The 70,088-nt window shown below is 35.8% G+C and overlaps 7 protein-coding genes across 9 annotated transcripts in view; 4 read left to right on the top strand and 3 right to left on the bottom strand.

Moving 5' to 3' along the window:
* Window positions 1-3,757: 3,757 nt before the first annotated feature.
* Window positions 3,758-5,239, bottom strand: LOC127171545 (GTPase IMAP family member 7). The gene is made up of 2 exons (XM_051120266.1): window positions 5,034-5,239; window positions 3,758-4,917 (listed from the first exon to the last, which is right to left on the bottom strand). The coding sequence occupies exons 1-2, from the start codon at window positions 5,053-5,055 to the stop codon at window positions 4,202-4,204; spliced, it is 738 nt and encodes a 245-aa protein (XP_050976223.1). The 5' UTR covers window positions 5,056-5,239; the 3' UTR covers window positions 3,758-4,201.
* Window positions 5,240-9,574: 4,335 nt separating this feature from the next.
* On the bottom strand, window positions 9,575-11,434 carry LOC127169506 (GTPase IMAP family member 7). The gene is made up of 2 exons (XM_051116941.1): window positions 11,373-11,434; window positions 9,575-11,266 (listed from the first exon to the last, which is right to left on the bottom strand). The coding sequence occupies exons 1-2, from the start codon at window positions 11,374-11,376 to the stop codon at window positions 10,524-10,526; spliced, it is 747 nt and encodes a 248-aa protein (XP_050972898.1). The 5' UTR covers window positions 11,377-11,434; the 3' UTR covers window positions 9,575-10,523.
* A 135-nt stretch (window positions 11,435-11,569) lies between these two features.
* LOC127182175 (GTPase IMAP family member 8) lies at window positions 11,570-17,307 on the top strand. The gene is made up of 3 exons (XM_051137355.1): window positions 11,570-11,591; window positions 13,900-15,189; window positions 16,861-17,307. The coding sequence occupies exons 2-3, from the start codon at window positions 13,944-13,946 to the stop codon at window positions 16,911-16,913; spliced, it is 1,299 nt and encodes a 432-aa protein (XP_050993312.1). The 5' UTR covers window positions 11,570-11,591; window positions 13,900-13,943; the 3' UTR covers window positions 16,914-17,307.
* Window positions 17,308-21,982: 4,675 nt separating this feature from the next.
* Window positions 21,983-23,179, bottom strand: LOC127170340 (GTPase IMAP family member 4-like). The gene is given in 3 exon segments (XM_051118221.1): window positions 21,983-22,474; window positions 22,477-22,971; window positions 23,099-23,179. Coding segments are annotated over 3 exon segments (654 nt in total). The 5' UTR covers window positions 23,103-23,179; the 3' UTR covers window positions 21,983-22,319.
* Window positions 23,180-29,173: 5,994 nt separating this feature from the next.
* Window positions 29,174-40,474, top strand: htra3a (HtrA serine peptidase 3a). Of its 2 annotated transcripts, XM_051121844.1 has the most exons (10): window positions 29,174-29,832; window positions 31,537-31,636; window positions 32,287-32,509; window positions 34,469-34,663; window positions 36,349-36,381; window positions 36,463-36,577; window positions 36,857-36,916; window positions 39,049-39,106; window positions 39,299-39,394; window positions 39,539-40,474. In XM_051121844.1, exons 1-10 carry the CDS (start codon window positions 29,415-29,417, stop codon window positions 39,705-39,707), a joined length of 1,467 nt encoding a protein of 488 aa, XP_050977801.1. In that variant the 5' UTR covers window positions 29,174-29,414; the 3' UTR covers window positions 39,708-40,474. The 2 variants fall into 2 exon arrangements, with proteins under 2 accessions (XP_050977801.1, XP_050977878.1); XM_051121921.1 differs by lacking the exon at window positions 36,857-36,916.
* A 21,025-nt stretch (window positions 40,475-61,499) lies between these two features.
* On the top strand, window positions 61,500-64,443 carry gpr78a (G protein-coupled receptor 78a). Its single transcript, XM_051115719.1, has 3 exons — window positions 61,500-62,509; window positions 62,603-62,716; window positions 63,358-64,443. The coding sequence occupies exons 1-3, from the start codon at window positions 61,839-61,841 to the stop codon at window positions 63,617-63,619; spliced, it is 1,047 nt and encodes a 348-aa protein (XP_050971676.1). The 5' UTR covers window positions 61,500-61,838; the 3' UTR covers window positions 63,620-64,443.
* An 860-nt stretch (window positions 64,444-65,303) lies between these two features.
* The window catches only part of cpz (carboxypeptidase Z), a 9,359-nt gene continuing 4,574 nt past the window's right edge, over window positions 65,304-70,088 (top strand). The window contains exons 1-5 of one of the 2 annotated variants that reach the window (XM_051115709.1): window positions 65,304-65,626; window positions 66,404-66,433; window positions 68,097-68,471; window positions 68,630-68,845; window positions 68,973-69,169. In XM_051115709.1, coding sequence (XP_050971666.1) covers window positions 65,485-65,626; window positions 66,404-66,433; window positions 68,097-68,471; window positions 68,630-68,845; window positions 68,973-69,169 — 960 coding nt within the window. In that variant the 5' untranslated portion in view covers window positions 65,304-65,484. Of the gene's footprint in view, window positions 65,627-66,403; window positions 66,434-68,096; window positions 68,472-68,629; window positions 68,846-68,972; window positions 69,209-70,088 lie in introns of both variants that reach the window. The other variant, XM_051115701.1, reaches the window with a different exon arrangement.

Raw genomic sequence — 70,088 nt, 5'->3', positions numbered from 1 at the left:
TCTCAAGCCAGTTCAAGTCACTGCTGATCTTCACGAGCCAGGTCAAGTCACTACTGATCTTCACGAATCAAGTCAGGTCACGGCAAATCCTCACGAACCAAGTCACATCCTGCCCGATGGCTCAGTGCCCCATCACGCCTCGTCTGACCGCCCAGAGTCAAGTCACGCCTCGTCTGACCCTCCAGAGCCCCGTCACATCTCGTCTATCTGTCTAGAGCCTCACCATGTCTTGTCTGACCGTCCAGAGTCAAGCCATGTCCCGCCTGACGGCCCAGAGCCTCTCCATGTTTCATCAGACCTCCCAGTGCCTCGTCATGTCTCGTCTGACCTTCCAGAGCCGTGCCATGCCTCGTCTGATATCCCACGATCAGGGCTTATCATGATAGCCAGTGTACTGGACCCACCACAACCTCCCGCTGCTGCTCTTCCTTTAATGGCGGTTGCCAACTGGTGTGTGTGGGCTGCACACTGTGCCCCTGAGGTCACGTCTGTTCACAAGTCAGCTTCTGAGGTCACGTCTGCTCACAAGTCAGCTCCTGAGGTCACGTCTGTTCACAAGTCAGCTCCTGAGTTCAAGTCTGTTCACAAATCAACCCCTGAGGCCACGTCTGTTCACCAGTCTGCTCCAGAGCTCCCGTCTGATCTCAAGCCTGCTGCAGAGCTCTCGTCTGGTCTCCAGCCTGCTCCAGAGCTCCCCTCTGATCACAAGCCTGCTTCAGAGGTCCCGTCTGGTCTCAAGTCTGCTCCAGAGGCCTTCCCCATCGTAGAAGTTGCGCCATTGCCTCCAGAGGTGTCGGCGCCTGCCATGGAACCTCTTATGGAGGGGGCGTTAACCGCCAAACTCTCTGCTTCTCCCTTTTTTCTGTCTGCATCCTCTGTCACTGTTCTCCCCAGGTCCCAGTCTATGACGCAGCCTCCTGTTCCGCCCCGGAGGGCTGCTGCGCCTCCTGTTCCGCCCCGGAGGGCTGCTCCGCCTCCTGTTCCACCCCGGATGGCTGCTCCGCCTTCTCCCCCTATTCTGTCTACCTCCTCTGTCCCTGCTTTCCCCAGGTCCCAGACCGAGACGCGGATTCCTCTTCCGCCCCGGAGGGCTGCTGCGCCTCCTGCTCCGCCTCCTGTTCCGCCCTGGAGGGCTGTTCCAACTCTTGCTCCGCCCCGGAGGGCTCCTGTGCCTTCTGCTCCGCCCTGGAGGGCTCCTGCACCTTCTGCTCTGCCTCCGCCTCTGGTCATTGTCCTGCTGTCCGCTCACCACCAGATGTCGCTCTCACCCCTTCATCACACTCTGACTGTTGTACCACACCCCGGACTACATCTCCCGTCATGTATCACGCTGATTGCGTCAGCTCATGTGACCAATCAGCAGCACCATAAAAGCCCCGGTCTTTCCCCATGCAAATCACGGATTGTTGATAGTGTTTCTCCCTTTGTTTAGCGTTCTCTGGTTTCTTGTCCCTTGTATTTTTTTGATTCCCTCGCCTGTCTCCCCGTTTTCGACTGTTCGCCGCCTGCCTTCGGATTATCGCTCGTTTAAGGACTATTCTCTCTCGTCTCGCCTCTGACACTCCCGTTTACTTTGACCCTGTAAGATGATGTGCACTCTGTTTGGACCTTTTATGCTAACTCAGCACAAAGTGCTGATGGACAGACACAGATTGTGTTGGCACTGGGATATCTTAAGCCTTTGAGATGAAAGACATTAGAAATTGTACCAAAATGGAAATTAAGGTTTGGGAACTCAACTAAATAAATAAATAAATAAATACAATAAAATAAAACTTTATCTGTTAAATAAAGGTATTACTAGAAAATGTCCACTCATTATGGGTGGTGTGAAGTGTCATACTAGTAATGTTTAGAGCATAACTTTTGCAATATCTGTTATAAAATGTAAATGATTTCCAGTAAGTTCTGATACGTTTGCTATAGTGTCTTGATAACACAGATGTTTATTGGTTAATGGTTTCATTCGTTTTTACTGGATGATGTATTTGATATCTATATCATGCTTCATACGTTATTTGACCTCTCACATTTAGTGCAGTCACGTAGGTAAGGGTTAATCAGTTACAGGTGAATGCCAATAAAATATGTACACTTTCAGGGCAAATAAAGTGCAAAGGTGTACCTTTTGAAAAGGTCCCATCCCAGTGACAGTTTTTTTGCACTGAAAGTGCACATATAAAGTTGATACCCAGATCTTAGCTGTATTGCCATGCAGTGTTGGGCAGTAAAAAGTTACCAGTACTTTCCCAGGTAACTAGTAGTGTAACTAATTACTAAAAATGTTTAAGTAATTATATTACAGTTAAATGGTTAAAAAAAAGGCTAGTTACTAGTTACTTTTTTGCAACAATAATGATTTGAAATTCAAAAATTTAGTCAATCCTATTAATGTACGTGACATCACCAATGCAGCAAGCTAGCTTTGTCGAAGATGGAGAAGCCTACATCATATTTTGCAGGGAGAAAGGATGACAAAAACATGTCACATATAAATCTTTAAGTGGTAGTAAGACGTTGTCTACTACAAATCCCAACATGTTTGGTTTGTTCTACTTGTCAAAAATTATTTAAAATATTGTGGCTTGTCATGAGTTTGAGACAGTTGTACTGTTCATTTGTAACTTTGTAAAAAATTATGCAATTACCAAGTTTTTGGGGTATAATGGAAATGTAACTAGTAGTGTAAGTACTGTTGGTTGGGAGTAAGTGATGTAATAATATTGCTTTTGAAAGTAATGAGTAATACATTTTTGAGTAACTAACCCAGCACTGTTGTCAAGTGACTACCAGACTTTCTACTGGATGTCTGTCTGTACAATTTAATGCTGCAATCTCACACCTTTTGGACAATGCTGATTCAGATTTACCAGCCATGCAGATTTTTTTTTTTTTTTGTCTTTCAGTTCCTGGAACACATTGTAATCAGTTGTTCCAAGCACAAATGTAAATGACTTCCAATCAGCATTTTTGTTATCGTGTTTTATGTATCCATACATGATACCAAACATGCTGACTTATTGGTTGTTGATGTTTAGTATTCAATCCACATTATATTTTTGTATTCACGTTGTTTTATATACAGATTGTATACTATATGTCTGTTTGTGTTGGGGAAGTACATACACACATACATACATATAAGTCAACACACACATACAAGTCAACTTTATTTTTAATAACTGTATTTTTACAATACAGATTGATTCGCATCAAGCTCTAACATGTCAATAGTGTCATTATACAGCTCTAGCCAGTTCAGTATTGATTCAGTTCAGTTGCATAACTGTAAAAAATCCATCAGTTGTACATACATACATGCATACATACTGTTTAGATAGCGTATATGTACATAATGTGCATGCATGTGTTTTGCATGTGTGTGTGTGTGCTTTGTGGCGCCATAATTTCAAAACGTGTAATTTTTTTCAGTTTGACGTTTTTTAAATGTTGTTGGGGTAGTGGCAAAACAAACTTACATAAAAGGTCAGTGGTTAAAGAGTTTAAAACTAACAATACAGCAATAATACAGAGTCTGTATTATTGCTGTATTACTTCTAACCCCAATCAAATTCCTAGTAAATTAAGCAGATTATCTGTACATTTTTAATCAGGTAATTAAAAGAATAAATAAAATGCATATATATGTTTTAAAAAAAAAGTTTCACTCATAATTATCGCAGGCATAAAACAAAAGAATATCATCAGCAAAAAAATTGAATTGGTTTGAATGGTTTTATTGTATGCAATAAAATATAACTGTCACTGTTATTTGATGGTGGATGTGATGAATAAGCTGGCAGCGATCAACTGTTGACTCAGTAAAAAACAATTTTGAGAATATGGTTGAGATCGCAAATATGAGCCAGATGCTAAATGCACTGTGGAAGTGCGCTCTGATGATGACGGCGATGGTACAATCATCTGCTCAAATTGAACCCTTGTTCAAAAGGTAGCGAAATAGGCTTTATTTTATTCTTCTGTAATTGTTCTTAAAATATTATAGTTTTTTTGCTATTGCAGAAGTTAGAAAGCCATATGGCTGGATATACAGGTCCGGGTCGCTAAAGACCCAAATATGTAATAATGACTGTCGAAACCATCATGCATTTAAGGGTTAATGTTGATCTTCTTACTTGTGCATTTTGTAGTGCCCTATTTATACATTTTATGAGATGCTGACATCGTATACTCAAGCATACTATAGTATGCTGCAAGATGACTTGTCTGCTTGTTTTTGTAATGCTGTTACTTCCTTTCTTAGGTCAGCAATAATTTTATCCTTTTCCTTCATGTTTCTCCTAGCACTGTTGAGTTCATAAGCCATTGTAAACATGTGGTGGCTGTAGTAGCTGTTATCATTCTGCCTTATTATGACTTTAATCTTCCTCATGAACTCATCAACTTGTGCATGGCTTGACTTCTCTCTATTGTTGAATATATGGTAATTCCCTTCGCATGCATTTATCACTTGTTTTAGTTCTGGTGCCTCCTTAATGTAATCGTCAAATGTCCTTTCTTCAAGATCATCTGCTCTGGTGAACAAGACCATCATGTGTTTGAGCACTGGTTGGCCAAAGACTGTGTGAATCAGATTAACGGTGTTTCTTTCTTCTGCAGTGAAGCGCCCAATGGCCATTACAAGAAGAAAGACATGAGGACCTGGAGCTGCAAGTCTGATGCAATTCACAACCTCATTTATGACTTCTTCATTGGACAGTTGTGTGTCATATAGACCAGGAGTGTCCACAATACAAATTTTTCTTCTGTCTATCATCCGTGATGCACTTGCACACTGTTTAGTGATTGATGAAGCTCTTGCTTCTGACAGAAATATCTTTTCACCAAGAATGGTATTTCCTGTAGCACTCTTGCCAACTCCTGTTTTACCAACCAAAACTATGCGTATCTCCTCATCTGTTGACATTTTAAGAAGTATTCATTAACAAACATTTGCTAATTTGAATTAATATTAACTAGAATTAAATACAGTTGTTAGTAGTCATAAGATGGTAGATTAACAAAGAACTTACTCATTGTAGTACTTTTTTTCATTCTCTGCTAGTTGAGTTGTTCCTTCAAGGATTTCAGAAGATCAGATAGCAGTGGGTTTGTTGAAGTCATTAATACAGAGCTCTGTTTTATTGCCTACCGTTTTAAATAATTACCTACGCCCAACCTCTTTTGCAAACAAGCAATGATTGGATAGACTATTGAAACAGACTATTGAAAATGTTTATGGTACTCACATACAACTTAGCTAGTTGACTAATATGGACTTTAATAGTTATCACAATGCATGTAATACAGTTTTTCTTAATCGGTAAGTGTTTATCAGGCTTAAAATAATTAACAACAGTAAGTTGAACACTTAATAACTGGGCTTTAATAGTTATCACAATGTTTTTCTTAATCAATTTGACACATTTCTCTAAACTCAGGTCATTTCTTTAAAAAAAATAACACAGTAAGGTGAACACTTTGTAAATGTCCTAAATAGATTAAGTTTTCATTATATTTTCAGTTGGCCTCAAACTAATAACTACAGGTTTTTTTTGTTTGTTTGTTTGTTTGTTTTTTTGTTTTTGTTTTTGTTTTTTTTTTTTTGTTTTTTTTTAACATATTGTTACAGTTTTTCCTCAGTTGATAACACACAATTCATTAAACAATTCACCATTTTTTCACAACTATAAACACTGTCTCAAAACTATACACCAATTTTCAGGTCAAAACCAAATATTCTAGTCAAAAACAAACTTTGGCCTCAGATGATGCACAAACCTAACAAATACACAGACTACTCCACTATCTAGAAAACACCATTGAGATCAATTCAAAACAATGTTACTAAAACCTTAATGTTACTTTTTATTGCAGGCTATAATATCATATACACAAAAAACAAACAAAAAAAAAAAAAACACTAAACAGTTACTAATCAGCATCCTCGGCACCCTCAGCATCATGTCTCTGGGCAGAATCAGGCCACATACCTTCATCTACATCATAGTAAATGTTTTCTCTTGCAAAACAGTGGGGAAAATATGCTCTGTGGTGCCTTATACAGCCTTGGATCGACTCTGCTCTATAGCAATGTCACCACAGGTCCATTGCTTGCAAAAGGTTTTCCCATTCGTAAAGGTTTAAATCCAAAACTTTCCACCACAATGCAGAAAAAAAAAAATCTCCTCTATAGGATTTAAGAATGGGGAGTATGCTGGCAGAAACATGTCAGGGACCATCTGGGATGGTCATTGAACCAATGGACCAGAGCAGCACTTGCATTGGAAACTTGCATTATCCCAAATTAGAAACTTGCATTATCCCAAATTACAACATACTGAGGCTGCTTAGCTCATCCTGGCTCTCTTGCTTTGTGTTGGATAATGGAACCATAGAGATGGTAGAGGAAATCCAGGAGATACTGTGTATTGTAAGGGCCCAAGGTAGCATGATGATGGTCATGATCAATGCCTCAAGATGCCTCTGTCTGGAGATGATGAGCAGGCTGTGTTGCTTCCCTTGGGAATAGTAACACTGTCTGAATCAGACCTCCACCGTGTCCCAAACCCTTGAGCTTGAATGACTGGTTTCTCGGGTCAGCCCGCACTGGTTCTCAGCATCCTGCCCAGTCCCATCCTTCCTAGAGGTGCATTAGGAGATTACTAGGTTATGGACGGCACTTTTTATTGCCAGAAACAGACATAGTATCTCCTTCTCCCTCACTACCCTTGATGGTGGGGCAGCCAAAGGGTAAACAGAGCGGTCGGTTGCAATGCAATTGTGTCCAAGCACCGCTGCCATCTGGCAGGGTAATCCATGTCTTCTCTCACGGGCCTGTAGCTACTCATCTAGTTTAACTGGCAGTGCTTATGAAGACTGCGGGAAGGCTGCCTCCACCGTGCTTGCTATGGCATTGCTTAAGGTCCATCAGGCCAAAGCTCTCAAGGACATGCACAAGGGTGGTCATGAACCAGCAGTTCTACAAGAACTGCATAAGGCAACTAACTTCACACATGAGTGACGAAGGTCTTCGGGACAACCAGTGTACACAGTGGTGGTCCAGGAATGCCATCTCTGGCTGTCTCTGGCAGAAATGAGGAATTAAATGTTCCCATGTCCCAGACAGGCCTTTTTGGCTACACAATCAAGAACTTTGCCCAGCAGTTCATCCAAGCAGCGTCTTGGAGCCGGTCGCAGGCAAGGTACCCAATTCATCAAGGCCCCCTCCAAATCTGGCCACAAGCAGAAAGGTAAGTGCCCTGAGACGGGCAGCCTAGAGATGGAGGGGACAGCTATTTAGGAGATGGTGACCGCACCACTCCCTCCCCCAGAATCTTTTGTATTAATTTTGTTCTGCTACTGGCCCTACAGCCAGTGGTACCCACATTTTCAAAGAAAGAGCAGTTTCCTCTATCTCTGTGTCCCAAGAGAGCACAGATATGCGGTGTAGAACCATACCACTTTCATCCTCTTCTATTGCCAGCAGGCAGCAGAGGGCGGTTCGAGAGTGCAAACAAGGCATTCTTACGCAAGGCAGGTCCAACCGTGGAAACAAGTAAGTGTTGCACCAGACACACAGGCTTTGCTTCGTCTCCGAGATTGGTTTACAGTGATTGACTTTCATGTCTGCATTCTCCCTCGGCACAGGCCATTCCTGTCTTGTCCCTGTCTCCCCCGTGTGTTCACGAATGTCGTGAACCCTCAGCCAGTTGATGTTGCACAGTCACCTCAGCCAGTTGGGTCTTCGGGATCAACTGGGAAAAGAGCAACCTCCCCCCCGTGCAGAGGATCTCTTTTCTCAGGATGGAGATAGATTCGGTTAGATAGCTCACCTCAAGGGGAATTTGCTCACTCAGTGTTGAGCTGCTTGAATTCATTCAAAGGCAGGACAGTGGTCCCACTAAAATGTTTTTAGAGGCTCCTGGGGCATATGGCAGCTGCAGTGGCAGTAACTCTGCTTGTTTTGCTTTATATGAGGTCACTTCAGCACTTAAATCAGTTACTGTGCACCCCTTTTAAAACTTGCTGAATGTGATCGTTTTCTAAAGTGAAAGTGAAACCAAAAAACTGCTCGCATAAGAAAGCGATTAACTATCCATTATGACATGCTATATTTATCACATTTTTATATTTATGTACACAATAATAATCTTTTACATTGTAATCCGTGCATTTTTGATATTTGGCATGTTTGTGTGATGTTGCGTGTCTCTGTGTGTGTAATAGAGTGAATATGTGCATTGTGCAACCTCCCTATAGGTGCATATTACTAACGTGCTCTTTAAATAACAAGAAAAATATTGGGCCATTGACTTTAGACCAGGTTTTAGTTGGTCAATCGTGCAGTCTATTTCAGGTACCTATAAAATAGCAACGCGTCAACTGTGCCTGAACACACCTCTTTTTCAGACCAGCACACCCACGGGTGCACAAATGAATGCAAATGCATTTGCTATTTAAACCACATGGCACAGGACGTGAAAAAACTGCCTCGGGCTGAAACTAGCAAAAATCACTTGTGTCAGCAAATCATTATATATAACAAGGTTGCAATGTAATTTGTCTGAGTGAGCCACAAATTCACAAATCTGACAAATGAATTGTTTTAGTTTTTTTTTTTAAGTCAGCCTTTGTTTTTTGGTCCCAGTTCTCCTGATTAAATATATACTATCCCTATAATATGCTTTTTTTTTCTTTAACTGTAACAAATAATTATGTAAATGTAAATAATTTCCAGTAAGTTCTGATACATTTGGTATCACATCTCTTGATAACACAGATGTTTATTACTGGATGATGTATTTTATATCTATATCACGCTCCATACCTTATATTACCCCGCACATTTAGTGCAGACACGTAGGAAAGTGTTTATTAGATTACAGCTAAACACCAATAAAATATGCACTTTTTCAGGGTAAATAAGGTACAAAGGTGTACCTTCTGAAAAGGTGCCATCTTAGTGACAGCTTTTCGCACCAAAAGCGCACATACAAAGATGATACCCAGATCTTAGCTGTATTAACGCTAAGTGACTACCAAGTGACTTTCTATGTCTGTGTCTGTACAATATAATGCTGCAACCTTACGCCTTTTGAACAGTGCTGATCCAGTTTCACCAGCCATGCAGAAAATATATCCTTTTTTCTGTTTTATTTTCTGGAACACTTTCTAATCAGTTGTCCCAAACACAACTGTAAATGGCTTCCAGTCAGATGTTTTATTATCAGTAATAATGATAACAAACATGCTGACTATATTTATTGGGTGCTAATGTTTAGTTTTCAATGCGTGCATATCATATCAAGATCAATATATTACATATCCCTTTAAATGTATTACAATCACGCAAATTGAACAAAAGGTTTATTCTGCTTCAGTCTGTAAAATCTTTCCTATTTAAGGCTTTCATGATTCACTAAAATATGGCAGATAAATTCTGTAGCAGTTCTGAATTACTTAATGTTCCTAAATGAGATTATCAATCAATCAATAAACAAACAAACAAACTGTAGTTATTTACACAACATTAGTGTATTTTATTATGTTTTATTATATTGCAGTTGATTCACAAAAGCATTAAGCCTCTCAAGACTGTGTATTATATTCAAAAAAATCATTGGCTATGACTTCATACCTGGCTATGACAATACTAATACAGTTTTTAAAATGACTTAAACACTCAAAGTGGTACTTGAGGCCCATTAAATGAAACCATTTATATATTTTATCTTTACACCAAGCCTTCAAAACTACAAGCACATCCAGCTACATCCAGTCATGTATGAAAACACTTAGACATAATTTGTTCATTTACTAATCAAACCAAACTAATCAAATGTTTTGAGAAAGAAATTATTTTTAACCCTTGCATTTCTATCTACAGTTTACAGTGAAACTGTATACAGTATATAAACACACACACACACACATACAACTATACTGTTAACTTTATTTTTAATGTGCTTTATACAATATAGATAGCTTCACAGCAGCAGTATCAAGCTCTAACAAGTCAGTGGTGTCATTATACAGCCCTAGTCAGTTCAGTAGTGATTCAGTTTAGTTGCATATATGAGCATGTACGTGTTTTACATGTTGTGTGTGTGTTTTGTGGATTTATGTGAAACGTTTTGAGATATGGAGCTATAGTAAGCTAGTAATAATAATAATAATAATAATAATAATAATCTAAAATATAATTGGAGATAACAGAATTAAAAATGGCAAAACAAACTTACATAAAAAGGTCAGTGGTTAATGTGTTATAAACTAACAATACAGCAATAATACAGAGTCTGTCTCTAACCCCAGTCAAATTCTCAGTAACTTAAGCAGATTATCTGTACATTTTCAATCAGGCAGTTAAAAGAATAAATAAAGTGTACATATATGTTTAAAAAATGGATACATGAAATGTTAAAATATAACATTGATTTAATATTTATCTTCTTACTTGTGGATTTGTAATGCTTTTTTGGAAAATTGTATAAAATGCTGACATCACATGCTTAAGTATGCTATAGTATGCTGCAAGATGACTTATTGGTGTCTGATGGCTGTTTTAAGATTTCTGTTTCACTTTGTAATGCAGTTAGTTCCCTTTTTAGTTTAGCAATAAGTTTTTCCTTTTTCATCATGTTTGTCTTAGCACTGTTAAGTTCATTTGCCAGTGTAAACATGTGGTGGCTGTAGAAGCTGCTATGATTCTGTTTTATCATGACTACAATCTTCCTCATGAACTCATCAACTTGTGTACGGTTTGACATATCTCTATTGTTGAATAAATGGTAATTCCCTCCGCATTGCTTTATGACATGTTGTAGCTCTGGTGCATCCTTAACGTAATCTTCAAATGTCCTCTCTTCAAGATCATCTGCCCTGGTGAACAAGACCATCATGTATCTGAGCACTTCTCTGCCAAAGACTGTGTAAATCAAGTCAACAGTGTTTCTCTCTTCTTCAGTGAAGCGCCCAATGGCCATTACAAGAAGAAAGACATGAGGACCTGGAGCTACAAGTTTAAAGCAATTCACAATCTCATTCAAGATTTCTTCATTGGACAGTTTTGTGTCATATAGACCAGGAGTGTCCACAACACAAACCTGCCTTCGGTTTATCATCCGGGACCCATATTCACACTGTTTAGTGATTGATGTAGCTCTTGACTCTGACACAAATATCTTCTCACCAAGAATGTTATTTCCTGTAGCACTCTTGCCAACACCAGTTTTACCAACCAAAACTATGCGTATCTCCTGACCTGTTGACATTTTAAGAAGTATTGGTAAACTAATATTTGAGAAGTTTACCTAGAATTAAATACTGTTGCTAGTAAAGATAAGATGGTGGATTGATAAAGAACTTACTCATTGTAGTGCTGTTAATGATTTTTTGCTGGTTGCGTTGCTCCTTCGAGGATTTCAGAAAATCAGATAGCAGTGGTTTTGTTGAAGCAATAAATATGACAGCTTTAATAGCTACCTAAGCCCAACCTCTTTTGCACACGAGTTTTATAATTATATAAGCTTTTATTTTAACTAGGGAGATGAGAGGAAGTGATTCAAAAGGAGATCTAATTTCTGAAGGTAAGTGTTTATGGCACTCACTTACAATAAAAAATCAGCTAATATGGATTTTAGTAGTTATTGCAATGCATGTAATAAATGTAATAAATAAGAGTTTAGAGTTTATTTCATATTATAGTATCTTAAATACCCTGGCTGTCATTTAACATAAAATATCCAACTAAGGCACCTGTTTTTGTTTTTGGGAATCAGAGGTCTAAGGGGATTATTGTAGTTAGATTATGCATTAATTAAAGAAAATGTACATAAAGTAAATCACAGTGTACATTTACAGTCAAATTACAACCTCATGAGCAAATCACACATTTATCGATTGACTGACTGACTGATTGATTGATTGATTGATTAAAATATAAATCCCAAGTATTTCATTGTAGATTACAGTACATGCTTTACTAGTGAATACGTTTTTGGGAGCACTTAAAGTGTTAAAGGGATAGTTCACTTAAAAATTAAAATACTATGGATGTCCATGGGGACCATTAACAGTTTGGTTAACCACATTCTGCAAAATATCTAAACTCATACAGGTTTGGAACAACTAGTGGGGATATAAATGTATATATATCCAAATATTCACCATTGACTGATGTAGGAGCTCAACATGCACTACTAGGACAGTCGCTGGTGAATGCTTGGAACAACTCGCATATTCTTAATCTGCAGATCCAAAGGTTCAGAATCCAACAAGTGTTCAGAATATTGATAAGACATATACATGTTCAGTGAGTGAATTTTAACAGTTTTGGCTTTTTGCCAAACATTTATCAGCTTCACTGATAGCACAGTAAACTGTGACATGCACACACTAGTGTTATTTTGTTCTTAACCCTCACTAATTGGTTGGATAGATGATTAAAAATAATAATACAAATGTACTTCACCAGACTTCCTGTATTCTGTCGCTTCAATGTCATTCAAGTCAATTTAAAGTACTTCAGTAGTTGATTTCTGAGGCTATGCAGCTGAAAAGTGATTTTTGCTGTAATTGATGGGTATCTGTCTTCCCCCAACTGCATTTGATCCATTTTTAAAGAACTACAAAACTGTGGCATGGGGTTGGAAAGTTTGTCAAAGTCTCTCTCACACCTTTTTATGATTGCCACAGTGAAGGACAAAGTGTGCCTCAACCTCACCAGTGTCACAGTGGCATTTCTTTGGCATGCATGTTTGTCTGCCTTTTCCTACTGCCAGACTATAATCACTAGGCTGTTTGAAGGATCTGCTTTTTTTGCTGTTTGAAGGATCTCTGACAGGGTAGAGACATTCTGCCAGATAACACTCCAGTTTACTTAAATTTCCAATGTTTCCACCACTGAATAAAGTGTAAAAAAAGGTAATTGCTGCCTTTTTTAATCCTGCAATTCCAACTTTATTTCTCAGAATTGTGACTTTATTTCTCGGTATTTCAAGTTTATATCTCGCAATTCTGACTTTATAATTTTTCAGAATTGCATGTTTATATCTCGCAATTCTTACTTCTTTTGTCAAACTCGCAATTCTGACTTTATTTCTCTGCGCCTTTGTGCTATAAATGGTTTCAACGGCAACAACATAAACAAGCATTACTGCGCAGGCGCACTTTTGTGCCCCAAACTTAACTAGAATCAATAACAACAGAGTTCCTCTAGAGTAGATTATTTCTGATAACAAGCAAAATATATAACAAGTAACAGTTAAGTTACATTAGTGAGCAATTTAAACTGATGTCTTTAAGATGGGCTGACTAAAAATGAAAATTTATTTTCTGCCTGCAGGAGGTGCTTTTGGAGCAGCTTCCCAGCAACTAGCCAAACAAATAAACAAACACAGACCAATGTTGACTTCGGACCAGGCGTATACGTTTACGTTTATAGAAAATGAAAGGATAGTGTCCATTGGATTCGCAATTCAAAATTTAACCGAAAGTACGGTCATTCAGGTAGCCTACCTTTGGCCTACTTTTTATAGATACTGTTAAATATATATATACATATATATATATATATATATATATATATATATATATACGTTGTGTGAACAGAACAGCACTAGACAGGTAGTGTTCCATCACGTCATACAGTACGAGAGAGGCACTGTGTGTTGTATGTTTTCATGTGTGATTCCAGTAATTTACAGTGACTGCCCCACTACTAATTCACAGACTGACAGTGTGACTAGAACATATAAATAAAGACAAGCAGAGTGACAGTCTACAATCACTGGAACAAATGATTACAGTTTCTAACTGCAATTAAACATATTGTTGCAAATACTTTTTTATTCCACATAATTAATAGAGCACTAATCCGTATTTTTCTTTCTATAGGACATTTATTTGCTTTTTGGACAGTGTAACAGACTACCTTGATAATGGAAGCCCAAGATAAACTGCAGGTTGTCCTGCTTGGTACAACAGGGTCTGGTAAAAGTGCTGCAGGAAACACCATTCTTGGTAAAAAGGTTTTTAAATCCTATGCATCCACTCAATCAGTCACAGTATCAAACCAGACTGAGGCAGCAACAATTAATGGAATGGAAGTCACAGTTGTGGACACTCCTGGATGGCACTGTACTAAAATCTCTGAGGATGAGGTCGCATCACAGATAAAGGCAGCCACTGCGTCACTTAATGGGCATTATTCTTTTCTCATGGTCATCCCCATCGGTTCCTATACAGCAAAAGAGATGCATATGATTTCACAATTATGTAAAGTCCTAGGGGAAGAATTTTTTAATCATACTACACTTTTGTTCTCATTCCATGATAACCTTGAGTCAAAATCCTTCGGACAGTTTATTGAAGAAGAAGAGGGAGCATTGAGGAGCATTATTAACCGCTGTGGAAATCGAGTGCACACCTGGAACAACAGAGATAGTTCATCTGTGAACAAACTGAAGTTGTTTGAGGATCTAAAAAAAACACAGAGAATGAATGAAAATTCTGTGGAGAGCTCCCAGAGTGAAAAGCAAGATGAAAAAATGATTGGAAAACCAGAACAAGATCAAATCACATCTGATGAAACAATAAGACATGCAAGTGCACATAAAGACACTACAGAAACACTGGACAAGCCAAATGAAGTCAGAGTTCTTGTCCTGGGAATGGCTGGAGTAGGAAAGACCTCAACCATTAAGACACTTTTAGGAAATGATAATGAAACTGAAAGCAGAAAAGTTTATACAACCAAAAAGTCTGGATTTAATTTAAAGTTGATTGATTCTCCTGGCATTAAGAAAGATACACAAGTGAATGATATCGTCTCTCAGTTTCTGTCATGTGCCACTCTAAGGCCACATGTAATTATGATTGTACTCAGAGTGGAAAAAGATACCAAGGAAACCTTCGAAATTGTAGATCACATACTCGCATGTCTTGACACATTAAGAAAACACACAATGATCATTTTCTCTGGAAAGGACAATCTAGAAAACAATGGTATTGAAGAATACATTAAGAAAAGTCCAGAAATTGAATGTCTTGTAAACAAGTGTGGAAAAAGATTTCATGCACTGAATAACAAGGACGCCTGTGATCAGACTCAAGTAAACCAACTGGTGGACAAGATTGCTGAAATATACTGTGAAAATGAAAAGAGGAAATGTCCAGATCACATAGGTAAAAAACAGGTGTAGCCTACTTTATAGGGGTGTGACGACGAGATCTCATTCCATGATCTCATAATATTAAAATGTGATGAGATGTCTCATTTAGGTAAAAAGCCGTCCCGGGATATCGCTAAATCGAGGGTGAAATTAGCATAGACTGTGTGGCACATTATCTTTACAACCCCACATACAAATGTTGGCTGGGATGCTATATTTCAGTTCTGTTACTTTTATATGAAAATAAATGTGATGAACAAGACACTCAAAGTACTTGCTATTTAATTCCATTCGAAAGACATATTTATCATCCATTTTTAACTTTAAATAGAACATCTTTTAGATTTTTTTTTTAAAAACGGTCTATAAGAGAGCACGCAAGTACTGTAGGCGCTATTGAGCTCTGTGTCACTCTTTTTGCACTTGAATTGCTTAAAGTCGCTTAAATGTTTAAATAGTGGAGACACTAGGCTCACTTGAGATGAGCAAAATTTGCATAGAACCAATCAACGGTGATCACCATAAGATGATGCATTCTGGTTAGAAATGTGTCCGAGAGCGGTCTGCCTTGCTGTGATGTCACTCTGACATATGCCAAAAATCTCTTGACAGTCGACAGTGCAGTCGAGCGCAGTTGCTCTGTCCAGCACAGCTGCACTGACCAAAAGCACGATGGGAAACTACTTAGTGATGACATAGCTTATTGCTCATTGGTTTAAACAACTGTGATGCTGCATTCTCTTTTAAAATGTTTCCTTTGTATATGTGACATTGTGTGAATATCAGTGACTTTTCTGATTAGCGATTGGCTCTTTTATTCAGTAGGCGGGGTTTCCTTTGATAGAGCAGCCATTTTGAACATTGGTATTGAGCGTCTTTTTTGTTCTTATCGTGTAGAATGAGTGCTCAGCAACGCCGCTCCCAATACATCGAGTACGTGCAACCGTGAATTTGAAAATGAATGAACGCGAGTGCAAATTCAAAAGTGATTTCAGTACCCTGCATTTTGAGAGCAGCTCCCTGATGTGCTCAAATTAGGCTACATAGCATTTCTGACAATATCAAACCTATCTTAGGCTAGGCTTTGAAATTGTATCCATCTCTTGGCATAGTATCATGCTTGAAGAAAAATGTGGTCTCTTTTCATCATTTCTACTGTTTATTTCTGTGTTCAGTTTGTAGAAAGGAGTTCAGTTAGTTCAGGTAGTTAGAAGTTCTAGAAGCTTATAATTCATGTACAGTTCTAAGGTCTGAAGAGACTTATAGAAATACAGAAGAGAAGCCAGTCAGTTGAGCTTTTGGCAAAACCTTTACAGTGCTCAGATATTGTTGTTTTTTTTACTACATATGATAATTCATATTCACTGAAATGACATTCTGAAAAGACACTGATTACAAAATGATTAGTTAAAACATTTCAATGCACTTGCAAACTAATTTTCTAGTCATGTATTTGATCATTGAGGATTGCTTAAAAATACTGTGTAAAAATCTCATCTCATCTCTTTTTGTGCAACCAATTTCATGTCCATCTCGTTAGCCAAGTATCTCATCACACCCCTTGTACTTATGTTAAAAAACAACAACAACAACAATAAAAAGCCTAAACGAAGCATTAATAATTACATATTAAATCAAAATTGGATGAGGTTGTGACTGTGTTTGTTTCTTTTAATTTTTACAGAAAAGCTACAAAAACTGAGCGATGAAGAGTCTTCTGAGAGTACATATTTTTAAAAGAGGTATTATGTATTTATATATTCATGCACAGACATAATTCTGATTATTTTATTATTTTATTTAGTCAAAAATGACATTTTTGTCATTGTTTATTTACCCTCACCTTGCCCCAAACCTGTATAAATTAACATTTCTGTTGAACACAAAAGAAAATATTTTGAATATTTTTTCCCCATGCTGTAGACGACAATGGCAACCACAAACGGTTTGGTTATGAACATTCTTAAAAATATCTTCTTTTATGTTCAGCAAAGGAACAAAACTCATCTCATACAGGTTATAACAACCTGGGAGTAAGTAAATGATGACAGAATTTAAATTTTTGGGCTGAACTATTCCTTTAGTAACATTTTCTGATTAGCTGTCACTGACTGTCTGCTTGATTGTGACCTCTCTCTTCTTTTTAAGGCCTCAAGAAATGTTGAAAGAGATGTGCTGGAGATTTTTCATTTCATTTCATTTTAGCATCTTTCCACTCATTCTTTTTTATCTGTAGATATCAGAGTCACACCAATTTATGTATAAAAACATCTTATTTATGTGTGTAATATTCTCTTCAGTTATGAGTTATTATTATGTTAACTTTACAGGTCACACAACCAACTCAAGACTAGTCAGTGAAAAAAGGTGTGAGGATAATAAACAACAAAATAAATGTTTCTGTGTCAGTGAGTTGGATATTCAGGATTAGGTTGGAAATGATCAAATATACTCATAAATACGCTATTTGTTTTGCACATTGTGCAACAACTTTCTGACCAGAATCACAGTGCCACTGAGCACCTAATGATTTAAAATGTTGAGATAAAACTTTTATACTTATCTATAAAGTGTTATTAGTACAATAAATTTTACTACACAGGGTATAAATGTAAGGTGTGATTATCTATTAATTACACACAAGACCATTTTTTTGTCCTATGAAATAGCATTTCCTCCAAGGATTCTATCTTGATTTTGTACTTAATGCAGTTTCTGTTTTATCATGTGAACTTGTGAGATGAATGCTTATCCATCTTTTCAATGTATTTCTTTGTTCAATATTTGATCTAATCACTACTTTTTGACTATTTAACTTAGTGTGTGTGTGAAATTCAATAAACATGAGATTTGAATTTCATTGTTTATCTTTCTACTTTTCTTTTAGTAAACATTTTACGCAGCTTCACATAAGTCTTACTGAAGCTTTAATTGTCATGATATTTTATACCCCTAACCATAACAGAAAACCTTATTTTTTAAATTTGTGAAGTCATTATGAAAAATGCACCCTACACAGACAGCTTTGAAAGATTTTTTTTCTTAATTATGACCTTTTAAAGAGGTGTCAAACCAGCACCATACATTCTTATATAAATACAGTGAAAATCCTTATGTATTACACACACACACAAAAGTTGATTATGTTGCATTTTTCATCTTCATACAAATGAATATACACTTTATTTACCACCATGTAGGTTATTATTTAAAATTCAAGTGTGTCTTGGTTGATTCAATAGATCAGTAACAATATACAACATACACGCTACAATACTAGCCTATAATATATAGCCTGTAACAGTGTGTTGTTATTATTACATATGGGGGAAACAAAAATAACATCCAAAACATTTCATATACAGGGGTTGGGCAAAATAATATGAAAACCAAGGAAATATTTTTCTTTATTAAGGTGTATTACCACCATTCCCCTTTAAAACATCTTCTAACCTTAGAATATATTCATACAACTAGCTTCCTGTTGAAGAAAGGAATCTGCTTCTAATTCTTCTCTCCAAAACTGACCACAGTGGTTTGAAAATATTTATGTCAGGTGATTTGTCTGACCAGAGGAGATGTTAAAGTTAAAGTTTATCTTGGTGCTCCAACTGTCCAGGTTTTATAACACCAAAACACCATCTTTGCTGCATTTTGAAACTGGTGTCTTTGGTTAAATATTAAAGCAGTTTTTGCTGCAGTAATTCTGTTTTTCTAACATTTGTTTTTGTCCACTGTTCTCCTTTCACTGATGAAGACTTTGTCTACAGCTCTAAAAGGGGTCATCGGATGCAAAGTTCAGTTTTACATACTGTTTGAACATTAATGTGTGTTGTGTATGTACACATCTGCCCTATAATGATAAAAATCCATGCATTTTTAATTGATCTGTAAAAATAATTTCCCCTTTTCCAAATCGAGCCATTCTCAGATGCCTGTCAGTGTGGCGTCACACAGACAGAGGCCGCTCCCACAATAGTTGATTGATATGAGCGTCTTACCTCAGACCCTGCCTACATCAGCTGTAATATTCGACCTCCATTGTTTAGATGCCGGAGCAGGGATGTAAATTAGACAAGAATATCTCAGATTGAGCGATTGAGGTGTTGTGCTTCTGGACGTAATAATGAACATAGTGGTCGTCATTTACTCCCGACATCTGAGCTGCTGAAGATGCAGTGGGTTACGCTTGTTTGTGAAGGGAATGCACCTCTCAATCTACATATATCCGTCTATGTTCGCGCAAATCATTCATGATCCAGCTTCACTTACAGCACAAGTGAGTATAAGGGTTTTTTATGAATCTCTGCGATCGCCGTTTTGCAGCTCAACACACTAAATGCGGCTAAAGTAAACAGGCTCGTCACTCCATGGTAAGAAGAGAGGGGCGGGGAGAGCAGAGCTCATTTGCATTTAAAGAAACAATCCATCAGAATGGGTTGATTTTTGCTCATTTTGACAAGGTAAAAAGGGTGTTGTTTTAGACTACCACTGAGATTTTTTAACCAAAGTATGTTATAGATTTTTTCATTAAGACCCTAAAGAATCATATCAGCTTGGAAAATGGGCATCCAATGACCTCTTTAATAAAGCTGCTCTAATAGAGGGGTATAGCGCAACCTGATAGGCTCAATACAGTGTATATATTTGTGTTATTTGTCAATGTATTTAAATACATATAAATACATTGTAGGCTGTTTTTAATTAAAATTACCTTTTTGACACAATAAAACCATGTGAATAAACAGATCATTGACTGATTTGTTAATTTAATTATTGTTATTGCTGCTATTGATTCACGATTTAAGAACTGATTAAATATTTTTACAAGAAAAAAGGAAAAAGCTATATTTAATATGATACATTAAATGGCACATGAGCTCTTTAGTACGTGATTAATTCTAGCCAGTGTTAATCAGATTACAGGTGAACACTGATAAAACAGGTCACAAAGGGACGCAAGAGATGTAACTGGTTACAAAAATATTTAAAGAGTTTCAAAAGCTTTCACTGAGAACTAATACACCTTCGGCACTCATATGTATGCACCCTCTCAGGGTAGATAAGGTACAAAGTTGTACTTTTTGAAAAGGTACCATCCCAGTGTCAGCTTTTGCATTTTTTTTTTTTTTTTTTTGAGAGTGAATATATGAAGATGATCAGCTGTATTGCCAAGACTACATAGATTTTCTATGTCTGTGTCTTTTGGATGCTGCTGATTCATATTCACCAGCCATGCAGACAAAATATCCTTTTTTGTCTTTCACTTACTGGTAAAATTTATAATCAGTAGTTCCAAGCACAAATGTAAACGATTTCCAGTCAGCTAGTATCATGCATTGATAATATATATTTTTATTGGTTGTTAATGTTTAATTTAGTTTTACTGTATGCATTTCATATCATAGTCCATATATTTTACAGCTCATTACATTTAGTACAGCCACGTAAACTGAATAAAAAGGTCACAGAGGTTGTACCAATAAAGACAAGAAACAAACTGGTAGTTAAAAAATAGAATTTCCTAAATGTCCCAAGTGAGATTTTCAGTTATTATGTAACATTATTGTATTGTATCGTGATTTATTACACTGCAGTAGATTCATAAAAGCACAAAGCCACTCAAGATTATGCATTATATTCTAATAATTTTGCTATATTCTACAGTACTTGGCTATGCCAGTACTACTACGATTATGTTAAGCTTTAGTACATTTAACTGTATTTATTTATTTATTTATTCACTTAATTTGGTTTACACTCAGGAAATGTTTGACAATTAATGTGGTGTTGTTTCACATATTTTTGTTTGACAAAGCACTTTTTCCCTGCTTACAGTAAACTGTTGATTTGAGCAGTATTTAGTTCCACTGTTCAAGGTTCAAACCGCAGCGAGAGTTCATGATTTTATTGTATCAGTACATTTCAATAAATCAATAATTCTCTCAGACTAATTACTTGGGTGGTAGTTTTTCAGAATTAGAATGGTTTTCTCTTTGGATTTATGTATATGCTTTATTTATTTATTTATTTTTACTGTGTTTTTTCTAAGACATTGTTAGATGTATTTCCTGTTATAGCTATGTAAAAACTTGATATCTGTATCATAGCTATTAAACTATATCTTTAAATAATTTTATTTAAAAATTCCAAGGACTAAGTTAAGGAGACTGCTGTTTGCAGCAGTAGCGCCTTTGGAATAGCCTACCTTTTCATGTCAGGAATTTTGATTCTGTCTATGTTTTTAAAGCACAGCTAAATACATATTTGTTCGCCATGGTGTATTCTTTTTGTTGATAATTGTTATTATTGTTGTTGTTTTAGGTGATGTTTTATTTGTTTTTTTTTTTTTTGTTGTTTTGTTTTATCTTTATATTGTGATGATATAAAGCACTTTGGTCAATATGTGTTGTTTTAATAGTGCTATATAAATAAAATTTATATTACATTACATTTTAAATCAGTATTTAACCTCAGGATGAGATCAGAGTAAAAAGAGGTTCTAAAGTCTGATTTTGGGCTGGCTATGCTTTAAAATTGAAGTTTTAAATGTTTCAAAATGATTAACAGTTGAAAACATAAGTTAGAAATGTAGAACCAATGTAATCAGTTACATTAATTAAGTGACTGAAATAGTTACATTACTTACCTTTTAATAAGGTAACTTGTAATCTGTAACCTATTACATTAACAAAGTAACCTTCCCAACGCTGGTAATAGGTAGAGTGTAATAAAAAGCTGCAAAAAGAGTCACAAAAGAGTCAACTATAAAACAAGATTTTATTTATTATTATTTTTAACAGACTTAAAAATGGCAAAACAAGCATATTTAAAAGATCAGTGGTTAAAATGCTAAAAAATAATAATACAGCAGCAGTAAGAGTCAGTAAACTTCTAACTCCAATCAAATTCCTATAAATTAAGCAGATTATCGGTACATTTTCAACAGGGTAAATAAAACAATTAATAAAGTGTACATGTATGTTTAAAAAACAATCATAACAGAAAGATTAATATAATCATTAGTTGTTAGAATATGACATTTATTGTATATCTTCTGCCACATTTATATTGTATGAAATACTACATTATGCTGCAACTTTTATTTGTTTCTTTTTGTAATGCTTTTATTTCCTTTTAAGGTCAGCAATAATCTTGTCCTTTTCCCTCATGGTTTCTTTGAGCATTGTTGAGTTCATTTGCCATTGTAAACAAGTTGTGGCTGTAGAAGCTGTTATCATTCTGTTTTATCATGGCTTCAATCTTCCTCATGAACTCATCAACTTGTGTGCGATTTGTCTTTTCTTGTTGTTGAATAAATGGTAATTCTCACCGCATGTATTTATCACTTGTTGTAGCTCTGGTGCCTCCTTAATGTAATCCTCAAATCTCACATCATCAAGATCATCTGCTCTGGTGAACAAGACCATCATGTGGCTGAGCACTGCTTGGCCAAAGACTGAGTGAATCATTTCAACAGTGTTTCTCTCTTCCTCAGTGAAGCGCCCAATGGCCATTACAAGAAGAAAGACATGAGGACCTGGAGCAGCATATCTCAGGCATTTCACAATCTCATTTAAGACTTCTTCATTGGGCAGTTTTGTGTCATATAGACCTGGAGTGTCCACAACACAAATCTGCCTTCTGTTTACCATCTGTGATGCATATGCACACTGTTTAGTGATTGATGTAGCTCTTGACTCTGACACAAATATCTTTTCACCAAGAATGGTATTTCCTGTAGCACTCTTGCCAACACCTGTTTTACCAACCAAAACTATGCGTATCTCCCTACCTGATGACAAATACAAATACAAAAGTATTTGTTAACAAACATTTAATAAGTTGAACTAATATTAACTAGAATTAAATACTGTTGTTAGTAGACATAAGATGGTGGATTGATAGAGATGTGAACTTACTCATTGTAGTGCTGTTAATGATTCCCTGCTGGTTATTTTGCTCCTTCAAGGATTTCAGAAGATCAACTGGCAGTGGGTTTATTGAAGCTGTCACTACAGAGTTCTGTTTATTGCCTTCAGTTTTAAATAATTATCTAAGCCCGACCTCTTTTGCATGTGAGTTTTATGATTGGAGCTTTTACTTGAACTATTTAGTAAAGGAGATGAGAGGAAGTGATTCAAAGGGAGATCTGCTCTCTGAAGGTAAGCGTTTATGGCACTTACTTACAAAAAGAAATCAGTTAGTTGACAAATATGGATTTTAATAGTTATCGTAATGCATGTAATAAATCTAAGGTTTTTGACATTAAAAGAATATTTCATATACCATTAGACACAATTATAGTATTTTGAATACCATTACATATAACATATAATTGAAGCACCTGTTTGTTTGTTTGTTTTTGTTTTTATTAATTTTGTTTTTTTATTTTATATATATATATATATATATATATATATATATATATATCAGTGTTGGCTGCAGCGTTAAACAAGTGTCCAGAATATTGATAAGACAAATACATGTTAAATGAGTGAACTTTAACTGTTTTGGCTTTTTGCCAGACATTTATCAGGTGTACTGATAGGGTGGTAAACTGTCACATGCACGCACTAGTGGAATAAAGTCCTTATTCCTCATTAATTAGCTGGATTTATAATTAAAAAATAATAATCCACATGTACTGCACTAGACATACTGTCATTTGCATTGCTTTAATGCCATTGACTTTAATTTTGACATTTATTTATTGCCATTTTGTGTTAGCATACAATATTGTAAAATCATTAAACACAAAACAAGTAATGACAAGAAAAATAAATATGCATATTAAAAGATACCCCAATCATTCAAATATAATTTTTTGCTTAATTTCATGATTTTGTTCATTCTAATTTGGTTTTGTTCAGCAGTGCTGGTCTGAAACTTTTTTTCTTTTTTATTAGGTGGTAATTATACTATGGAAATAAATTTCCACCACTGAATAAAAAAAGTAAAAGAAGTTCATTGTGACTCATTTTTATTCCATGGTTATGTTTTTTTTTTTTTTTTGTTTTTTCTCACAATAGCAAGTTTTCTATCAGATATACACTCACAATTCTGACTTTATTTCTTAGAACTGAGCCTACAGTAAAATATAAGTCCATTATGAAGCATTTTATATGGATGTGTTTTATGACAATCTTTTTTATTTTTATTATTTTTTTTTTTTTTTCACCTGTTATTGAGTAGGAAATATAAGTATGAAGCATTTATGGATGTGATCAATCATATGTTTAGTTTCTGAATGAATGCAGCATTTATGGTAGAATTCTTACAGCAACTTTATGTAGTTTTGAATATTTTTGAGACTTTAGTCCCCTACAGTTAAGAAAATAGGCTTTCGTACATGCTCACCAAAGGTACATAGACCTACTCCCACAACCGATGACAGAAGCCTTCTGAAAAGTCATTGGTACTGAAAGTTATATTTTAAACATAAACTTATTTTAAATAAATGACTCATAAAATCACCTCCTACTGTCCCTCTTAGTGGCGTAATGATGTAATGCCCATTTCTAATGCACAGACTGAAAGCCTGACTGGAACATGTAAATAAAGACAAGCGGAGTGACAGTCTACAACCACATTCCCTGGAACAAACTATTACGTAGTTTCTAATTGAAATTAAATATATTGTTGCAAATACTAATTATTCCACATAATTAATAAAGACACTATTACTCTTTCGTTCTATAGGACGGGCTATTTGCTTTCTGTACAGTGTGGCAGACTACCTTGATAATGGAAGCCCAAGATAAACTGCAGGTTGTCCTGCTTGGTACGACAGGGTCTGGTAAAAGTGCTGCAGGAAACAAAATACTTGGTAAAAAGGTTTTTAAATCCCATGCATCCACTCAATCAGTCACAGTATCAAACCAGACTGAAACAGCGACAATCAATGGAATGGAAGTCACAGTTGTGGACACTCCTGGATGGCACTGTACTAAAATCTCTGAGGATGAGGTCACATCACAAATAAAGGCAGCCACTGCGTCACTTAATGGGCATTATGCTTTTCTCATGGTCATCCCCATCGGCTCCTATACAGCAAAAGAGATGCATATGACTTTACAATTACGTAAAGTCCTAGGAGAAGATTTTTTTAAACATACCACACTTCTGTTCTCATTCCATGATAACCTTGAGTCAAAATCCTTTGATCAGTTTATTGCCGAAGAAGAGGGAGCATTGAGGAGCGTTATTCACCGCTGTGGAAATCGAATGCACACCTGGAACAACAAAGATAGGTTATCTGGTAAGAAACTAAACAAGTTGTTAGAGGATCTAAAAAAAACACAGAGAATAAAAGAAAATTCTGTGGAGAGCTCCCAGAGTGAAAAGCAAGATAAAAAAACGACTGGAAAACCAGAACAAGATCAAATCACACCTGATGAAATGATGGGAGATTCAAGTGAACATAATAAAAGTCACAAGAAAGACACTGTAGAACCAATGGACAAGTCAAATAAAGAAGTCAGAGTTCTTGTCCTGGGAGAGGCTGGAGTAGGAAAGACCTCAACCATCAAGACACTTTTAGGAAAAGATAACGAATTTGAAAGCAGCAAATCACTGATTTATACAATCAAAAGGCCTGGGATTAATTTTAAATTGATTGATTCTCCTAGCATTAAGGAAGAAACAGAAGTGAATGATTTAATCTCTGAGTCTTTGTCACATGCTACTCCAGGGCCACATGTCATTATGATTGTAATCGGAGTGGAACAAGTCACCAAGGAAACCTTCAAAATGATAGATCACATATGCATGCATTTTGACAAAACACACACAATGATCCTTTTCACTGGAAAGCATAAACTAGAAAACAAGGATATTGAAGAATTAATTAAGAAGAATCCAGAGCTTGAACGTTGTGTTCAATTGTACAGTTGTACAACTCATGCACTAAATAACAAGGACGTCAGTGATCAGACTCAAGTAAACCAACTGCTTGATAAGATTTCTGCAGTGTATCATGGGAATCATTGTCAATACTTAAAAGAAAAGAAGAAACATCCAGAGCAAATAAAACAAAAAAGTATGTACCTAATAATGCAAACAAAGAGCATATTAAGTAAAGTATTAAAAATTGTAATGTATTAAATCTAAAACTGGATGTGGTTAAGGTTATGACCATGTGTGTGTGTTTCTTTTCATTTTAATAGAGAAACCAGAAGATGATTTAAAGGAAGGCTTATTGATTTAAAGGAGGTATTATGTATTTTCACACAATTACTTGTTAGCTAATTTTTAAAGGAATAATTCACCAAAAATTTAAATTACTCATCTTTGTGTAAATTATTATTATTATTATTCTGATCAACACAAAAGAAAATATTTTGAAGATTTTTTTTTTTTTTTTTTTCATACAATATCATACAATGGATGTCAAAGGCTGCCAACAATTGTTAGGTTATCAACAGTCTTCAAAAATATTATTTTTTTATATATTCAACAGAAGTAAATGATGACAGAATTTTTCATTTTTGGGTAAACTATCCATTTAATTGCATTTTCTGATTGGTTGTCATTGACTGTCTGCCTGATTGTGACCAAAAAAAAAAAAAAAAAAAAACTTTTTCTCTCTCTCTTCTTTTTAAGGCCTCAAGAAATGCAGTACAACATCAGAAAAGAGATGTGCTGGAAAATGTTTCACTTTATCATATTCTTTTTTTTATCTGTATGTCACTCCAATATTTCTATAAAAACATGTTTGCAAAGAGGTAAAATTCTCTTCAAATATCAGGATTATGTTAACTTGACGGGTAACATAACCAACTCAAGATTAAGCAGTGAAAAAGGAGTGAGGATAGTAAACAACTAAATAAAAATGTTTATTTGTCAGAGAGTTGGATGTACCAAATTTGGAGTATTAGGTTAGAAATGAACAAATGTACCCACAAATAATCTACATGTTATGCACATTGTGTAACAACTTTCTGACCAGAATCAGACTGCCATTCTGAACATCCTATGATTTCAAACTAAATTTGAGATTAAACTTTCATTCGCTTATATGTCAAATGTAATCATTATACAATCATATGTGCTACACAGGGTATGATTATCTATTAGTTAAATACAATACCTTTTTTTTTGTCCTATAAAATAACATTCCTCTTGCCAACTGGATTCTGTCTTCTTTTTATATTTGGCATTCTTAGTGCAGTTTCTGTTTTATCATGTGGTTTTATGTATGCTTATCCAGCCTGTCAGTATTTTTTCTTTGTTCAATATTTGATCTAATCACTAGATTTTTGTTGCTGTTGTTGGTGTTGTTTTTGTTGTTTCACTAATTATGTATTATGTATTAATAATTGTGAAATTCAATAAACATGAGATTTGAACTGATTCATTGTTCATTTTTCTACTTTTCTTTCAGTCCACATCTTACTGCAGCTTTAACTGTCATGATATTTTCTACCTCCATCTATAAAACAGAAAACTACTGCATATAGGGTATGGGCCTACACAGAAACACTAAGCTGAACATTAACTAGTTATATTGGTTATATGAAACAAAAAATATCCTTGTGTGCGGTGCAAGAATTATCTTGTTTATTATGTTGTGTTTTGTGTAGGGTTGTTTCATCTCCGTACACATGAATATACGCATTTGTCTTTTATTTACTACTAAATTTATTTATTTGAAATTTAAGCGTTGTCAATACTGTGTCATTTGCAATACTAATGCTCGCCTCTGGATGGGGTATTGTCTCCATTTTTTGTGTCCCTTTGTAGGCTGTTGCCTTTGATTTGTGCTGTTTTGTTTGATATTATAAATAGTTGATATATTTATACAACATCTGAATCCAGTTTAATGTCATCTGTCGAAACAAAAGCCATTTGATTCATGTTGAAGAAACAAAACTGCTTCTCACACCTCTCTCTAAAACTGCCCACAGTGGTTTGAAACTATTTATGTCAGGTGATTTGTCTGGCCAGAGGAGATGTTGAAGTTCATCTTGGTGCTTCAACTGTATAGGTTTTATAACCAGAACACAATGTTTGCTGCACTTTGGCACTGGTGTCAGTGATTAAATATCAAAGCAGTTGCAGCTCTTTTATGGGTTTGTGAGGCTCAGAGGTTGGATTTTGTGGAAACAGAATCTTGAAGGTGAATATTGAGGTTTGCCATCACTTTTGCTGCGTTATATCTATATTGTTTGGACACAATCCTTATAGTGTTTAAGGATCCCTGTCATCCACTTTTTTTTTTCTTTTTGTCCACTGTTCATTGATGTAGGCAATGCTTTTTCTACATTCATAAAGATATTGCTCTTAAAATTAAAATTAATAAAAACAACAAAAAAAAAAACAGTCATTAATTACTCACACTCTTGTCGTTCCAACCCCGTAAGACCTTTGATTATCTTCAGAACACAAATTAAGATCATTTTGATGAAATCCGAGATCCGAGAATCCTTATTGACCCTCCACAGACAACAAGCAACCACGTTTAAGGCCCAGAAAGGTAGTAAGAATATTGTTAAAATAGTACTGTTGCGTGACATCAGTGGTTCAAGTTCAACCTTAATTTTACGAAGCTATGACACGAAGAAAAGAAACAGTTCAATTAAGTCATTTGCTTTTTTTTGTTGTTGTTTGTTTGTTTTGTTGTTGTTGTTTGTTTTTTTTTTTTTTTTTTTTTTTCTTTGTGCACAAAAAGTATTCTTGTCACTTTACAATCAGGCCAAAATAAAACTATTTACCTATAGTATTTTCCGTAAGAAGACAAAAAAAAAAAAAATGATGCAGAGTTAACAAAAATGTACAATAGTAGGCTATATTCTAAGTATCTTGTATTGTGCAGGACAACCCAATTAGCATCGTCATATAGGATTGGGGAGTTACATCCACTTCATAAAAGATCTCCGTATAATGTTTTAATCTGATGTGCCTGATCTGAACTGGATATTTGAGTAATGACTCTCTCATACCTTCCACTGTGTGAGTATATTTAGCCTTCAAAAGCAGTGGGTGGTGGGAGTAAGTGCGTGTATAAGTACGAGAAATCAGTAAGATTTATCCAGCACCGTGTTTTAAAATAGCATTGCATAGAGAGCACAAAGAAGAGCTTCCGAGACCCAGGAATTTTTATATCAAACGCATGCACGTCATTAGCCTACATCAGCGTGTGATGCTCTCTGGACAAATCTCACAGAGAATTAAAGTCGTAGCTCATTGAACAAACTAGACACCTGAACTGTATTTCTCTACTCGGAAACCGACGGAATGCAAGTAATTCTGGTCGCAGCAACAGTGCTCTTTGCGCACGACGTCGCCGTGGCCGAGCCGAAGACGAAATGTCCATCCAAGTGTGATGTGAGTAAATGTCCGAGCCCGAGCTGCCCGAGCGGGTATGTGCCCGACCACTGCAACTGCTGTCTTGTGTGCAGCCTGGGCGAGGGCGCACCGTGCGGTCGGAAGGATGATGCTCCGTGTGGCGACGGGCTTGAATGTAAATTTCCAGCCGGTAAGCGACTTTCCAAAGGTGTTTGCCAATGTAAGACAACTCACAGAGTGTGTGGCAGCGACGGAAAGACCTACGGGAATGTGTGCAAGATGAGGGCAGCCGCGCGTAAAGCGCAACAGCGAGGGCTCCCCGTAATAACCCAAACGCACAAGGGTCCATGTACATCACCAAGCTCAGGTCAGTCACTGATCACTTCAACTACTTATTTTATCTATGTGTAATATATTTTAGACGTGAAAATCATGTGCATGTATATCCATGCTCAACCCTGTCAATACTATAAGTAAATATAAAATATTGACATGTATTTAAAATATTTATTATAAAAAAACATGTTGTTGACACATATGGCTGCTAATACCATATTAAAATCATCATGTATCTTGTATGTATGTGAAAAATTTATATAATCTTATAGATATATAAGATGCTGTTTATTATAAATCCTTATAGGTACTATCAGAGCTGGTACTGCACAGTGAATCTGGAATAGTAGCCAATCCAAATAAAGCATAAAGTCACAAATACTCTTCAGTCAGTCAGCGGTAGGACAGTTGTTATATCTCCATTACACTGTAAAAAATAAAAAACACAATTTGTTGAGTCAACTTAAAATAATTTGTTACCCTGTTGCCTTAAAATTTTAAGTTCAGCCAACTAAAATAAATTTAGTCAACTTGAAATGTTAAGTTGGACTAAGTAACAACTTAGATATTTTATGTTTGCTAAACTTAGCAGATGGGTAAGTAACCCAGCTGGCTTAAAATTTTAAGTTGATTCAACTCAAATATCTAAGTTGTCACTTAGTATAATTTAATATTTCAAGTTGAATAAACTTTTTTGAGTTGACTGAACTTCCTGTGTGATGTCAGATTTTGTCTGATTGAGACTTCTTGGAATTTCACACGGTTTCAAAGGGTGTTTTTGCAGTGATGCCATAGAAGAACCATTTTTTTTTTGTTTCCCCAAAGAACCTTTCAGTGAACAGTTCTTAAAATAACCATTTTGAAGAACATTTAAAAAATCTAAAAACCCTTTTTCGACTAAAGAACCTTTTCTGCTTTTGAAAGGTTCAACGGATCTTCAAGCTTCTTCATTAAACTATCACTGCCAAAAAAGAACTTTTATTTTTAAGAGCGTATCATTCTATATTTAATTTTCTATACATAAATAGCTTTTTTTCAGCAGGAGACAGTTAGTTAAACCCTAAATAAAGTGCTAAGATTTGCATACGAGGCAGAAACATCAGTGTGACTTTGGATGTTTAGTGAGATGTAGACTCTTTGTTCCTCTTACTATTCCGGTGCCAACTTCAGTTTTACTCAGAGTCAGAGAACATAAACACCATCTTAACGCAGCTTTCAGCCCTTTTGTACTAAAGATTTGGAAAAGAGGAAACAACCTAGGCAGAATACCATCTGCATCTGGCCCACAGAATGTGAGGGAAGTAATAAATGTGACACACCTAGTCACAAATGAGCAGAGATCCAAATTATTACAATGGATTTCTTTCTTCTTCTTTTTTTTTTTTTTTTTAATATGCTCAATGGGAGCATCACTAGCACATGAACCTAATAGAACGTTTAGTTCTGAGCAGTATTGTGGAGATACTCACTAAATTTTGGCACAGAAGAATAATAATATGTTTGAATAGCAGATCAGTAAGTTGGCTTTCAAGCCAACTTAACTGTTAAAAAATCAAACTCTGAATTATTATTTAAGACCACATTTATTTGACCAAACATATTACCGTATTAGAATGATTTCTGAACGATAATGTGATGCTGATGACTGGAGTAATGTCAATCACATCCCAGTAGTCTTCATACTTGGCATATCACGTACTATCATTGACATGAATGGTTCTTCCTGCAAGTATAGGTCCTGCACACCTGAACAGTCCAAGATACAAGTTTAACTTCATTGCTGATGTGGTGGAGAAGATTGCCCCTGCTGTGGTACATGTCGAGCTCTTTCTCAAGTAAATACCATTCTGCTCTCATGATGTTGATTTGGTAATGGTAACTGTTTTTATCGCTGAAAATATTTGCTATTTTTGCACCTCATTGAAGACTGGAGGCAAGGTGTGTTTATATAATCTGATAATGTAGTAATCTACTCATTTCACCTCACTGATGGTCAGCAGTTTCTTTTCCATCATTTTTAAGCTCTTTTGTAATCATGCAAGCAATTTAAGCTCTGTTGTAATCATGCAAGCAATGTAGGTCAACGTAAGAGCACTGTACTGTAACTGTCAGTTTACATAAAACTGTTTCGTGTTTACCAAGTATGGTTATATAAACTTTTACTTTCAAGCAATACTAGAAAAGAAATGTTCACCTACACTCTTAAAAATAAAGGTTCCAAAAGGGTGTTTCTGCAGTGATGCCATAGAAGAACCATTTTTGGTTCCCCAAAGAACCTTTCAGTGAACAGTTTCTAAAAGAACCATTTTGAAGAACATTTTAAAAATCTAAAGAACCTTTTTCGACTATAAAGAACCTTTTCTGTTTTTAAAAGGTTCCATGGATGTTCTCCACTGAACCGCTGATGCCAATAAAAAATATATATATTTTTAAGAGTGTAGTCAAGTGTAGTGCAATAACCACTGTTTTCAATGTCTGTGTCCAGCCACCCGCTGTTTGGCCGTCATGTACCTTTGTCAAGCGGTTCTGGATTCATAATGACACAGTCCGGTCTGATTGTGACCAATGCTCATGTGGTTGCTAGCAGTACACCAGTAACTGGCCGTCAGCATCTACGAGTGCAGCTACACGATGGCCAGACATACGAGGCCTCAATCAGAGACATTGACAAGAAGTCTGACATCGCCACTATCAAAATTAACCCAAAGGTGAGAATCATTTCACAAGTATTAGTGATGGCATCTGCTTTAGACTGTTCAAAATAACAGGACTGTTATTTCCTTGTAACATTTTATAGTGTTTCCCTGGTCTCCTTTATTTTTATTGTACTGTAAATGTGGAACAGAGCCTTGAGGCTGAAAAACTGTAATCTTCAGCCTTTTTTCCTGTCACCATATTTTTTGTTACAGTGGACTTTTCTGACACAAAGCCTTTTAGTCAATAGCCCACAGTTTATGTTTCATAAACTTCCAGAGAATAAAAAGCACAAATCATCCATAAATGGCTACACCTTTGACTCTTAAATCCGTGTTTATGACTCCAGAGGCAGATGGTTTATATCACACAATCCACCCTAGTCTAGACACACTTGGACATGTTAATGGTGGCCTGCTGCACATGCTGACCTACATTTGTGTGAGAGAATTCAAGAGGTGTTGTGTTGTAAGAGGTGTTTTGTTTCCTGATGCATATGGATCTGATTATGGAGATGCGTAAATGGTCTAGTGCAATATTTCCATAGCCCATTTTTGACTATTAAAGAAAAAATATTCAGCATAGGGATTGCTTTTGAAACAAAAATTGAGGAATGTTCCCACGTCAGAGAGTTTGGATTGCTTGCAGATATTTTGTTCTGTTTATAGCAGCTCATGTCATTTCCCCATCTTTTGGTCTGCAGCCTTAGACTTTTTCCATACTGCACCAATTCTGAATTGTTTTTCAAATCTGATCCTTTGGACAGACTGTGTGTTTGCAAGGAATAAAAGCAGTTCAGTTTGTTCAGGAAGTGTTTGTCATTTTGGCCAAGTCAGTGACAAAGTGGCGTGAGATCCAATGCAAGCAGTTTATTAGAATGACAAAAAAAAAAAAAAAAAAAAAAACAAGAAAACCAGGAATCCAAGAAACAAGGGCTGCATACAAAATTGCAGATGACCTACTATTTCCGGCAAGATTCTGAAATGTGCACATGATGAACACTATACTGTTCCATAAGACCATGGAAGAGGATTTTTTGAATGGCAATAAAGCAATGTAACTGATGTTAGTAGGTCATGTGACAATAAAAACATGGCTAATGTAGTACATCTATGTAGTAAATTTGCATTCTTACTATATAGAACATACTTTATTAGTGGTTACAAAATAATTACTTATGCAAAATAAGTACATACTCAAGAGAGTATGTTATTTAGGACACAGCCAAGGGCTAAGATACACAGAGGTAAACCAGATTTACTAGAAACTACTGCAAAACAGTAAGACTGTTGGACAACTGGAGCCAAGCAAAAACTATAAAAGTCCACAAACAAAACAAGGGCAAACGGGACAAGAAGAACATGGCAGTGTTTTCAATTAAGTAATATCCCATGAGCAAAAGTGCAGTTGTTCATATCCCCATCCCAGCTGGGATTTCAATGTTTATTCTCAAGTGAATCAACATCATGGATTCACTGTTAAATTTTGTTTAGATTTTGCAAATCAAATCAAATCAGTTAGACAGTGTTTCAACATCTTATTTCTCTAAAGATTTTGTTAAAATGTAGTTGATGTGAAAACATTTAGCATTAAACGTTGTTTTAACATGTCAGTGTCTTTTTCAGGTCAACAGGTTGTTTTTGAACCAATAACAAGTCATGATTCAAAGACTCACTCTCAAAGACAGTGACAATTCAGAAAAACACCGTACTACTCTAACTTTTTGTGCTATATATAAAAATATAAAGATATTGCAAATATACCAAATATAACTAGACAGTTACTTGTTTTGTAACAAATCTTTTGAACAAATGTTTCAAAGACTCACAAAGACTTGTTGCCACCTATTGGTGTGAACTGCAACCTGTAGGAAGTGCCAGTGACGAAAAAATCCACCAGTCCTGCACTGATTGACTGAATCATGTTTTCAATTAATTAATTTGCATGAATTGTTTATGTTATTTTTCCTGCAGAAAAAATTAGCAGTGTTATCACTGGGTCGCTCTGCTGACCTGAGGCCTGGTGAGTTTGTGGTTGCCATTGGCAGTCCATTTGCACTTCAGAACACAGTCACGACAGGCATCGTCAGCACAACACAGAGGGATGGAAAAGAGCTCGGCATTCGTGACTCTGACATGGACTACATCCAGACTGACGCTATCATCAATGTAAGACTAAAGAGAATGCTGTCTGCAGAATATACACTGACCAAAATTATAAACACTTTTGTTTTTGCCCCTATTTTTCATGAGCTAAACTCAAAGATCTAAGACTTTTTCTATGTACACTAAAAGCTTATTTCTCTCAAATATTGTTCACAAATCTGTCTAAATCTGTGTTAGTGAGCACTTCTCCTTTGCTGAGATAATGCATCCACCTCACAGGTGTGGCATATTACGATGCTGATTAGACAGCATGATTATTGCACAGGTGTGCCTAAGGCTGGCCACAATAAAAGGCCATTCTAAAGTGTGCAGTTTTGCTGTAACCAGTCAGTATCGGGTGTGACCACTATTTGCCTCACACAGTGCAACACATCTCCTTCGCATAGAGTTGATCAGCTTGTTGATTGTGGCCTGTACAATGTTGGTCCACTCCTCTTTAATGGCTGTGCGAAGTTGCTCGATATTGGCAGGAACTGGAACACACTGTCGTATACACCGATCCAGAGCATCCCAAACATGCTCAATGGGTGACATGTCCGGAGAGTATGCTGGCCATGCAAGAACTGGGATGTTTTCAGCTTCCAGGAATTGTGTACAGATTCTTGCAACATGGGGCCATGCATTATCAAGCTGCAACATGAGGTAACGGTCGTGGATGAATGGCACAACAATGGGCCTCAGGATCTTGTCACAGTATCTCTGTGCATTCAGAATGCCATCAATAAAATGCACCTGTGTTCGTTGTCCATAACATACACCTGCCCATACCATAACCCCACCGCCACCATGGGCCACTCGATCCACAACGTTGACATCAGCAAACCGCTCACCCATACGACGCCATACACGTTGTCTGCCATCTGCCTTGTACAGTGAAAACCGGGATTCATCCGTGAAGAGAACACTTCTCCTAAGTGCCAGATGCCATTGAATGAGCATTTGCCCATTCAAGTTGGTTACAACAACAAACTGCAGTCAGGTCAAGACCCCAATGAGGACGACGAGCATGCAGGTGAGCTTCCCTGAGACAATTTCTGACAGTTTGTGCAGAAATTCTTTGGTTATGCAAACCGATTGTTGCAGCAGCTGTCTGGGTGGCTGGTCTCAGGCGATCTTGGAGGTCCTGGGCTGGTGTGGTTACACATGGTCTGCGGTTGTGAGGCTGGTTGGATGTACTGCCAAATTCTTTGAAACGCCTTTGGAGACGGCTTATGGTGGAGAAACGAACATTCAGTTCAGGGGCAACAGCTCTGGTGGACATTCCTGCAGTCAGCATGCTAATTGCATGTTCCCTCAAAACTTGCGACATCTGTGGCATTGTGCTGTGTGATAAAACTGCACATTTTAGAATGGCCTTTTATTGTGGCCAGCCTAAGGCACACCTGTCCAATAATCATGCTGTCTAATCAGTATCTTAATATGTCACACCTGTGAGGTGGATGCATTATCTCGGCAAAGGAGAAGTGCTCACTAACACGGATTTAGACAAATTTGTGAACAATATTTGAGATAAATAGGCCTTTTGTGTACATAGAAAAAGTCTTAGATCTTTGAGTTCAGCTCATGAAAAATGGGGGCAAAAACAAAAGTGTTGCGTTTATAATTTTGGTCAGTGTAGAAATTGTTTACAAGATTGTTTTGGCTGAATTTGAGTCTCTCTTTTTCTCTCTTTCATCATCAATGGGAAGTATGGAAACTCAGGAGGTCCACTTATTAATCTGGTGAGTGTGAATGAAGTTTTAGACACTGGTTAGATACATTTAATAGTGCTAGCTTTTTACATAATATTTCTGTCATGTTAGGATGGTGAAGTGATCGGAATAAACACACTAAAAGTCACTGCAGGGATCTCTTTTGCAATTCCATCAGACCGAATCAGTAAATTCCTTGATGAATCTAATGATAAAGAGCAGAAAGGTAAGCATCAAGCACAGAGGTAATTCACTAATCGCAAAAGTTCTGAAAAGTTCCCATTCCAAAATGAATTAATCAACACTGATGTTAGCACACAAAAACCTGAGTTGCCAATGGATGTTCATTTTCATTCAATCATGTTAATCTGAGATTACATTTTACAAGAATCCCACTTCTTTAATTATCTTCTGCCAACTGAAACAAAATGGCTACAAAACAAATACACTATGTGTGAAGCAGCGCTGTCCATTACATCCTTGGTGTCCTTTACTTTGATTTCAGTCAAACAAAGGGTAGTCAGGACAAACTTCACGCAGTCTCAGGCTGCGAAGACTGCCTCAGGTGAGGTAATTGCTAGCAAATTTCACTTTGCTAGCTAGCGACTAGTCATCTTGCCAGCCTGATGACATAAAACATGCATCAACTTTTAACTGGTCCATCACACAGGGAAAGTTTACCCAAAAATTAAGATCCTGTCATTAATTACTCACCCTCATGTTGTTCCAAACCCATGAGACTTTCATTCATCTTTGGAATACAAATTAAGATGTTTTTGATTAAATCTGAGAACTTTCTGACCTTGCATAGACAGCAACAGTACAGGCCCAGAAAGGTAGTAAGGACTATCGTTAAAATAATCAATGTGAAATCTGTGGTTCAATCGTAATGTTATTTAACTGGCTGACATGGAAGAGAAGAGATTGTTGAATAAAGCCATTGTTTTTGCTGTCTTTGTGCACAAAAACTATTCTCATAGCTTCATTTACGGTTGAACCCCTGCCCTGGTGAAAAAAATAGCATAGGCTTGTAGGTATTTGTGTTGATGCTGAGATGCTGGTTAGGTATGTTTTGTTGCTGGTTTAAGCTGGTCTTTTGCTGGTTTATGCTGTTCCTTAGCTGGTTTATGCTGGTCCTTTGCTGGTTTATGCTGGTCCTTGACCAGCAACATGACCAGCTAAGGACCAGCTTAAACCAGTATCAAAACATACCTAACCAGCATCCCAGCATCAAAACATACCTACAAGCATATGCTGTTTTTTCACTAGGGTGATGCCACATGGACTATTTTATTGATGTCCTTACTACCTTTCTGGGCCTTGAACGTGTCTTTTGAATTGCTGTCAATGCAGGGTCAGAAAGCTTTCAAATTTCAAAATATCCTAATTTGGGTACCGAAGATGAACGAAGGTCTTATGGGTTTGGGAGGACATGAGGGTGAGTAATTAATGACAGAATTTTCATTTTTGGCTGAACTATCCCTTAAACTAACTAAAGAAGATAAATATTATGGATGTTTAGGATAGAACGCTGAATTGGATTGTTAACTGTTTATCAAACATGATGTAAAATTGCTTTGCATGAATTTGCCCCAGTAACCTGCTGTTAGCTAACTGCAAGTTGATATAACTCTTTGCTTCAGTGTTTCATGAATAAAAAAAGACTGTTATTTGTTCAGTTTCACATTACAATGCAAATGTCTGTGCTAAGCTAGGGTGACCATGCGTGCCCTTTTTCCTGGCCAGGATTTCTGTATTGCCTAAAATATCCAGGTTTTGGCTTGTTTGCACTGTGCAGACCGAACAATGTATGTAATAAAAGTACTGTGAGAGCTACAAAGAGCAGATAGCTTCTTATGCTTTCGACTTGTTCTCATGGATTTTCGATGTCAAACACTGATCAGTCTGCTTAGCGTCGTTTCAAGCTCAACAAACCTAACACGTACGTGAATTTGCATTGCTTTGACCGTTCTCTGTAGATCCCATCTTCTCACACACTACGATTGGTCGATTATGTACAGTACCTGCTTGTTATTGGTAAAGCTACTTTTCGATCATTATTTCAAGTATAAAAGTATAAAAACAGGAAAACAAAACCAAAACCTGGATATTTTAAGCAATATAGAATTCCTGACCAGGACGTGTTTGGGGAAAAAAGGCATGTATGGTCACCCTAAAGCTGTTGTTTAGGAATAACACTACATGCAGGGTACTACAGTGGTCTAATGGTGTGTTCAAGTCCTCCTGGGAAGTTTGTATTTATGCGTTGGGAAGTCATAACTACAACATTAGATGCATTTAAATCACTTTGGTTGGAGCAAGATGGTGTTATACCTATATACTAAAACATAGAGCAATAAGTTTTAATTGTAAGGTTCTGTAAACAGAATCATTATTTATTTTACTGTTATTGTTCAGTATTATATTTTGTACATCTAACTTTAAAATGATGATTTCATTAATTTCAGCAAATTTATAGTACTATCAATACAAGTGCTCCATCCACTGCGGCCGTCTACCATGTTTTATTACTGGCATGCTCTGAAATTGGAAATTTAAGACTTAAAAACATGTTTCCCAGTCATATTTACTATAGTGTATGTGCGTTCAACTCATAAATACAATCTTTCTATATAACTTGAATGCACCATGAAATTGTACAAAGATCTAATTGTACAAATATCATTTCTCTTTCAGATCTAAAAGGGCCCAAGAAAAGGTTTATTGGAATCAAAATGGTCACTTTAACAGAGAAGTATGTTATGTCATCAACATCAATGTTTTTTTTTCTCATTTAATAGTGTTAGATTTACAAAACAATGCCAACATAAACTGATTTCATTGCTTAGGTATCTAGGTTCAGTCAGTAATCTTTCTAAGAGGAGTCATCTGTGCCTGCATTCTTTTCCTCAAATCTCAGGTTTTCTGTTTGTCTTCTTTTCCTTAGCCTTGTCCAGGGATTAAAATGGAATAATCCAGACTTTCCAGATATTGGCAGTGGAATTCTTGTCCATGAAGTTGTCCCAGACTCCCCAGCTCAGAAGTATGTCTCAGCCAAAAAGTAACTTCTGTCCACCTCAGATTCTTTTTAAAATGTTACATACATGCAGCAAGTTTTGACAACATCATGCACTGATTTATCCAAAAGAAATCGCGTCATTCCCCTTTCATTTGTTCCTTTTCACAGAGGTGGGCTTGAAACAGGTGATATTATAGTAAAGCTAAATGGCCATCCTTTGGTCAACACTGGAGAATTACAAGAGGCAATTGAGGAAGACATACCCCTTCTTCTGGAAGTTCGACGTGGTAATGATGATCTACTATTTAACATTGAACCTAATATCCTCATGCAGTGACAATCAAGAGATGGGGAACCAGAGGATTGAACACAAGTGAAGCAGATTGCTAAAGACTTAAGTGTGCTTGAGTTTCTACAGATGGATGAAAATGTGAAAATAGATCATAATTAACATGTCATCGCATCTGGGTTCCAAAGGAGAAATGGATAAAAAAAAAAAAAAACGTTTCCTACAGGACTACTTTTTTAATCAATTGTCTTTTAAATTGAATGTTATTAATGTCATGGTATTTTACAGTAAAACTACACAGTGTTACAGTGCCTTTTTTCAAGACTGACTTAGACTGACTTTAGAGATCAGTACTTCTTTAGAAATATTAAAAATAGGCACTTTGTTGATATACTTTACACATGCGCTACTGATTGTTTTTTGACACATTAAGTATAATATTTTAATTTTATAAGATGCTGTTGCTTACAGGAAATACACCAGTAGTGATTTTGTAAAGGCAATTACTGATATTGTTTTTAACTTTGTTGAAGGCAAAATATTTGCACAATGAATACGTATTTTGATAAATGACTATTGAATACTCTGGAATAACTATGCTTTCAAAGCTGACTTAAAGTGTTTGACACTGTTTTAAAATTTACAAACACTTTCAATGACTGTAGTGTAATAAATGTTTAAGATTACACCAGAATAGTTTTACTCACTATTTGTATCACAGAGTGTATTCCAGAGCAGGAACAGGCAGAAGGAAGCCAGACAATGTGACATTAGTTCAGTCCTGTAACATCCTACACGTATAGAGGAATGAATAAAAAGAGCTACATTTATTATTTCTATATATTTATGTTACTTTATTACATTTATTTTTTGCCACTTTGTAAGATCCAGAGCAAAGTCATTCTTGTTGGGATTGGCATATGCAGATTATAATTATGATGGCGAGAAGTGAAAGTCTTTATGAGTGAGTGACTTTAATCATTAACTCAATCAATTAATTCAAAAACACTGATTAATTCTAAGAATGAAACAAGTCTTCACCGAATCTTTACGCAACCAAAAACATTGAATTATTCCAGAACAAGCTGTGTTTTGCTTGTCTGGTAAGGGTGGCTTTGTTTGGAACTATTTTTGGTTTGGTAAAAACATACAAAGCAATAATAGTTAGGGCAAATTCAGGTTAAGTGGGATATTTTTCCAGTTCTCCAAGTGGCAACCCTTACGAAAACTATGATTTTAGTAAAAGTGTAGTAACCATGTTTCTTTTGGTGCATTGATTACCATTTGTATAACCACAGTTTTACAAATATCACAGTTGAACTATGGTTAGTGTAGCAAAAAAAAAAAAAAAGATAATTTATGGTTACCATGATTTGCCTGTAGTAACCATGTTTTATTTTATTTATTTATTTATTTATTTTGGTTTTATTTGTAGTAAAAACATGGTTAAAATTCATAGCCTATAAGGAAAAGAACTCGTTTTTGCATTACACCTTGCCATTATTATTATTATTATTATTATTTCCATATTAATGCAAACATGCATTAAACGGACATCACTCAAATTTGCCATCTGGAGACATTGCGTTTTTTTTTCCCATTCTACTCCTTGCTTCACACGTTTTTTAGAGCAAAAACACGTCCAGTATGAATGGCTGCTAAGATATTGACGATTTCGAGGACATGAGAAAATTTGAGGTAAGTTTTCAGCATTAAAACGACACATTTAGAGCTACACTGTAAAAAGTGCAAACGTAATTGTTACGTATAAATTTTGTTTCTTTTAACTATCCCTATTTCTATATAGTGGTTAATGAACAGGAAGTGTCACCCATAGGCTTACTTTCACGTTGAAGAATAAGGTGGATAGGCAAAGTAATAGGCTACTTTTACGCATTCCCTTGAGGTGGGACTGGTTGAGGATGAGTTTATACTTCGTTTCCTGGAACTGTTTTCTCTGTTGTCACCATCCTAAATCCTCACGGACAGTTGTTATGAAATAGCCTGCTGTAATCCAGAACGCCCTCTGTTTCCAATAATTCACAGTTTATAGTTTCTCAAAATATATTTTGAAGAATGTTGCTGGATGAGATGTTTTCAACAAACGTTGTAACCTACTTTCCTTTTAAGGTGTCTCAGACATTCAAGAGCAGTTCTGCAGTGTTATTTCATCAAGGCACAATCCAAAACAACTAGCAAAGCCTTTAGTGACTCCACCGCTGTCCTAAAGACAGGTAGGTGTGATTGGCGTAGTGGTGGAATGTGACACTTTTCTGTGCAAACAAACACATCTCATCTACACAGACAGCGTAAACAAATTATAACACACTTGATTTTGTTTTTGTTTTAAACATATCAGCAGTGGTTGTAACATTAGGTGCATGTTTCACATGGTCACTGTAAACACTACTTCAGACACAGTATGAAAAAATGATACTAATACTTAAAAAAATAAACAATTTGGTTCAAGCCTCAAAAGATGACAAACACTCTGTTAATAAATGCTATTATTTGGCAGGAAACATAAGCTAATAGTTGATGCATCCTTGTCTTTAGTGGATGATTCATATCAAGTTCAAGTTCACAGGCGACCATTTTCTGGAAGTAGGTCACTTCTAAACACGTGTCCACACTCTGACTCACATGCCAGTTTCTCTCTACTCTCTTATGAGGTCATTTAGAAGCGAAGTGTTTGTGTATTCTGGGAAGTTTGTTGTTTATGAGTTAGAGAAGTAAAGAGATATTTCCACACTGAGAATCTTTAAGGTTATGTTTATGGAATAATTTTGACATATTTGCACTTTTTCACATGGGCTGTGAGACTGTGTGTGTATAATCAGTCACAGCAATAATTTAGTATAGCATTAAGCAAGATGATGTCTTATTTCAGGAGGTGGTAAAGCTGAACATGCACAGTTGATGATTTGAACATGCACATCATGAGTTGAAATGACTTAAAATTTAACATACAATTTTAAGGCAGTTTTTAAGTTGAAACTGGTGATTTACAGTGTATAAATTAATTAAATATATTAAGAAGTGAATGTAATGAGTCATAACATAACATAACACAACTTAATATAGCATTGCTAAACAAAATTATATTCAAAATGGTTCATTAATGACATGAAGAAAACCTGACTACACTGTAAAAAACTATTTGTTGGGTCAACTTAAAATAATTTGTAACCTGGCTGCCGTAAAATTTTAAGTTCACTCAACTCAAAAAAGTTTATTCAACTTGAAATGTTAAATTATAGTAAGTGACAGCTTAGATATTAGAGTTGAATCAACTTAAAATTTTAAGGCAGCTGGGTTACTTACCCATCTGTTAAGTTTAGCAAACACAAATATCTAAGTTGTTACTTAGTACAACTTAACATTTCAAGTTGAGTAAACTTATTTTAGTTGACTGAACTAAAACTTTTAAGGCAGCAGGGTAACAAATTATTTTAAGATGACTTAACAAATTGTGTTTGTTTGTTTTTTTGTTTTTTGTTTTTTACAGTGTAGTCTAAACATTCACATATATTCTAGCATTTTTAAGATTAGTAGCAACATATTTCCCAATTACACTTTTTAGTGTAGGCTTGATATATTGTGTGTTAGTGAGTAAGATCTTGAGGAGTTAGAAGGATAATGTAGTATTCTTTTTGGCTGCCAACACACTTTCTCATGTCTGTGTCCTAGTTTATTTTGGAGCAAGTAAAACCAAAGCTGTGACAAAGCAGTCTGAAACCTCAAGACCTTTACTGTGGATTTGATCTGAACTTCAGCAAACTTTTGTATGGTTATTATGGTTCATGTTGTGGTAAAGCTGTGGGATTGTGACATCATTGTGGATTTTGAAGCGGACTTTAACAGTAGTTATTGTATTTTATAGAATTGTTTGGTATGCTCTAATACCTAAAATATACTGGACTGCTTTTGACCTAACAAAGTTCTGAAGTTAATACCATAGCACAGCAGTAGTACACATGCTTATGGCACATAAGGTTTTTACTGCTCCTGTGAGGAAAATAGTCTGAGGCCAAACAGCGTCAGTTCCCAATCGCACACACTCCTCCCCCCTACTCTTTCCTGTCATCATTCTTTAATAAAAGGCATAAACTTTTCTTGGCTAAAGTTAAAATGAGGTCTTTTACATCTCAATTTCCTACAATTTAGACAAAGCTTAATGTGATAAAGGCAGACAGATACTTTCTGTCTAGTCCAGTCAGGTTTAGATTTGTGAGGCTAAATTACTATTAAACATGGTTGTGAGCTCCCTCTGTAGGAACAGACCTTCAAAATAAAACCAAACCAGCTCATGCCACATGCACCTGTAGCTACTTTATAAATAAGAATATTGCAGATTTGTTCGACCCTTGTTGACCTTATTGTTTCAAGTGCTATTTCATTCATATATTTATATATCTCTGTCTTTTGTAACTGCAATGTGTATAGCGTTCGAGTGCACTTGTTTAATGTTACTGCATGTTTTTACAAGAAATTCTTTGAGAGATGTTTAACTTTTTTTCACTTTATTGTAAACACTGCTTGGTTCCAGCTGTGACTGATCTACTCAAGCTGCCAATAGATATAAATATTTTCTCTTCTTTTTGAAGCCAGTACTGTTGACTGACCACTAGATGATGCTGTTTGTTTAGACATAAGGCAAATCCTGCTTTTTGAGAGACGTGGCACAGTGCTGCATCTACTTTATTGTGTTTATTCTATAATTGTCTTTCTCAGATTGAGTGTGAATACCAGAGTTGTCTTTTGACCGGAGGTTTGCTTAACTCTCATCCTTCAAAAATGTACTTAATTTTTTTTTTTTTTTTTTTAAATTAATTAATTAATTAATATTATTATTTATTTATTTTTGTCTTGTCTTGTTTACATATGTAATGTCTCAGGGGTAACAAGGGGTAACAAGTAACAGTCCATTTTTCCAGTATTGCAAATAAGTATCCACCCGTTGATTTAATAAACAGTAATTCTCTCTGTGTGTAGTTTTTTAAAGTTTTAACATTTCTTATAAAATTATGAGGTTAATAAGATTTTGTTTGCACGAATATCATGAGCAAATATGCATGGTAATATACTGTAAACACTGACTCTGCCAGATCTCTAGGGCCCTATGATTTCCACGATGTGGAATACAGAGACAGAATTGCAGAATCCAGTCATAAAAATGGAATTTGCTGTGTAAGCCTATACAGAATGTCACGAAATGTGCCAAATTTTGGATGAATAAATCAAAAGTAGGTCAGTACACTTAAATCAAAATACAACATGAACTAGTGTCTGTGAATATTAAGCCGTAAAAATGCTATTTAAATATGAATCCTGCATGTTTTGCGTGTCACTGTGTAAATGAATGGCACAGACGGGCAGTTTCGTTTACTGACGCACATGTTTTTTTAGCCTCTGCCGCCTCAGTGTATGAGTACATGAACACATAACCTCCAGAACTGCTCTGAGAGTCACTTCCTGAGCAATTCACCATTTCTTTTGAGAAAAACTATTGTCATATCCAGTGTTGGGGGTAACGCATTACGAGGAACACAAGTTATGTAATAATATAATTTACAATACAGTAAAGACTTTATAAATGAAATAAAATGTATACAAACCTTTATTTTGCTGAAGAAATGCACCAGATTGGCAGTGCTGAGAACTGCTCTCTTCTGTAGAGGAAGCAAAAAGCCCACGCACTGACTCAGCAGCTGGGTTGTTTTGTCAGAGACAGGCTTAACCTAGCAGTTGGGTAGAAAAATAACTCAATATTAAAAATAACCCAATAAAATGACACAACAATCTGAGCCCAGCACTTGGGTTAAAAAAAAAAAATAAAATAAAATAACCCAGCATCTTTTAGAGTGCAGAAAAACTACCCAGCAACTATCCAGCAATTGTGTTAAAAAAAAAAAAAAATATATATATATATATATATATATAATAACCCAGCATTTTTAGAATGTATATTTGTCCATGTCACAGTAATTCATCTGTATGTTACTGCCCAGTGATTTAAGTCTCTTTTTTTCTGTCAGTTCCTGTTTTTTTGCACCGTTGAGCATCACTCAGAAACATACAATTACACATTCAGTTGGTCCAGAGGGACCCTTCCACATAGAGGCTGCTTAAAATGTCTGGGTTTTGGCTTTGCTTTCCTATTGTTTTCATACTGAAATGTGGTTATACCAATAGCATGCAGGCATTGTACATAATCAGTGATTTTGTGCGAGAAGGTGGGATCTACAGAGAACTGTCAAAGCAGTGCAAATGCACATACATATAATGTATGAAGACTTAGAGAGCATGTTAATAGGAAAACAATGCCATAACCTGGACATTTTAGAAATTATTTTAAGTCAGGACTTGTCCAGAAAATAGAGGACATGTGATCACCCTAACTTAGCATGGATTTGTTTTTCTGCAAGCAGTAAAAAAAGCATTAGGTATTTCTACCTCTAGAACACATAGAAGACAAAAGCGGTTAAATGCTGGTCACAGACACACTGGCATCTGCTCCACTGTCACTGCGCCAGTACAGATAATCTGTTTCCTGCACACGCTGTGCTAATACTCATGTTATGACATCTGGTTTATGGATTTTAAAAAAAATAAGATGATTTTTAGATGATAATTAAACGTTGTTAAACTCATAGCAATATAAAATTATAACAATGCAATTTATTACAACCAGTGTTGTTGTATACACTCCAAAACCCCCAACCTCAAATGCACAGATGCACATACATTTATGGAATGATGTCATCCTCTGAGATGGCTTGTCAGTGAATGTCCTTTTTGAGAGCCAGCATGCAAATTTCATCATATCTAGCTCATCTGTAGCCATACTACTGTAGCATTTAGAGATTCTTTGTGTAATTTCAATTGATGACTTGCCAGAGTTTGTCTAATGGCAGTCACTCTCTATAAAGCTTTTGTCTTGATGGCAAACAAAGAAGATTTGCTTTTATTTCATTAAGTAAACGTTGTTTGCAAACTACCTCTGTGATTCAAAATATAATGACATTACCTTTAATGTTCTTTTGAACAACAGTTAAAATTATTTGTGATTAATCAATTATTCTCCTTAAAACTCTATGCTAAAAGAAACCACTGAGTGGAAACACTGAATCTTTTCTGCCGGGTTCACGGCTGTGATATGTAAATGACCCATCTGTCAGAGAAAGTCATCCACATGGCAACTACATTTCAATGAGTCCTGAGTTGACCCCAAAAAGCCCACAAACTATCGATGACATTTTGTTGTCTCACAGTATATACTTAAGAGATGTACAACTTGCTATATGTCAGTCATACAATGATTATGTGGTAAAGGTCACATGAGAAGACAATACAGGTCAAACCCTGAGAAAAGAAACTGCAATCAAGGATCATCTACAAATCAGAACATATAATCATTCTAATCTCTGGCACTGACAGTTGAGAGATTAGTTACAGCTGTTACTAAGCAGCATCAAAATGGGGAGACTAACTATAAGGTAATTCCATGATTTTATTAACTAAAGGTGTATCTTGATTGAAACTACAGGGGCTGAGCTACATGTGCATGAGTTTGTGTTTATGTCTGTGAGCTACATCTCAGAGAAGAGCCTGATTCATGTACTGAATATATGTTGGACTGCTGACTAACGCTTCCTTTAGGCCTAGAATGTCGTTGGCAGTTGTTGTAGTAATGACACTGAATACAAATGACAACTAATTTATGTGTGTGGGTTAAATCGGCACATGAGTTTCTAGATTTAATGTAACGCTTGTGGGAATAACAAATTGCCCTATATAAAGAGTGATATTGCCATATATGTTACCTATAAGGCAATATATAATTTTCACATGTACATTCTCTGGGTAGATGGAGATAAATGAGCAATATCACAAGTGTGTAAATACATAAGAAACAACAACGGATTGTCTTTAAAAAACCTTTTTTTGGTGCAAACTACTTTCTTCCGCCATGGATTTAAATCTTAGTTTGACAGTTTGACAGCTGAGCCCTAGCCTCCACTATTAATTCGAAAATGTTTCTAAACTGGTGAAGAAATAACACTGAGTTGCTTCATTTAATTGAAAGCTTATTGTATTACAGTATTACAAAAATTTACAGATAATGTACTCACCCCCTTTTCATCCAAGATCAAGAAGATTCATATCTTTCTTTCTTCAGTCGTAAAGAAATTATGTTTTTTGAGGAATACATTTTAGGAATTTTCTCCATATAGTGGACTTCAGTGGTGCCCCGAGTTTGAACTGCCAAAATGTAGTTTAAATGTGGCTTCAAACGATCCCAAATGCGGCTGTAAACGACCCCAGTCAAGGAAGAAGGGTCTTATCTAGTGATAAGACATGAACGTCTTGGATGACAAGGGGGTGAGTACATTATCTGTTAATTTTTGTTCCAGAAGTGGACTTCTCCTTTAAAAACTCACTTTATTATGTATTATGAAGTATTATGAGAGAGAGATGTGATTGCCTGCATCTGATACAGCATTCATTCTTCAGCTCAATCTCATATTCACAATAAAACATTATGAATGTCCACTGTGGAAGGCGATATCTTTGTCGTACTATCCTTTCGACTGTTAAGGATGATTTCTGATGACAGCACTGCTCAGTGCATTTGTTGGCTGCATTTTACACGGTGTTGTTGAAAGTAAAAATAATTTCTTTGTTTACTGCTGACTCATTTATAAAGACAGTTTCTTGTCGCCATCTAATGGTGAAATAACGTAACTAAAATCCCCATCACGAACACACACACACATATTATATCTCATGTTTAGCCACTGTAGAGATATCAGAGCCAGCGGACCAATGGCCAATGTGAGCCTGCTCTTGGTGGGTTAATGAGCGCTGAATGGCTACTGATGCCCTGGAGCTCACATCTCAGAAAACATAGTAGCAAATTTTCAAATAGACATTTTATTTATGAACAAATAGCATATTTGAATTCTAAACAAGTAGATTATCACCATAAAAACTCTTAAAACTACATTCCGTGATACAGAAACAATATTTTTTAAATTATAGTAGATTTGGGTGTCTGCCATGATATCCGCTGTGAGAAATACTGCAAGCGGAGAGATACAAACGGTTGGAAACATTTGGAGTTCCAATATCACTACAATATCACAATCCTCTTAGCCAATCAGATTCGAGGAGCAGGAAAAACCGTTAAATGTTTATAACATATATAAAATCCCCGTAGTAAACTTTGTACCTATGTTAATAATATCTGTATGATGATTTTTAGATTGTATTATGTAGTACCATATATATGTCTACAAGATATTTTAGTTATACTGTATATTCAACTTAGGAGCAAATGTACAAAAATCTATGTTTATGTATGTTTAGTTTTTTTTTAAATACTGGTATATGTACATGATCATGTATTTACTTATATAATATCAGCATGTGTTGATGGGTTTTAGGATGGATATACAGTACATGTACATGACATATTTGTCCAAAAATGTATTACACATGCATAAACATACAGGGCTAGATACTTATGTTAATATTTGAAATTGTTCCAATTTTTAATAGGTTTCATACATATTGTTACTTAATATAACAGTACATTTCATATATGGAGATATATGTACATATGTACATTTGTTTCTGGGAAATGTTTTTTTTTTTTTTTTTTTTTTTTGCCTTTTTTTAAGTAGTAACATGTTTCTTTCATATCTTAAAAGAGATTTGTATGACATACAATTTAACGCACCCACATACAAAAAACTGACAACTACTTTGACTGATGAAACCATCTTGTTTGTTGGCTTTATGTAGGTTGCAAAAGGTTAATGTTTGTATTTTAGGCCTGTAATTTAGTAAATTATATATTAGTGTACTTTAACATTAAACAACATTAAAGGTCGAACCAAAATGTCAAACTGATTTAAGGCTGGATTTAACAATAAACTAAACACTTGAGGGACATACTGTATACAACTATCTTGCACATCAACTGTGGACCAAGGGCTAGTAGTTTGAGTCTCCTGATCTAGACTGTTAATATCTCGCTTAATCTTTGTTCTCATCCTTTTACAGCAGTTTTTTCTTATTTGTTTTCTCTTTCGTCAGTGGTACTCAATTTCCAGATGTTGTTTGTTTTCAGCAGTTGAGGCCACCCTGTGGTGTTCTGATGAAATTCTAGACAATGGGTCTTGTTCGCTGATAATTCTGTATGAATACACAGCAGGTGTGTACACTACACACATACCGTATTTGTTATGTTCCTTGTAATGTTGATGATTCTGACTTGTTCTAAAAGAGAGTGTACTGTATGTACACAGCTATTAATTTGCATAAAACACAGTCAAACCATGTCTTTAAGTGCATAAGTACCTGCTTGCTCATGCTTTCTCTCTCATCTTTTAGTTATTCTATTTCTGATAATATACACTTATAATTCAAAAAAATTAGGGCTGGTAGGCTTTTTTTATGCTCACCAAGGCTGCATATTACTACAATTGAAACCTTTTGCTATTTTCTATATTTTCTATATTTTAATACATTTTAAAATATTTATTCCAGTTATGGCTGAACGTTCAGCAGTCAATACTTCAGCTGTGTTCAGTGTTCAGTCTCATATGATCCTTCAAAAATCACTTTAATATGCTGATTTAGTGCTCAAGAAGCATTTCTTATCATTATCAAGGTTGAAAACAGTTGTGCTGATTCATACTTTTGTGGAAACCGTTATACAATTTTATTTCAGAAATTTGTGGTGAATAAAAATTTCAAAATAACGGCATTTATTTAAAACAGATATCTTTTGTAACATTAGAAATGTCATTACTCTCACTTTAAATTAATTTAATTCAATTGCATTCTTGCTCGATAGATGTATTAATTTCTTTCACATGGATCTTACTTTTGAACAATGACAAATTTTATTTATTTATTTCTTTTAATTATATTTTTGTGTATGTGTGGGTTCAGTTGGTTTTAAATGTTATAGTAATTTAGTATACATTTTAGTGTGAACATATTGATGAAAAAAGTGATTATTTTACATACAAAAATGAAACGAGACTCGATGTCTATGTTGTTGTCCACTGTTGGAACAGAGGAACAGACTTTTAATCACTCACTCCTTCAGAGTTCTATTTCGGGAGGCTGAAGTAAGCACATGTGGCCATTTATGCAGCCCGCCTCGCTAGAGAGTTTGCACACAGACTGATAGGAGAGAGGGGACTGCAGAGAGTGCTTTTGCACAATTGTACTCTGGCAATTACTTACAGAATCGCAGCTCCACAGAGACACACACTAAACACTATTACAAATGGAGCATCTAAGCCATGATAAATCACCTTTGAAGCTAATCTGGACACATGTTATGTAAAACCATTACGAAAAATGAAATAGCAAAGGTGATGGAGATGATGAAACCAAGCAAATAGGGCGTTTTAGTTTTTCTGGCTAAAAACTGGCAGTGTTTGAAGATTTCAAATAGCAGACACATTTTCTCTTAGCACTCACCGAGATTAAAGGCCTTTCAGAAAGCATATTATACTTTTTCCTCACATACTTTTTCCACATATTTTCTCTCTAATGGTTTTTATGAAGGTATTTCTGTCTGTCTTTCTGTTTCTGTTTTTCTTTTTTGTCATTCTCTTTTATCATCTTTTGTCTTTGTCCAAGAATGTCTTTTCATCCACATTCTTCACATTCTTTCAATTAATTCTACTCTACAGATCTACCAGCAGATAGAAAGAGGATGAGAGCACTTGCTTTGTTTTTTATTTATGTCACTCCAGCAGTAGCAGACCCACCATCTCTCAGAACAGCAGGTGCTTGTGGGTGATAAGAACTACCTGTCAACTTGTTCACTCTCACCTGTCACATTTAGACTACTGTGGTGTGCCAGACACAGTCAAACCACTGCAGCATGTGTGGCTGTGTGCATCGAATGAGTAATACATGTACACTGTAAAATCCAATAGTTTACCTTACTTAGATATAATTAGTTATCTTTACTTAGATGCTATACTTACTAGGTTTTAGCAAGTTACATCTACTTTCAAGGCAAGTAAAACAATTTACTTACTACTTTGAGTGACGCTTACTTGAAATATTCAAGTAGCCACAAAGGAACCAATGACATTAATAAACCAGTGAGAGGCAGCAGTGCACTAATATGTTGCTAATTTGCAAAATAAAAACAGAAGAAGAAGAAAAGAAAAGTTTTTGAGGTGGGGCAATTTTTAATCTGCAATTATTTTTCACTAGTTATATTCACTCATTTCCCCAAGTCATCTTGAATGTTGTTTCAATACAACTGAAATATTTGGTAGAACATCATATAAGCTGACTTCATGAATTGATGTTGATTTTCATAAAATGTGGGGTTTTTTTTGTCTTTGTTTTTTACTTACCATTATAGTGATTAATGTTCCCTTTGGTTGGGCACTTGGAACTTTGTTTATCTTGTTATAATTTTTTTTTCTCTTGATGCAGCAATGCAACATGAAATCATAATTTTTGATTTCAAGGGAAGAAAAATAATAAGTAGATTACTTTTAGAAGATAATCCACTCATTTTTCTTAATTAATAACTTAATTAATTAGCTAATATTTTTTAATATATTTATAAATGATCTTTAACAATTTCAATGTTCATCATATACACCTTGAGAAACTTAATTAGAGTAAGACAATCCTTTGATGTTTGTGGTAATGTGCTCTAGTCAAAGTGAGACTTTAACATTCAGCACGTGAATCACAACAATGGTAACAATTCAATTTTATTTATTTTTAGTAATTGTGACAATAACTGTTTTATTATTTTCTTTTCTTTTTTTGTTGTGCTACTACTGACACAAAACAGTAAATAAAATTAGCAAATAAAAACAACAACAGTAAAACAAAGCAATTGCATAATTTATTCATGCCGCAATGCACTCTGGGAGTCAGTGAGTAGCTATACTAAGTCTAAAGTAAGTCTAAAGTAAAGGATCAAGTACCCCCTACAGTTCTTTTTTAGTTACTAGAACTCTTGTGTAAGTAAACTATACTAACTAAGCATTTGTCAGTACAATATACTATTCCTATTTCACTTTACTTAGTTTTTTTAAGGCAATCGGTTTGCATGCTTTTTTTAAGTAAGCCCAACTAATTAGATTTTACAGTGTATTACTGAATGAAAATAGCTAATGAAAATAAAAAGAATGAACATGAATTAAAGTATTAATTAATCCAATGATTTTGGATTAATTAAGCAATGCCCTAGAAAAAACATTTTCGGTTCCCTGAAGAACTTTTAAGTGAGCAATTTTCAAAAGAACCATTTTTTCATAGCGTGAAGACCATTTTAATAACCATTCTAAATAAACTCTTACCATTTTAAAGAACCTTTTGTGCAATGGAAAGTTTCTATGGATGTTAAAGGATCTTCATGGAACTAATGATGCTATAGAGAACTTTTATTTGAAAGAGTGTACTAATGTTAACAAATAAAACTTAAAGGAGAACAATTTACACATAATGTACTCACCCCTTTGTCATTCAAGATGTTCATGTCTTTCTTTCTTCAGTCGTAAAGAAATTATGTTTTTGGGGAAAACATTTCAAGATTTTTCTTCGTATAATGAACTGCTATGGTGCCCCGAGTTTGAACTTCCAAACTGCAGCTTAAATGCGGCTTCAAACGATCCCAAATGCGGTTGTAAACGATCCCAGCCAAGGAAGAAGGGTCTTATCTATTAAAACGATCAGTTATTTTCATAAAAATAATACAATTTCTATAGTTCTTAATGTCAAACGCTCATCTTGTCTTGCTCTTCCCGACCTCTGTTTTTTTTTTTTCCGGTTCATGGCAGTTAGGGTATGTCGAAAAATGTTCTGTTGCCCATCTCATGTTCTCCCTCAACTTCAAAATCGTCCTATACCGCTGTTTACCTTTTTTGTTAATGGTGTTTGATCTTCTTTGCATGTTCACTTTGCAAAGACTATGTCAGTACTTCTGCAGCGATGTAGGATGATTTTGAAATGATTTTTGAAGTTGAGGGAGAAAATACGATCTGAGTTTTCGACATTCCCTAACTGTTTTAAGCCAGAATACACAGAGTTCAGGGAGAGCAAGACAAGACAAGCATTTGAGATTGAAAAGTATTTATATTGTATTTTTTTTTTATGTAAATAACACATCATTTCGCTAGATAAGACCCTTCTTCCTCGACTGGGATTGATTACAACTGCATTTGGGATCGTTTGAAGCCGCATTTAAACTGCATTTTGGAAGTTCAAACTCGGGGCACCATAGCAGTCTTTTATATGGAGAAAAATGCTAAAATGTTTTCCTAAAAAAAAACCCACAATTTATTTACGACTGAAGAAAGACAAACATCTTGGATGACATTATCTGTAAATTGTTGTTCTGGAAGTGGACTTCAAATGCAGAAAAGGTTCTTTATAGTGGAAAAAAAGTTATTTATTTTTAAAATGTTCTTAAAAATGGTTTATTTAATAACTGTTCACTGAAAGGTTCTTCAGGGAACCACAAAAGTTTCTTCTATGGCATCACACTCTTAAAAATAAAGGTGCTTTAAAAGGTTCTTCACAGCGATGCCATAGAAGAACCATTTTCGGTTCCACAAAGAACCATTCAGTCAAAGACTCTTTGAAGAACAATCTCTTTCTTACCTTTTTATAATATGAAGAACCTTTTTTCGCCACAAAGAACCTTTCGTGAAAAAAGATTCTTCTATGGCATTGTGAAGCACCCTGATACTTTATTTTTAAGTTTACAGTCTGAATGATTCATTTCAAATTGGACTGATCTGGTTCTGGTTCTTAAGTTACTCAATGACTCAGTGACCCAGTCATGCTGTGGAATGTTATTAATGAAGGGCAACTTCGGTCAGTTTGCTCATTTTGTTACTAAAATCTGAACTTTTATGGTGCTTTTGTATCTTTTCTGAAGCTTAAAGCTGCCTATTAAAGGGATAGTACATTTAGAAATTGAACATTCTGTCATCTTTTGTTCCAAACCTGTGGAACACAAACAAAGATATTTTGAAGACTGTTGGTAACAAACAGTTTCCATTCCCATTGACTTCCACTGTATGGACAAAAAATGCGATGAAAGTTAATGGGAATCAAAATTATTGTTTGCTTACCAACAATCTTCAAAATGTCTTCTTTTGTAGATTCCACAGAAGAAAGTAAAGCGTACAAGCTTGTAACAACATGAGGGTGAGTAATTGATGACAAAATGTAATTGTTTTCGCATGCTCAGTCACAACCAGCTAAATTCTTTAAAATGCTTTATCCTGTTTTTGCAAAAACGATTCCTTGAATCATTCCATCTGTATGGTGCATTATTGTATGTGGACTGTAAGTATTGGAGATTGCTGAAGGACTGCGATAATCCTGTGGAGCCAGCACTGATTACAGAGGTGCTGTTTGCAGTAAATACATTACTGGGGGGTTTACACAATTCCATTATAAACAAGGCAAAATGAAGCTAAGTGGCTTGTAAAAACAAAAGGAGAGATGGTTTACAGGCAGGGTAAGAATGGCGTAGTCACACGGATTGAATTAAGAGCCTAAGTAAATAAAAATCTAAATGCATATAGGCTAGTGTAAATGTGGGGACGTTATGCTGAAATGTTGCTAATAAAAATAATGCCTTACTGTTGCAAAAAAGTAACAAATATTATAATTATGCTTTTATTTTGACAGATAATAAAATGTTGATAATATCTTACTGTATGATGTTAATAGATACTGTGTTAGGAAGCTTTTGACTTTGGGATATGTTGCATTATGACTTGTGAATCATAAGTTTGGATTTTGAGTGAACATGACCCCATTCATTTGAACAAACACGCGCACAAGAAGAAAGCCCATTAAATCGACAGGGAAAACAAGCTCATTGCAAAACTGAAATTCCAGTCATTTTAGTGTTTCGTTGCAAACAAAAGAATTAAACAGGAACTATCACCCACAGCAGTGAACTCCTTCAAACCCCAGAGTGCTTGAGAGGCTGGAAAATTAATGGGATTTTTGTGTAGGAGTAGCGTATTTCACAACAGGCTTTGAGTTCACTCCAGGCTAGCCTGGCTCGGGGTCCACTTTCACTCGGTGTGATTAAATCTTATTTAGTGTTATTTCATCAACATTATTCTTGCGAACTTACCCTCTGAGATGATACCAATCAGCCTCAACTTTCAGGCATAAACCATCTGGAGGTGTTTTCAGCCACCATAGTCACACAAGATGTTAATCAGCACCCACAACATTATGTAGCAAACAAGATAAGAAATGCAAACAAAGCAGTTTTCCTGAGAAAAACATGTAGTACAACATATAGATGTTTACACTGTAAGTGACAGAACACAGCCTATAGTTGTCTGATATTGTACATGAATAATTTATGGAATGATTTAATTGCCTCTTTCTTTATATTTTATGATCTGATGTTTTTACCTGAATGTTGTGAAATATCAGGTCTGTTGAGGTATTTAAAGCTGCCGTCTGTGGGAAAGATGCTCTTTAAAGTGTCTAATAAATATGACATGTGATGAACAACACAGGTGCAACACTTTCCATCCATCCCTTAAACTTTTTCAAACTGGACAGGCAAAATTATAGATTTAAGACATTTAAAACTAATACTTACCATTAATATTTAATCTTTAAAACACAGTTAAATATCAATATGATTGAGCAAACATACACACAAGAACTGCATGCAGTTCTAGACTCAGCTGAACTTTCAGCGACAGGAGTTTTAGTGAATTATTTACTAAAGACTGCAGTGCAGAGGAAAGACATGTTGCATTTAAGTGGTTTGTGTACCTACATTTTCAGATTTCAGTATTTGATAAGAAAAATCCAAAACATTTAAAATATACACTGCCCTCCAAAAGTTTGGAAACGCCTTAGAAAAGTGGGATTTTGGACAATATTGGCGTGAATCCTTTTTAATTTGTGACAATTCTGCACTGTTAAGGGACGACACAAACTACAAAAACATTTTATTACATAAACAGTTTATACATAGAGAAAAAAAAAAATTGATTCATCAAAATATCCACCATTAGCAGCTATCACAGCTCTGTATAATCTGGGCCTAAATTCATTGTAATCTAAACTCAATTGGCAATTCTTGAAGCTATTAAGGTGTGCTGACTCAAAAATCTTTTAAAAACCTGGGCCAAGTTTAAACCAGTGACCAGCTGGCAAAGGGGCATGTCTGACTTTGACATGTATATATTGCCATTAATATGTAATCAAAATGAAAATTATTATTGCTGGTCTTCAATGATAATGTCAAGTTACTTTAATGTATTTGCACCAAAAAATGATAAGGATTTATGCTGATATCGTCCAAAACCACATTTTGCCAGGGGTGTTTCCAAACTTTTGGAGGGCAGTGTATAGTACATACACTCTTAAAATAAAGATTCTTTATTGGCAGCAACAGCTCCATGAAGAATCTTTAACATCCTTGGAATCTTTTTTATTGTATGAAAGGGTTTTTTAGTTAAAATGTTCTTTACACCAAGAATAAAAGTGGTTCTTTTATGAACTGTACATTTATAAATTTTTTGGGGAACCCAAAATTAATTTTCAAACCTCCTTTCAGAAGAGTGTACAGTAGGGTAATTCCAGTTTGCAACTATAGATTGTTCACATTAGAATGTCCGCTTCATTTTGAGTCATTTACAACATTACTATGTCAACAATATCGTTTGATTTTCATAGAAAAAAAAAAAAAAAAAAACATTATGGCAGGAGCCGATCTTAATCAAAAGTACATTATTTATCATATATATGGATGAAAAGAGTTTGATCTATTTCAAATGCTAGCCAGCCTGCTGTGTGTGTGCCTGCGGTGCAGGGAAGCTGAAGGGGGTGGATGGTCAACCTGTCTTATCATATTAACGTAACTGAAGCAACAGCAGAACAAACAGTCTTCTCTTCCTCTTCTACTCTTGTTCTTATGTGTTGGCACTACTTGTTTTTAATAAATTAAAGTCTGTGTACAGTAAATTCAAACATAATTATAGTGCCCTTATCGTACCTTTGACACATATGGCGTGTAATACTGGAAGTCATGGTTTACTTTGGTTAGCAAACAGTCTGTTTATTGATGACATTTTATTAGGTCGCTTAATTTGATATAGACTAAAATATATAAGCAGATGTGATCCAGGATCAGATCAGTGAGGGTTTATTAATGTTGTTGACACAATAAATGGCAATGTGGTGTGCATGTGTCATGTTTTCCTACATCACTATTCCCACAAAGATGGTAAAACCTGAGATCATCATTGTGAGTGCTAACTATCAGTCATCATGGCTGGTTAAACATACTATATAAGTTTATTAACATAAGTGCAGAAAGGTTTTTACAAATGGCAGGGAATAGAAAATACAATCTTGGTATAATGACAGAAAATCAAATATGTGTTTTTGAGAAATGTGTTTGTTGTTGGCCGACTGTTGTTTATGTGGTGGAAAAATGGCTAGGGGTGTCCATGTGGTTGTGATTCAGATTTCTGGCTCACGGTGTACAGTGCAGTACACCTCCATATGGAAAATAAACAACCTCATCCTGACTTCTCGACATCCTGTTATGTAATCTCCCTCTCTCTTTATATATATAAAAATAGAGAAAGGGAAAGAAAGAGAAAGGTATATCCTGACTGTTGACATCTTAAGTGGTTCTGCCATCAGCACTTTATTGCGTAATGTCCTCTCGGGGTCTGAACATGTGAACACAAAAAGGTTTCCTTCTTTACCACAGGACACTTCCTCTGCACTCTTAAGAGGTTTTCCATCAACGTACTGTAAAATAACTATGATCAGAGCTAATAGCAAAACACAACAAGAGCATTACACCTATTATCTCAGTGTGTGGCAGTAAACTGTTTAAAGGGATAGTTCACCTAAAAATAAAAATTCTGTCATTAATTACTCACCCTCATGTCGTTCAAAACCCGTAAGACTTTCATTCATCTTCAGAACACAAATTAAGATATTTTTGATTAAATCCGAGAGTTTTTGGCTCTGTAGAGACAGCAACGCAACTAGCAAGGCTCAGAAAGGTAGTAAGGACACTGTTAAAATAGTCCATGTGACATCAGTGGTTCAACAGTAATGTTATGACGTTATGAGAATACTTTTTGTGTGCAATGAAAATAAAAATAATGACTTTATTTAACAATTTCTTCTCTTCCGTGTCAGTCGACGCATATTCACTAGAGTATTATGACAGAAGGATTATTTTAACAGTGTCCTTACTGCCTTTCTTGGTCTTGAATGTGGTAGTTGTTTTGCTGCCAGGGTCAGAAAGCTCTAGGATTTCATCAAGAATATCTTAATTTGTGTTCTGAAGATGAACAAAGGTCTTATGGGTTTGGAACCACATGAGGGTGAGTAATTAACACCAGAATTTTCATTTTTGGGTTAACTATCCCTTCAAGCACTGTCAGAGCCTTTGTACATGGTGTTGTAATCTGTTTTATTTAAGTTTTTTTTTTTTTTTTAATTTAATCGTAAGCGAGACATTTTTTTCATTTTCTGTATCACAACATAGGCTAATATGCAGTATTGCTGAACAATGTTGTGTTAGCAAAGCTAAATGCTCATCATCATTTTCATCATCTGGCTCTAAATGGTGAGGCCTCTTTAGAAAAATATAGACTGAAGTTGATATATTCTTTGAATATAGTCTATTTAGTCGGAGCCATCTGCAAACATACAGTAGCAGTATTCAGTGAATAGTATTTCAATTGACATTTTGTGACAAGAAAGAAAATCCTTAAAAGATATTGTTTGTCCCATTGTACAATAGTACATACACCAGCACTCTTACAATACCAGAATCGCAGATGAGTTTCATATGATTTCATTTGATTAAATGAAGAGGGGGAAAAACAACTCTCAAAGATGGAAAAATAAAAAGTCCAAAATAACTTTACAAGTTGCCATGGTGATGATGAAAAAATAGCCCTGGCTTTACCTGCTGAGGGCAGTCGTGCGTGTGTTTGCATGTGCGTATAAAAGAAACACGTGTTTTACATTTGTTCTCCCAAGAACGAAAATAACACAGAATGAAAATGGGAAATGCTGTGTACCTATCAAAAACGTCATTACAGTACCATTCACAAGAGGTTGTGCAATATATAAATTACAGTGCCTCTCAAACTTTCACTAATCAGCAGCTAACTTCAGCTGTTTATTATTTTTTATTTCCCTTATTTATTAGGTTCCAGTCTGTTAAAATGAATAGTTCACTCAAGAATTAAACATTTTCTGATCATTTATCCAAACAGATAAGAACAGATTTGGAGAAATTTAGCATTACATCACTTGCTCACCAATAGATCTTGCGCAGTAAATGGGTGCAATCAGAATGAGAATCCAACTCCAAGCAGCTGATAAAAACTCAATAATTCAGTAGTAATCCACACAACTTCAGTCCATCAACTAACATCTTGTGAAGCGAAAAGCTGTGTGTGTGTGTGTGTGTGTGTGTGTGTGTGTGTGTGTGTGTGTGTGTGTTTTACTATGTTCTTTTTCAGGATTACTTATAATGTTAATTTAAAAAATCATAAAAAACATGGAAAAGTTATTATTTTCAACCCTCATTCTGAGCTTCTGTCTACAACAACCTGTTTTAAGGGGCGGGTCCTTTTAGGCTTCTCAGGAACTGGCCACTGTTATGATTGGCTAACCTCATTGCATAGGAAATGGTATCAAAGCTCCACCCACTCGCTATTGCATGTGAACGCTTTGACAACATGCCATTAAAAGTAAACTATCCACTTGTTCTTTACTCTGGGATTCTTCTGATATCTGTACAAAGATGGAAACAAGCTGTTTAAACCAAATGCGTCAAAGCGACATTCTTTCACTCCATTTGTCCTATTGACGACAGACTCAAGCCTGTGGACTTTGTCAGAAAGTGAATGTGCATCTGTATACTATGATTGTAATTTCTATTTGCTATTGACACAGTGCGACACTCGCAATCATCGTAATAAAGTGTTAGTCAATAAGCGACTGAATGCCAGTGGGCGGGGCCTATGGTGAGAAGAATACTATTCGTTGGTGTCAACTGACTGCGCCCGGGTGACATCACCTTGCACCTCGGGTCTAAACGAGCCATTATTACATGATAAATGCTTTTTTATTGATGAGGACATTTTAAGTTATGAAACTTGTAGGATGTATGAAGCATACAAAGACCTCTTCTGTGTCAAAACATTAAGGAAAAATTGTCTTCTCATGCCATGATCCCTATTAAACCATTGCTTTGAATCTGAATCAGGAGAGAAATATGCACAAATCAAGCTCTATTTACTAGCTAAAACAGATCTAAACAAATATGTTTGTAGATGCATTGTGATGTTAGAGGACAACAGAGGATGGTCTTTTTCACTGGAGAAAGCCTTATTACAGAGTATGGACTGAAAGTCACCAGAAGTGATGGTTTATTTATTTTGTTTGTTTTGTTTTTTCCTACACAAATTGTTTTTTTTTTTTTTTTTTTTTTTTTTTTAGTTGACTGGTGTCCTGTCAATTACTTGCTTTTATTCTAATTATTGTGTATATAAACAAGCTTTTGTATTTTCTGAGTTGTTTTTTTTTTTTTTTTTTTTTTTTTTTTACATTTCACAGAGCGCAAAAATTTGGCTACTGCATAACATGAATTCTTTCCAACTTCTTTGGGCTTGAAAGAACTCATAATTTCCATCGACAATCTCTCCCGCTGGCCCAACTGCAGTTTATCAAGCAAACGTCACATGTAATAAACTGGCTGCACGTGAGCCGGAGCGCTCAGAGAAGAATAATTCCAATGCGCATGATCACGCGTTCCGACTGCGCGCTCTCAATACTGCCGAACGCGTTGTATTACGGTGCCTAATTTAACATCATATAAAGATTAAAAATGTAACTCCGTAGATGTGGACGACAGGATTTAGTTCAATTAAAGGTGATGATGCGAGGATAATCACTGCCAGTCAAAGACCTCTTCAGCACACTGGACAGCACTCATCAACAATGACCGATACTTAACGGCGTTCGTTTTTACCAAAGCAGAATGGAAAGAAGCAAAGATGAGCCACCGAGGACCCAGAGGGATATCACGAACAAGAACTCACGACAAATCAGCTGCTATTGACTTTGGACAGAGACATGAACTTATTGGATATATTTCTAGAGTTACTCATCGTTGTCATTGCTGTTGTGTCACTCGTGGCGAACTTGCTGGTGTTTGTATGTTTCACCTGCAGCGCACAGGTTCGTGCACAGGTGCCAGGGATCTTCATCATGAACCTTTCATTCTGCAACATCCTCATCGCTGTACTAAACATGCCTTCTACTCTACTTGGGGTCGTAAAACACCAAAAGCCTTTCGGCGACCACTTTTGTTATACTGTGAGTTTTATGGATACTTTTCTCACTACCAACACAATGTTAAGCATGGCAGCTCTCAGCATAGACCGCTGGATAGCCGTGGTTTTTCCTTTGACTTATTCCAGTAAAATGAGACTCAAGAATGCCGCACTAATGGTCAGCTATGCCTGGCTTCACTCGCTCGTGTTCTCTCTCATTGCCCTCCTGCTATCCTGGGTCGATTATAGTCCCGCGTACGCGTCATGCACCGTGCACCTGGGAGACGATGCTGAGAGCCGCGGTCACTTCATGGTGTTCACCGCGGTGTTCCACGCGTGTACTTTCGCACTCTCGCTTTTCATCCTATGCGTTGCCTACCTGAAAGTGCTACAAGTGGCGCGCTTCCATTGTAAGAGGATAGATGTTATAACGGTGCAGACACTTTTACTACTTGTCGACATTCATCCAAGGTACATTTAAAACATTATATAAAAACAATTACAGTGTTGCACTTTACATTATATAAGCATGTGTATTCGTGACGTGTTTTTGAAACTTTTTAGTGTGAAACAACGGTGCTTACTGGAGCAGAAGAAAAGGAGACAGAGGGCCACCAAGAAAATCTGCATATTCATCGGGTCGTTCGTCCTGTGCTTCGCCCCCTATGTCATAACACGGTATTGCATTATGACAATACACTTTAGTAGAATAGAGAGCATAAAATAATAAAATTAATAACTATTATAAAATTTAGAACATGCTTTTGGCATGATATAGTATCTGAGAGAACAGATACTACTTCCTTTGCAGTAAGTGTTTGTGTACAATAGTACCGTTGTTACATTTTTGTTTTTTTACTCTAGTGAGTATTTCTCAGAGAGATAATAATACATAATTGTAAAACGTTTGTACACCTGACATGATGGAAACAAATATTATGAATTAGTATAATTCAATCATATGTTCATATGTATCACAGTACAAGGGGCTAGTAGTCACATTTTTTAAATATTTAGGTTTATTTTTGAAAGCCACTTTCTGTACATTTATATACCTTAAAGCAATGGATACAGTAAATGTATTGAACATTTACACTGTTACTGCCATATAAAATAATAATAATACAGTTTGTTGCAAGTTGGTCCCTATTATGTAGTATGATTATTAAATAAACCCCTGCGTTAATCTGACTACTACACTGCATGCTAGAAAATGTTAAATCTACTAATGTGTTTAAAATGGTCATAAATTTAAATTTCTTTCAATAAGTGTCATATTAAATGTTTCTATAATAATATAGATTATTCTTTTCTCCTAGACTGACTGAACTGGCTCCTTCAGTAAAAATTGACCGTTATTGGGGGATCATGAGCAAGTGCTTGGTGTACAGCAAAACTGCCTCTGACCCTTTTGTCTACTCCCTCTTGCGGCAACAATATAAGAAGGCCCTTTTTGGAGTGTGCAACAGGATTTTGGGACGGAACTCATACACACTTTCTGGTCACAGCACTCCCTCAGGCATGGAAAATGAATGCTACTCACAAAGGGTTAACAAGCTGATGGAGGATAACTGTCACTAGAGCAGGTGAAAATGTCAACTGACACCTTCAGAAATATTTGCTCTGCGGTGGGCTGGCTATCCAGTGGCTAATAACTGCTTATCATTTCTGAGATAATGGTGACATTGTGTCATTTCTGTCTGTTAAAATCTTGGTAGGTCAAAATGTTTGCCAATCACTGGATTTTTTTTATTGAGTTCAGACCATGATGTTTTGCACTTATCTGTTGTAAATATATGACTTTTATTCACAGCATAGTAGTATAATGTGTATTATAATGTACATTCTAAAATAAAATTATAGTAGAAATGTAAGAATTGTGATTTCTAAGCTGTTTTCCTCATGGGGACAAAAAAATGTCCCTGCAAGGTCAAAAATTACTGTGGGGACACTTGGTCCCCATAATGTAAAGAATACTAGGAAGCCCTCTACATTAAATAGCATGAAGACAAACCTACATGTATCAAAAAAAAAATATATATTCTGCCAAGTAGCCTTTGGCTGGGCTGCAAGGTCATTAAAACTTGTCCTAAGGCCATTCCAGTATTGTCTTGGCAAGGTGTTGTAATTCTGAAAGGTGAAATTTAGCTTCTTTTTTTTTTTTTTTTTTTTTTTTTTTTTTTTGATTCAGTAGTCTTTTCATCATCATCATCATCATCATTTATTGTGTAGAAGTTATATGTCTTGTAGAAGTAAATTACAGTTGACAGTCACAAGAAAGAAATATGTTGAAACATCAATCATACCAAGACCAGTATTGGGAAGGTTACTTTGTAAATGTAATAGGTTACAGATTACAAGTTATCCTATTTAAAATGTAATAATTAGTGTAAGTAGTTTATTAAAGGAACGGACCTGATTACATTGGATTACATTTTGATTACTTTTCTAAGTTTCTATATAATGTTTTCAACTGTTAATCATTTCCAAACATTTACCTTACACCTTACTAATTTACTTACTCCTTACTACTTACTTACTAACTTACTACTTACTAATTTTTGTCAGACTTTCATCACTTGAATTAAGATTACAGTAATTTAATTTTAAAGCACAGCCACCACAAAATCAGACTTGACCGCATCTTTTTACTTTGAGATCATTCTGCAGGTAAACACAGATTTAAAATCACAAGAAATTATATATATATATATATATATAAATATTAATATGAAAAATATTCAGATGTAACCCTCTTTGTGATTGTTAACATTTTCATAAGTAACTGTAAATTAATTACACTTTTTTTTTCTCAGTAACTGTAATGGATTAGTTTAATTTATTTTGTAATTATTATTATTATTATTATTATTATTATTATTATTATTATTATTATTATTTTGTAATTATTTTGCAGTTGTGCTGCTAGTCTAACTCTCTGGAAAAAAAAAAAAAAAAAAAAAAAAAATCTTAATTTGTGTTCCGAAGATGAACAACTGTCTTAAGGGTTTGGAACGTCATGAGGTCATGAGACAGAATTTTCGTTTTTAGGAGAACTGTCCCTTTAAGGAGTTATTTCTACAAGAAAATACAGTAAGTATAGCCGGGTCTACGCGTGCCTTTCTGAAAACTGTCCAGGCAAGTGAAATTTACCACACACAGGGAGAGTTAAGCTCTTTAAGATGAAATCACATTTAAAAAAAAAAAAAAAAAAAAAAAAAAAAAAAAAAAAAAGGTCAGTGGTTTTGAAATAAGGCTATACCGCAAGGAGGTAAATGTGAAGTCAGGCTTTCCTAAAGCACTGTAATTACAGTGGGTCCCAGACACAGCAGAAGAGCGGCCGCCTACCGCGTAGAAACTTTTTTTTTGCTGTAATTTGATCATTTGGCAGCGGTGCTCGTGCAGACTCTCCTTTAAGCGATGGGGGTAGCCGGACATTTCGGAAGATGATCAACTTTGTACGTCGTAGCGACTGCCACATCATTCAGTTTATGGACAGCAAAATGTTCACGGTTGTAATACTTTTAAGCGCACTGACGACATGCTTGAGCCTCCCAAGAAGATGCACGCCGGAAGAAGCAGCAATAGGTAACGTTATACATTAATTCAGTGTTGCATCAATTTTAGTAGGCTACAGTTAACTCATGCAATTTTATATAGGGCAAAACCTGAGAGGTTAAAAAGTATAGTTACACTACTTAGTCAAAGTCTTGAACTCTCTTTTGAATTAAGTTTCTCCTGATCTTAAATACTTTATTTATTTACTTTATTAAAATAAAATGGCTAAAAGTTCGACAAATGTAAATTGTGACTGGAAATGTATTATTGTTGTTGTTGCTATTATTGTATTGCAACAATATAATTGTTTTTTAAATCAGTGTTTTAGTTTCAAAAAGTACTTAAAAGTCCCAGCACTTTAAAGTATTGTTTAAAAAGCATCCCAAGATGCACTTCATGAAGCTGGTTGGCTGAATGCCCAGAAATGTAATCTAGGCAACGGGTCGTTTCCTTTAGGGTTCTCAAAAACAAAAATATTAGTTTTTAAATATTAACATCAAAATGTTAGTATAAAATATTGTTTTTTAAAAAACTTTTAAGACACTATTAATGTAAATCTGGAAATAGTGAAAATAAAGAAACGAGTGGGTGTGTACAAACTTTTTATTGTCAGCATAAATGCTTGTTTAGCTTGTTTACAAGTGCACGCACCATGTGTGCAATGGCCTGAAATTGTCATGCAAAATTCGTGCAGAAAGATGGTTTTCTTTCCACTGTGTACTCTACTGCCATCTAGCCTCCAGATACCAGACTTTGTAATGGTTTGTTATAACATCCTCTGAGAATTGTTGTTTATTTATTTTTTAGGAAGATGCAGAACACCTGCAGAAGATAGTCGTAAGTATTTATTTTTATTTTGTTGTGCATATTGAGCCACATTATGGACTACCAAACATATCTTACATGCAATTATTATATCTTGGTCCTTGGTTTTCTAAAATTTAGAGTGCAAAAATGCCTAGTGTTTCACAGTTCTAGCCTGTAAGGTATGGGGGAGAAATATACTCTGAATACCAAACACCACTGCAAGATGGGACTTGTCTATACATCACTGAAGAAAGAGAAAGACATAATATATTCTCCAAGAACCTAGGCTAAATTAGTAAAAGATTTGAGATAGCATATACAAAGGAACAGTCTATCACTAGTTTAAAGGGCCAAATTATTAATGTGATATAATAAAGGAATAGTTCACTCAAAAATAAAAAAAATGTACTCACTGTCAGGCCAAGATGTAGAAGAGTTTGTTTCTTCATCAAAACAGATTTGGAGGAATTTAGCATTAGATCACTTGCTCACCGATGGATCCTTTGTAGTGAATGGGTGCCATTAGAATTAAAGTTCAAACAGCTGATAAAAGCATCAGAGTAATCCTCAAGTAATCCACCAAATAGTCCATAATCCATAATAATAACATTCACTGATGTCCTCTGACATCAAAATCCATGGATATATATATTTTTTAGAACAATTTAGGACTTGTTGTGCACATTTCTCTTCTGGTTCAGAAGAAATGATTTTTTCACTGGAGAAAGAAATGTTACAGATAGATGATTTGCATTTTAGATGTAAGCAATGGTATTTTCCACAAGTTGATATGATTCTTTAGGGTCTTAATGAAAAGTCTATAACATACATTGGTTAAAAATGTTCAATGGTAGTGTAAAACAGCACCCTTTGTACCTCATCAAAAGTAGCTCTGTTCACAGCAGCCCGTTTTGGTGTATGTCCCTTTAAATGCTAATGAGCTCTGCTCACCCCGCCCCTCTTATCGGTGGTGTGACAAGCAGTTCTCTCTGAGAGTGTAAACTTTAGCCGCATTTAGCTGCAGAACTTGCTAACTAGCACGTTATTAGGAAAGGCGATTTGCAAAGATTCATTAAAAAACTCTTATACTCACTTCTTTTGTAGATGAAACTGGATCATGAATGATTTGCGTGAACATAGACGCATTTAGGTAAATTGGCATTCCCTTCAAAATTCCCTTTTCCAGCATTCCCTTTTATCAGCTATTTGGACTCTCATTCTAACAGCACCCATTCTCTGCATAGGACCCATTGGTGAGCAAGTGATGCAATGCTAAATTTCTCCAAATCTGTTGTTATATAGCAACAAACTCATCTACATCTTCAAAAGTAAATTTTCCACAAATTAACATTTTTGGGTAAACTTTTCCTTTAAACAAACGAGACCCATGAGTGTCTGTCATTTTAAGAAGGTATTAATAAACTGTCCTGGACAGACTGAATAGGTGAAGAATTTGTGCTTTTCTTTCTTGAAGCTTTAATGTCATATATTTGATACATGAGGCCCTCCTTTTAAAATTTCATATTAAAACATTCCACTGCAGATGACATTCCACAAAATATTTGAGTCCAAGAACTGGGAGCAGCTATAATAAACCTTGACTATTACAGTTTCCATATTAAATTCAAATACTTCTAGACCACACTGACTGACACATTCTTTCTAAGTTCATTTCTTTCTTTCCTATCCCTAGTGCAGTGTACAGAGATGGTGCTTGGTTACTGTCAAGATGTGCCCTACAGCCACACCACATTCCCCAACATTGTGGGCCATCGTTCACGGCAGGACTTAGAGATGGGTGCAGAGTACCTGCTCTTGAGTGTGATCCACGGGCTGCTGAATGGAGAGTGCACTCCAGACATCCGTCTATTGGGCTGCTCAGTATTGGCTCCCCGCTGTCAGGATAACAAAATAATGAAGCCGTGCCGCAGCTCGTGTGAAATGGTGAAAAAGAGCTGTATTCATGCTTTCGAGGCCATCCAAATGGCATGGCCTTACTTTTTGGACTGTGACCGATTCTTTGTTGGGAATGAGGAAGGCTGTTATGACCCACTGTCAGAGTTAAGAGGTAAGAGTTGTGCAGAAATTAAAGTAGTTGTGAAGTCATAACTTCATGATGTTTATTATCTTCAAGGATAAGGGTTATACGATATATTTAATGATTTACTTACAATCTATTTATTTATGATACATTTAAAATCTATAACTGTAATTTACTCCCCTCAGATAAGCAGGAAGTGGCCTTTGCCAACATATCTGATGGTGGTCATTTCACTGTCATTCAGTTCACTTACCACACCAACTCTCAGATGCGCAGCATCCTGAAGAAGACAGCAGCAAAATGCCAACATATCTCAAAAACATATAGCATTGGACGTAGTTTGGAAGGAAAAGACTTACTCGCTATTGAATTCTCCAGTAACCCTGGACAACATGACCTATGTGAGTATGAGGTACACTATCGTTATAAAAAGCTTGGGGTCAGTAAGATTCTTTTATGAAAGAAATTAATACTTTATTCAGCAAAGATGCATTTAATTGTTCCATTTGTCTCTTTACTGCCCTCTAGTGGAGCCAGAGATCAAATTAATTGGGAACATGCATGGAAATGAGGTTCTCGGCCGGCAGCTACTGATTTATCTCACTCAGTATCTGTGTTCTGAGTATCTTCTGGGCAATGAGCGAATTCAGACCCTCATCAACACCACACGCATCCATATCCTACCCTCCATGAATCCTGACGGCTATGACATTGCCGCTGCTGAGGTAGCCGATAGGAACGACCCCGAAAACATCTACCAGGAAGTAAATATTTTGTTGTCTGAGTCTGTCTGCCTGTCTGTTTGTCGGCTGACTGACCATTCCAAGCTCCCTGCACCAGAAAGTGTCCTCCGGAACAGGTCAGACCTCGGAGGAAGTCTATGTCAAGGCAACCACAGCCCTTGCTATTGTGGAACAATTGTGTTTATTACTGCCTGTTAAATCAAAACCATAACAAAACAAGCTTAAAAGGGTACAGTTGGTTCAGTGATTCAGCTATGAACTGAAAAAGACAACTGGTAGAGGGAGGCCTTGACTAACCACTCTAATAGACAAGTCCGTATCTTCTTTGTCATATAACACACCAGTATTTTAACATTAGCTTGCAAAACTAATAGTAGATTCATCTAAATCATTTTCTTTGTCATATAACACAGCTATATTTTAACATTAGCTTGCAAACTAATAGTAGATTCATCTAATTCTTCTCAGAATCTTCATACTGATCACAACGGGTGATGTTTAAAGGGGACATCGGATGCAAAATTCATTTTTACATGGTGTTTGCCTATAAATGTGTCTTAGCAGTGTGTGGACACAACCACCCTACGATGATAAAAAGCCATTCACTCTTTTTTTTAATCCTAAAAAAACCTAAACAGTCCCAATTATCAAGCCGTTTTGATTTTTTAAGTAGTATGATGTCATACTGCTTAGGCCCCACCCAGGACTGTCCCGTATTAGCATATTCCCAACCTCAGCCAGTTCTATGCCGTCCGCCATTTTTGCAGTTTGATGTTATAACGAACATTAGAGTTTTAATTTTCACCTGACATCAGAACCACAGAGGATGCAGTGGATTAGTTTTGTTTCTGATGATAACGCTCCACCAAAAAATGGAAGTGGGGGTGGAGTAAGCAGTAGC

This window comes from Labeo rohita, chromosome 1, assembly GCF_022985175.1.
Source record: "Labeo rohita strain BAU-BD-2019 chromosome 1, IGBB_LRoh.1.0, whole genome shotgun sequence".
In the NCBI taxonomy this organism is placed as follows: domain Eukaryota; kingdom Metazoa; phylum Chordata; class Actinopteri; order Cypriniformes; family Cyprinidae; genus Labeo; species Labeo rohita.
This window is presented reverse-complemented; position numbering and strand designations above follow the sequence as displayed.

Excerpts from the sequence above, each read along its gene's own strand:
- LOC127171545 (XM_051120266.1), bottom strand. The coding sequence starts at position 5,055 with ATGAAAAAAAGTACTACAATGA. Across the intron at positions 4,918-5,033 it reads GAAAAAAAGTACTACAATGA|ATGAGGAGATACGCATAGTT; the intron begins GTAAGTTCTTTG and ends AAATGTCAACAG.
- LOC127182175 (XM_051137355.1), top strand. The coding sequence starts at position 13,944 with ATGGAAGCCCAAGATAAACTGCAGGTTGTCCTGCTTGGTACAACAGGG. Across the intron at positions 15,190-16,860 it reads GAAATGTCCAGATCACATAG|AAAAGCTACAAAAACTGAGC; the intron begins GTAAAAAACAGG and ends TAATTTTTACAG.
- htra3a (XM_051121844.1), top strand. The coding sequence starts at position 29,415 with ATGCAAGTAATTCTGGTCGCAGCAACAGTGCTCTTTGCGCACGACGTC. Across the intron at positions 29,833-31,536 it reads ATGTACATCACCAAGCTCAG|GTCCTGCACACCTGAACAGT; the intron begins GTCAGTCACTGA and ends CTGCAAGTATAG. Across the intron at positions 36,917-39,048 it reads GGCTGCGAAGACTGCCTCAG|ATCTAAAAGGGCCCAAGAAA; the intron begins GTGAGGTAATTG and ends TTTCTCTTTCAG.
- gpr78a (XM_051115719.1), top strand. The coding sequence starts at position 61,839 with ATGAACTTATTGGATATATTTCTAGAGTTACTCATCGTTGTCATTGCT. Across the intron at positions 62,510-62,602 it reads CTTGTCGACATTCATCCAAG|TGTGAAACAACGGTGCTTAC; the intron begins GTACATTTAAAA and ends GAAACTTTTTAG. Across the intron at positions 62,717-63,357 it reads GCCCCCTATGTCATAACACG|ACTGACTGAACTGGCTCCTT; the intron begins GTATTGCATTAT and ends CTTTTCTCCTAG.